This window comes from Anomaloglossus baeobatrachus, chromosome 2 (genome assembly GCF_048569485.1).
Source record: "Anomaloglossus baeobatrachus isolate aAnoBae1 chromosome 2, aAnoBae1.hap1, whole genome shotgun sequence".
NCBI classification, from domain to species: domain Eukaryota; kingdom Metazoa; phylum Chordata; class Amphibia; order Anura; family Aromobatidae; genus Anomaloglossus; species Anomaloglossus baeobatrachus.
Window position 1 is genome coordinate 588895770 of NC_134354.1, and position 72089 is coordinate 588967858.

The 72089-nt window shown below is 46.5% G+C and overlaps 2 long non-coding RNA genes across 2 annotated transcripts; both read left to right on the plus strand.

The window, feature by feature from the left end:
- The first annotated feature begins 37279 nt into the window (after positions 1 to 37279).
- On the plus strand, positions 37280 to 37664 carry LOC142290413 (uncharacterized). Its single transcript, XR_012750300.1, has 2 exons — positions 37280 to 37367; positions 37436 to 37664. It is a non-coding gene; the product is annotated as an uncharacterized LOC142290413 (long non-coding RNA).
- Positions 37665 to 39963: 2299 nt separating this feature from the next.
- Positions 39964 to 40346, plus strand: LOC142290414 (uncharacterized). The gene is made up of 2 exons (XR_012750301.1): positions 39964 to 40050; positions 40119 to 40346. It is a non-coding gene; the product is annotated as an uncharacterized LOC142290414 (long non-coding RNA).
- Positions 40347 to 72089: the final 31743 nt, after the last annotated feature.

Below are 72089 nucleotides of genomic sequence, written 5' to 3' on the forward strand. Positions count from 1 at the left end.
CAACCTTGCTGTCTCTGGCACACACCCGGACTAGCTTCAGGCTCTCAAACTGTCACTTTTTCTCCTTCCACTTGCTCCTCTACCACTCAACTCCTCTCACTTCCTCCTTCAAACTCTAACTCCTAACCTCATCTGAATGTGTTTTCCTTCCTCCAGGACTGTGAACTCCTTGGTGTGTGGAGACCAACCGCCTGGCTCCACCCCCTGGTGTGGACATCAGCCCCTGGGGAAGGCAACAAGGATTTCCGGTCTAGCTTAGATGTGCCTAACCGGGGTGTAGGGTGTGGTGATGTCATTACCTGTGACCCCTGGCTTGCCCAGGGCGTCACATTCCCCCTTAGCAAAATGCAGACCGTCCGCGGGCTGCCCGTCCAACACCGGTTTTATTTTTCTGCAAAAGATAAAAGACACACAAGACAAGTATAATAACTTCATCCCACAGCGGGAGGCACTTTTCTTAAACGTTACAAACGGTTTCAAACGGTTACGGCTTCCGCTCTCACCCACCCAAGTAACCTGGCCCTGATGCTGCCCCTAAGAAACAGGCAGCACCCCTTGACCCCAGTCCTGCACCAAGTTACCCGAGCGGGATCTGTCCTTTCCAGGGGACCCACATCTATGGGGAGCCCCTGGAACCCCCAGAGGGTAGCCACCGGTTCAGGTGGTGGCTGGGCCCCAGCCTGCTCCACTGCGGGCCCTCCCTCCAATCTGCCTCTCCGGAGGCGGCAACAGTGGAAGCTGCAACAACAACATTATTTACATTCCACAAGTTTGTGGTTGCCCTGCAAGTTTACGGGCTTGTCCGTAAGGAGTCCCTTACGCAACTTTTCAATCAGTCCCCTCGGGGACAACGGTGCCGGCAACGTCCGGTTCAAATCACAGTAGCAGACAATCAGGTGAACTTCGGTTGATCACTCATTTTCAAAACCTTCAAAACTTTTAAACACTGGTGGTCCCAATGGGGACAACTTTTAGGCGGAGGACCGCCGGCTTAGCAGTCCATCCTCAATCGCGGGGCTCTAGTGCCACCTTCACATGGTGCACCGCTGTGGACCCCGATGGTAGCTCGCTGCGGGTGATCTTCCTCCATATTCATGCGGGCATGCACATCCGCTCTACACCCCTCTTGGGCATCGATCTCCCTGCGCAGCTGCCGTTGCCGCCGCTCCCAGCCGGGAGCACTTTCTGTTTGCTCCGGTTCAGCGTGTGCGGGGGACGGACCCAGCCAGAGTCCCTCCGTGTCGGCTACGACCGGCACCTTCAGTAACGAGGGACCCCGCTGTGACATGGCCTGCTCTGCCTCCTGGCAGCTGCATCCCCGCCGTGCCTCCGGTGCATTTTTGCTGACGGCCTCAGCCTTCGGCTTCTTCCATGGAAGCGGATCAGGTCGGTCACGAGCTTCTGCTGCAGGTCGGTCCGCCGGGGCGGATTGGCAGGGTACCGCTACCGATGGTGGTGGTAGCGGGCCTAGTGGCGGGGCAGCAGCAGCCAACACGGGTAGCGGGGGAGGTAGCAGGGCGAGCGGGTATGGACCGGGTCCCTCAGCCACGATGACCGACCCCTCTAGGGGTACAGGGGCGTGGGTCACTTACCCTCCCTTCCAAGACTCCCACCACCTCGCGTCTCCATATGGCCGCCACCACTTCCGCCATGTCGGCCTCCCACTCCTCCAGGAGGAGCTGCATGCGGACCTGCAGACGGCTGCTTAGCTGGACGGTCCGGACTTCCATCCACACTGCGGGGCCAGGCGCGGGGGCCACGGTGTTGTCGGTCGGACTCAGCATCTTTAGCAGCGGCCTCTTCCAGGAACCAGTCAATGGCCGCAGGGTCCTGGCGTCCCTGCTTCCATAGCCGCGCTCACATGCGACCAGCCGCCATTTCATCCCCCATAGCCTCTTTCCGGCTCCTCCTCTCTCGGGACGGGATTTTGGCCTCCGCGCCTCCACAACTCGAGGAGACGCTCGAGCGGGAACTTTTCGCGCCAAAGATGGCGGCTTCTGAAATTTTTCGGCCGGACACCTCCGGCGGTAACAAGGCGCACCTCTACCAGACGGCAGAGCGGTAAGATCCTGTTCGTGACGCCAAGTTGTCGCGGGCGGAGGAGGGGACGCTGCGCTCTCCCACTGCTCGGGTCCGGCTGCCGCTGCTGCGGCCGCTGCTGCTCGGTGGCTCGAGCGATGGGCCGGATCCTGGGGACTCGAACGGCGCTCCTCGCCCGTGAGTGAAAAGGGGTTTGGTTTTGGGGATTTATTGTCCGTGACGCCACCCACGGTTGTGGTGATTGTGTGGACACCACCGCTGCTCTGTATGGGGATCCCGGGAGCGGTGACAGGGAGCAGCTTTGTTGTTATTTCTCCCCTCCGTGGGTAGGGGTTGGTTGTCCCGGGGCCCAGTGATGGGGTGGAGGATGAGGGATGGCAGGCCAGGTGCGGGGCCTGGTGAGGTGCAGGGTCGCGGGGGCAGCGCTGTGCCGCACGGCACGGTGGTACTCACTCAGCCTGAGACGATGACACAGTTCTCGGTAAAACACACGGCTGGAAAGACGGTTCCCACGGACGGCTGCTGTTGCTTTTCCCCGGTAGTTAACGGTGACTGTCTCTTTCCCTGCACCTTGTGTAATGTTGGTAGCGATGGGTTCCCACCGGTTACCCGCTCCCCGACTTGGATATGGGCCGGAGGATACCCTCTTTGCCCGCAGGCGCTGGCCCTGAGAAACTGGTGCCTTGGCGGTGGCGGTGTCTCTCTCATACGGTTGGACGGTTGCCTTCAATCGGGACTTAGTTGTTTGAAGACCCGGAGGTCCCCTTCACTGACGGATTTGGCAAATTCACGGCGACTCCTAGCCTTGCCGGGATCCGAAAGGCCCCTGCCAATGGTGCTGGCTTCTCCTTGTGTACCGCTCCGGTACCGCCGGGCCACCACCCGTCCGCGGTCCTCACGGCAACTCCGATCAGCCTCCACTGCAGACGGTCACCGCCATCTGCTAACCTTGCTGTCTCTGTCCGGGGCATACACCCGGACTAGCTTCAGGCTCTCAAACTGTCACTTTTTCTCCTTCCACTTGCTCCTCTACCACTCAACTCCTCTCACTTCCTCCTTCAAACTCTAACTCCCAACCTCATCTGCCTGTGTTTTCCTTCCTCCAGGACTGTGAACTCCTTGGTGGGTCGAGACCAACCGCCTGGCTCCACCCCCTGGTGTGGACATCAGCCCCTGGGGAAGGCAACAAGGATTTCCGGTCTAGCTTAGATGTGCCTAACCGGGGTGTAGGGTGTGGTGATGTCATTACCTGTGACCCCTGGCTTGCCCAGGGCGTCACACATGCGCAGTACAAACTGGAAGAAAATTTTAAAAAAATCATTGATGGTGCTGAGAAAAACACAGGTTTTACTGGCTACCCAGTTCACACGTCACAAAAAATGATGTGGCAGGGGGTTTCTGGCCCGCAGACTTTGAGTTTAACACCCCTGCTCTTAGCACTTGCCTAGAATATATTACTTATGTCAGGACATTCTTTCACTTCTAGTTCACCAATAGCTAGTCGTCAGGAAGCGGTCTGCATCCAATGGCTCGTTCCAGAGCTGCTTTGCATTCTATGCCTCTTTTTTTGACCATTCAACGATCAGCAATTGTGAGCAGACATTTAGTCCTCTTGCTGTGCTAAACAACAAGGATGTCCTTTGAGACAGGACCCTAACCTTTATACATTCCAAACCAATTTTGAAGGGAGTTTGTGCGGAGCCACACTGCCATCTTGCACACAATGTACATTACTACGCAATGCCTGCATGAAATTTATTTACATGGTGGTTTGCCGGATCTATACTTACAAGGTCTCCAGTTAGGTATTCCATTCCAGATACCTGGTTAACTGAAGGGCCAGAAGAACCCATCTTTTATTATAAAGCCAGGACAGAATGAACACACTCCAGCATAATATAACTTGGACTGACTTTTTACTTGAGGAATCCAACACAACACAGTTCAAGGGTTTTTCATCTTGTAAGGTTTTGGTGATGCTTCTCGGTTCACCCCCTTACATAACCAATTAATTAGTTCTTACAGTAGTAGGACCCCATTGCAATACCCCCAACAATAACATACTTATAACCTATTCATAAAAAAGCCAATAAAAGCTTTTTCTGAAAAAATCCCTGAACTCAAACCAATCTAACAATATGTAGGCCTTATAGTTCTAAATCATGTCTAATACTGTAGAAAAGTTTCTGGCTGAATTAATGTGAATCTCTGAAAATTTGCAATTACAAAGACTATTATAGCAGAAAAAAGCAATTCTATTTCTATTCTATTCGTTTCAAACTAATCTTAACTGTCTGCCTAGATCTTTTTCCTGTATATAGAAAATGAGTAATTAGGGATAAGGCTAAGGGATAAGTCAGACATGATGTTATATTGATCAGAGATAAAAAGGAATATTTAGAAAAAAAAGAACATGCTGAGGGCATACATGGGAAAAGAGATCACTCTAAAAAACATAATACAATGTTAAACAGATTCGTTAATAAAACTTGCAGAATATTTTCTTCAGATAATTTCTATGCTATGGGACATAAAAAAAAATCATTAAACATGAAAGCTAAGTTGAGATGGAAATCTTTTAATGCAGTACCTCTGTCGACCCAAACACCTGCAATATCAGTGCCTGCTCAATTGTCTAACATTTTGTTCTATTTCAGCTTCTATACAATAAATGTTTGATTAAAGGGGTTGTTCACTATGCAGACAATCTCTTGTCAATCAGTATGCTTTCTTTTTTTTTTAAATATTAACACTTATGCTCACTTCCGGTGCCAGCGCTGTTCCAGCGGTGTCAGTACTCTCTATCCTGGGATCATGTACTAGTGTCTCGGTTGTCTCTTTTAGCGATTAGTGACAGGCTCGGGGTTGAAGTCTCTTTGTTTCATCTGAGGCCTTACATATTAAACATGTGTTTTTCTTTTGGCGGACACAAGGTTAATGTCTGTTCTCCTTGTCATCAGGAGCTCATTAACTCTGCCTAGTTATTTTCCTAGATGATGTCTTCCGGTCTGGATAAATGCCCTCTGCTCCTAGCAGAGGGTGCCAATTATTCTCTTCAGTTTGGAGCTTTACCTGAAGCTATGAGGACATGTTTTTTGTCTGCTGCTCCCTGCTGTGGTGTGTGAAAGTAGCCAGTTTTGTTAGTTTATCCTTTCCTTTGTTATCCCTCCCTGTACACCTTTTGTAGTTCCCTAGTGTGGGTTTAAGGTGTGCATGAGTTTTGTTGTTAAACCTGTTTGTCTGTATTTGTTGGTGGGGTTTTTGACTTGTGTCCTTGCCCTTACCCTGGGTGGTTGGTTGTGGTGGAGGTCTTACCATCAGGGTCAAGAAGAGGAGATAGGGAGACGATGGTGGCTCAGACCTCTCTACCTTCAAGCGCACCTCTGGGTTGAGGGATAGCTTAGGGTACATTTAATCTGAAGGTCAGCGCAGGGGCACCCTTCCAGTCACCCCCTTTCTGTCACACACATGACAACTAGTGTTACGTCACGTGATCACCATGGAAAATCAGTGGCTGCTTCACTCTCCCCACCTTTGGATGTTTCACATACATTAGCAAAACTCAGAGAAAAAGACTAAAGACAAAATTAAAAATGAGTAAAACATCGTTTTTATTGGAAAAAATGTTACAGTTTTGTAAATATAAAACCTGTTGTCACAACAATGAGAACACAAAGGAGGAAGCACCTCAGACTAGTGGGAGGAGACATGGCGCCATTCTAGGGGCAGGAGAACATGCAGACAGGTTGGTTACCTTTGATATGATTTGATATCTATATGTTTTTCTAATATATATTTATATACTTACATGACCTGGTACCTTATATATTACACTCTGACTACTCTCGCTGGTCTGAGGCACTTCTTCCTTTGTGTTCTCCTTTGTTGTTACAACTGGTTTTATTTTTACAAAGTTATAACATATTTTTTCAATAAAAACTAAATTTCTTTCCTTTTGAATTGTGACTTTAGTCTTTTTTATGGCCTTTGCTTGTATCTTTGACTATAAGCCTCCTATATTTTTATCACTACCATAATTCGGGATTCATCAAATATATAAAATATTATTTAGAATATGTTTATTTACCTAATTTCTAGTATTGCCTTACGTGGCTGAAATGTTGTGAGTATCACAAACATTGCAGGAGATGAGAGAGCAGCAGCAGTCGCTCATTTCCTCTGGATTTAAGTGACTTATCCGAAAGCGGGAGAGTAAAGTGGCCGCTGATGTGTTGCAGAGATCGCGTGAAGCCACCCTGGTACGCAATCCTGGGAGAGACAGTGCCAACCCGCTGGAACGGTGCCTGCACCGGAGGGGAGTATACGTTTTATTATTTTAAAAAGGAGAAACACACAGATTGACAAGGGGTTGTCTGAGAAGTGGGCAACACCTTTAACAAACATGAAACCTGAATGAGATTATAAGGGATCAGTATTAGTCATGTATTAGGCTCCATAAAAGCTTTTTCACACTTCCTATATACTTCAATGAGGACCAGAAGCGAGAAATGAGTTTGTTGTAAAAAGGAACTATCACAGATTTATGGTGAGGAATGTAAAAGGAAAAAATAGCTATGTGTAATAAGTACCGTATATACTCGAAGCCGAGCTTTTTAACCCATTTTTTAAGCTGAAAATGCCCCCCTCGGCTTATACTCAACTCAGGGTCGCACAAAAAAAATTATTCTCATATTCTCACCTCTCCTCCGTTCCCACGGTGACCTCAGCTGCTTCTTGTAGACAGCAAGGCATGCAGACCCCTCCGTGATAGTGTCTGATGCACCGGGCTGCAAGATGCCGTCATGTCTTTACTGCAGTTGAATACTTTACAGTGGCGGCGATGCAGCAAAGCATTCAACTGCTGTAAAGCGCTGACAACAGCGGTGGCCCCGTGCTGTAAAAACACGATGGCATCCTGCAGCAGCGGCTCTGTGCATGGGACAAGATCCTCAAAGGGTGCCTCTTGCAGACTGCAGGCACATAGACCCCTCCGTGATGGCATCCTGTACACGGGGCCGCCGCTGCTGTTGTCAGCACTTTAATGCAGTTGAATGCTTTACTGCACCGCTGCCGCCGTAAAGCATTCAACTGCAGTAAAGCCACGATGGCAGTGTAACGCCTACCTGGATCAACAGACTCAGGTGGGATGTAATGGACAGACTAGAGGGAAGCCGCTCACCAAGCAGGACCCCCAGAACCCTGAAACCCTTTAACCCCTATACAGGGATTTGGAATTACACAGGGCCCTGGAGATCACTACTTGTGGAAGGCTGCAGTCCGATGAGAGTAGTCGTCAGGCAGGGTCAAACCAGGAATAGCACAACAGGGACAGAATTGGCAGACAAAGACGTAATCATAAAACGTAGCAGAGGTCAAATCCGGATCGGGCAGTGAGGTACAACAACAGCAGGTAGAAGGGTAGTCAGAAAACACGCAGAAGTCAGCACACAGGAATCACAAAACAGAATAGGGCGGATCAGGAGCCAGGAAATCAGAACTATCTCTGGCAGAGGTGAGCAGACAGGAGGGGAGCTAAGACGGGTGTGGTGTCTTCCCATTAGCTGTAGTTGAACGCTGGCAACTTCAGCTGGAAGACACACGCCACCCACAGTCAGCCAATGGTACTGCAGATCCCAAGATAACCCAGCCCAGTGGATGATCAGAGCCTGCGCCCACCGGTGCCGCTGGCATCGACTCCTCTCCCATCACCAGCTCCATCCACGGCAGGAACACGGCGTCACTTGGCGATCGGAGCAGAAGTCGCTGGAGCGGACTCCGGTGATGACGTAACAGGCAGCCTGCGATCATGGAGGGGTTTACAAGAAGCAGCTGAGGTCACCACGGGAATGGAGGACAAGTGAGAATAATTTTTATTTCATAATAGAGGACAAGAAGGGGACCGATAGGAGGACATTACTGTAGGGCACATTACTAGAGGGCCCAAGGAAGGGGCACAAGGATGGGCACATTACAATAAGGGGAGGGGGAACATTACTACAAGGATGGGCACATTACTACAAGAATGGGCACATTAGTACAAGGATGGGCACAGTCCATTTTATTGGGATCTATTTTCATTTTTGAAACTTCCCAGTAGCTGCTGCATTTCCCTCCCTGGGCTTATACTGGAGTCAATACGGTTTCCCAGTTTTTTGTGGTAAAATTAGGGGCCTCGGCTTATAGTTGGGTCGGCTTATACTTGAGTATATACGGTATTTTTCCTTTTTAAGAATGGGAATTGACTGTATGTGATAGAAATAATCTTTAGTGGTAGTAAATAGCATGCAATGGTTTAGTAGGTGTGACAGAATGGCTATTGATCAACTCCTGACCAGGTCAATTTGGGTCTATTTTTTCACTTCCAAAAGGCATAACTTTTTCTTACCTTTGGACATAATTTTATAAAGGCTTGATCCTTGATTGAAGAGTTTTACCTCCTAAAGCCCCTATTTTGGCATTGAAGGGAACCTGTCACCAGATTTAGCGACTAAAAGCTGCGGCCACCACCAGTGAGCTCTTATATACAGCATTCTAAAGTACTGTATATAAGAGCCCAGGCTGCTTTGTAGAACATAAAAAACACTTTTATTATACTGACCTAGGGGGCGGTCTGGTCTGACGGGTGTTGCTGCTCTCTGGTCTTGCGCCTCCTCTCTGCAGCGATCGCCATCCTCCTTCTACCCAGCCCAGTATGAAAGATGTTTTCTACATCATCCACTCAGGCCAACGTTGCTGTCCTGCGCAGGCGCACTTTGATCTGCCTCGCTGAGGGCAGATCAAAGTACTGTAATGTGCAGGTGCGAGGAAAGATCACAGACCACTTGTGCATGAGCACTACAATACTTTGATCTGCCCCCAGCAGTGCAAATCAAAGTGAGCCTGCACAGGACCGCAATGGTGGCCTGGGTGGATGACGTAGGAAGCGTCATCCACACAAACCTGCAAAGAAGGAGGACGCTCATCGCAGGAGAGAGGAGGCGCTGGACTGGAGAGCAGCAACGCCCATCAGACGGGACTGCCCCATAGGTGAATATTATAAAGGTGTTTTTTTTACTTTATATAGAGCGGCCTGGGCTTTTATATACAGTATTCTGGAATGCTGTATATAAGGGCTTACTGGTGGTGGCTGCAGCTTATAGTCGCCAAATCTGGTGACAGGTTCCCTTTAACTTCATTCATTAATATTCATTTTTTTGAGAAGGAAAATAAAATAAACAGCTATTCAGCCGCAATGTCTTGTCTTTTTCTTTAGCTCGTTTACCATGCAGAACAGATAAGACGTTTACGTTATTATATGGGTCAATACAAATACAGCTAACCTCAATAAGAATACAATGTTAAGTTTCGATTTTTGGAAATAAGTCATTTTTGATTTACATGACTCTAAATTTTATGCTGACAAATGTATTTAGTGAGATTAGTTGTAGGTTTTATTGGTATTGTTAAAAGGTATAAACTTTGTATACATTAATTTAGATGTTTTAGGGTAATGTAAGAAACTAGCAATTCTACCATTAATTTTTTGCTTTTTCTTAAGCAATGAGTTGTGAGATCGATGAGCTCAATGATAACGTAATGAAACTACATAACTAATCATAACTGTGAATAAAATTAGTTACAGTAAAAACCTTTAACCCAAGCTAAACTTTGGTTAAAAAAAAAAGTGATAGTGGTTAAGTATTTGGAGCATTATCATTTGTCATTATTTAAAGTGAACTTGTCACATGTAAAAACGCTATTAACCTGCAGATATTGGGTAAATCTGTAAGTTAATAGCGTTTGAAACCTGCCTGATGCCTGCACTTAGAGCCCCACTGCTAGGAGGAAATAAACTTTAATCCTCCCGCCATGTTTCAATCATTAGGACAGTGATGGCGCAGGTTCAGTCATCGCTCTGTGTATGGAAAGCAGAGGATCTAACCATGCCCTCACACTGACTGACAGCTGCTTAGCATTGTGACCCTTCAAACATGGTAGAACTGATTTTTGACCGCTATCTGTACTTAAAGCGTAACTGTCATTTTATTTTTTATTTTAGAAATCAATAGTACACATTAAAATAAGCAACTTTGTAACATTTCTTATCCGGCAAATCTGCTTCTTTCTGTCAGAATTGATCATTATCAAAATTCTCAATTCTGAGATAAAATCTGTATTCGATGAAGATTTTCCCATTCCTGAGATAGGAGATGAGAGCTGTTAACTAATTCTGATAAGGTTCTATGACAATGGGAGTAGCCAGATGCAAAAGGAGGATCTAGAGGCAGAGGGAGGAACTAGATGCTGAGGCAGGAGCTAGAGGCAGAGGGAGGAACTAAATGCAGAGGGAGGAGCTAGAGGCAGAGGGAAGAACAAGATGCAGAGGCAGGAGCTAGAGGCAGAGGCAGGAGCTAGAGGAAGAGGGAGGAGCTAGAGGCAGAGGGAGGAGCTAGAGGCAGAGGGAAGAACTAGAGGCAGAGGGAGGAGCTAGAGGCAGAGGGAGGAACTAGATGCAGAGGCAGGAGCTAGAGTCAGAGCTCCACCCCCTCCTTTCTCTTCTATCTACATAGAATTTCAAAAGTAACAACTGCCATCTCCTATCTCAGGTTAAACTGTGACCAGAACTACAGCAAGGTATCTGATGATATGAAGGCTCCCCTGACCTACTGACACAGACAGATTTTTTTCCTACGCAGAGTGACATGTGAAAATCTATAATATATGGCTAGACGTCAGGAAGATCTTTCCTATCAGGCATATGATTGAGTTCCTGGATGCAGCACCAGTCATGCACTGCACAGTTTAACACTGAAATGATCAAAAAGAATTTCACATTAAAGAGGTTGTACAGAAAAAAATAAGGCATTGATGCTTTGCTTTTAAAATAAATAAATGGAGACATACGCGCCAACTTTTCCGCCCTGTCCGAAGGTTTGTGCCTACTCTGAAAGCATGCCTGCTACAAGTCACAGAACCACTGCAGCCTGTGATTGACTATAGCGAGTGGTCAGGTGACTAAAGAGCACATCATCAGAGAAATAGTCAATGAAGTCCACTTCTAGTCACCTGACCGCTGCAGCCAATCACAGGCTTCAGTGGTCATGTGACTTCCGAATGGATCAGACATTGATCCCGGAGCCAGAGCAGATGTCCAGATAGGTATATGCTTCATGCAGGAAGCTGTTGATAGTTGAGGGTACCTGGATACTGGGTATTTCGCTTTTGTCTTCCAGCCTTACTCCACTGCCTATTGTCAAGTGGACTTTGTCGCTAGCAGCAGAGACACTAAAGTCCGCTTTACACACAGCGACATCAGTAACGCGATGTCGTTGGGGTTACGGAGTTCGTGACTCACATCCGGCCTTATTAGTGACTTTGTTGCGTGTGAAACGTACGAGCGACTGCTAATGAGCAAAATATTCACCTTATCGTTGCTCGTTGACACGGTGCTCTATTCCCGATTATCGATGCTGTTGCAGGACGCAGGTTGTTCGTCGTTCCTGCGGCAGCACACATCGCTATGTGTGACACCGCAGGAACTAGAAACCTCACCTTACCTGCGGCCGCCTGCAATGAGGCAGGAAGCAGGTGGGCGGGATGTTCATCCCGCTCATCTCCGCCCCTCCACTTCTATTGGGCGGCTGCTTAGTGACGTCGCTGTGACGCCGAACGAACCGCCCTTGTTATGATCCGTAACCATGGAAGACCACCGTAAATCATTGGTAAAAGGTGACAAGAGCATTGGTAACTAATCTGGCCGCCATCCCCTTACTAACCATCAACACTAGAAGTTGTCGAGGGGTGAACTAACATCCTGTGAACCGCGAACCCAGCTGGAGAACTAGCTATCCTAAAGGAAAGAAAGATGAATAACTCTCTGCCTCAGAAAATAGATTGCCAAAGAGTAGCAAGCCCCCCACATTCAAAGACTGCGGTGATATAGGAAAACACAATACACACATAGATGATAGGATTAGCAAAAGGTGAGGCCCTACTGACTAAATAGGACAGGATAGGACAGGGACTGATTGTGGCCAGAGAAAAACCCTACAAAAATCCAAAAACCTGATAGTACAAAAAGCCCTCAGATCGCTAGATCTGAACTCCGTCCTATACCAGCCGCTCTTGTCATACCAATGAACAGAAAGCAGGAACCATTACAAATTCAAGAAGCAACAAACACATGGACTTATAGGAGCAATACTCCAACCATAGCTGCAGGGAAGCAACTAAGCTAAGCAACTGAGAGGGAAGATTCCTGCATGCAAATAAACTGACAATAACCACAGCAAATGACAAACTCAGATAAGAGCAAAAAGAACCAAACAACAAATAAAGAGCCAAGCACTTATCTGGGGTAGATGTGGTCTGGAGCAGGATGAAGCAGGCTGGTGAACAAAGAACAATTGACATCCGTCATAGCCTGCCAGTAGACCAGGGTTTAAATAAGCAGAGTGTTAGCAATGGAAACGCCCATTGCTCAACACACCTGGTCTCTGTCCAAACCATTCCTGGCCACAAGAGGGAGCCTCACAGCAGCAAAAGCATAACTGACATTCACAACACGCCCCCTTAGAAAGGAGGCAGTTCACCGGTCACAGCGACGTCGCTAGGCAAGTAAGTAGTGTGACGGGTCCGAGCGATGTTGTGCACCACGGGCAGCGATTTGCCCATGACGCACAACCAACGAGCACGGGTACGCTCGCTAGCGTGGACACGTCCACCGATGAGTTTAGAGAGCCTGAGGCAGTAAACACATTCAGTTGAGTCTGGGGAGTCAGTTGAGGAGAGTGGAGTTCGAGAGTTGAGTAGAGGAGGTCAGGCTGGTGTGACAAGCCTGTGACAGACTGACAGGTGCCAGGGTAGGAGCCCTGGTACCTCTGGCTAGGAGGCATACGGAGGCCTCTGCCTGCAGGAGCCAGGAAGATGGCTCGGTGGAACCGTGGTGAACCGGGACAGGGTAGTGGCCCGCCGGTACCGACCCGTGGAACCGACTCGGAAACCGGAGCACAAGAGGGGGTACTCAGACCCTGAAACGAAGTCTAGAAACTACTGGACTGAGTTTATTAACTGATTGCGGTCTGGACTTTAGGTCCTTTCCCACCCAAAGTCCCTCATAGAAGACAACCGCCAAGGCTCAGAGATCCCACGGGCCAGCGTCTGCGGGCAAACGGGCTCTTCCGACATCCACAAGCCGGGGAGTGCAGGCAGCCCAACAACTCAAACAGGTGCAGGAGAAAGGCACAGGCCACCAACCGGGTGGGGGAACCCGACTGGAGCCGGCTGCGGGCACCGACCACCATCATCTTGGTTTACCAGAGACTCGAATGTTTCATTCTAATAGTGAGTACACCAGTGCCCTCTGACCGCCCATCTCCCTGCAACGCCAAAACACCCCCAAAACACCCCCAACAGATCCCGGGGTCACCATCCCTGCCCACGGAGGGGTTAACAACTTGCTGCATACCATCTCCCCCGGGTGCCTCGTAACTGCAGCGGTGGTGTCCACCTTCACCACATCCCATGGGTGGCGTCACTAACTTAAAACACGGCTCCGGCCGTACACCTACGTCCCCAAACCGCCAACCCCTTTTTGGTCGGAGTGACCGCAGGACCCCCGGGTCTGGAGATCCTCAAGCCACCCACTGAAGGTCCGGACCCGAGCGGCTCGGTTGCAGCCGAGCACGGGGCGGCACAAATACAGATTGTAAAGATTTTACCCATGAATTAAGAGTAAAGATGAGAAAGAAGCAGATTTTTCTAATAAGATATATAGCATAGTTACTTATTTTCAGGTGTAGTATTGATATATGAAATAAAAATGTTATGCTAACGGTTATGCTTTATGGTATTTCAGTATGATGCATGTGCATTATTCTATTTTCAGATGAAGAAATCTTTTACATCAAATTCTATCCCATTCTATATTTCCTATATATGTTTGCCTGAGTGTAAGCTTGTGAAATCCCGTGTTATAGTGTACAGCATGATTAACACTTGTGACCTCAATTCTATTATCTGTTATAGCAAACCTCTACATTCAGTGTCAGGCAGGATTCTTCAGAACACTAAAAAGCCTGGAGGAGATCAGGAAACCATGACAACCTGGATGTGCGGAATCACATAGTACAATCTTGGCTTGTTTCTCTTCTCATGTTTAAATTATCTTCCATATATTTGTTAGTAACATTTCATATATATATATATATATATATATATATATATATATATATATATAAAAGAGGGGAAAATAAGTATTTGATACACTGCCGATTTTGCAATTTTTCCCACCCAAAAAGAATGGAGAGGTCTGTAATTTTTATCGTAGGTAGACTTCAACTGTGGCAGCCGGAATAAGAAAGAATCCAGAAAATCACATTGTAGGATTTCTAACCCCTTAACGACCGTGGGCAGTAATATTACATCCTAGCGGTCATAGTGTTACTGCCCGCGGTCTGCCGCCGGCAGCATGCCGCGGTCGGCGCACATCTCAGCTCTTTGTCACAGCTGAGATGTGTGCCTGCTAGGCACAAGCAGAATCATTATCTGCTCGTGCCGTTTAACCCCTTAAATGGCGCTGTCAATATGTGACAGAGCCATTATAACAGCATCGGCGGTAAACATTTACTTACCGCCCGATACCGGAAGTCACTTGACGTGATCATGTGACTTCCGGTGGTTGTCATGGTAGCACAGGGTCATGTGATGACTCCTGTAGCCAACATGAATTACTTTCAGTTTCACTCGGCCCGGAGCCAAGTGAAGCAGAAAATGAGCGTATCTGCTGTTTACAGCTGTATAGCTGTGATCAGCAGATATGGCAGAGCGATTGGATTGCTGATCCATGTAGTCCCCTAGGGGGACTAGTAAAATAAAAACCAAAGTAAAAAAAAAAAGTTTTAAAAAATAAAAAAAAAAAAACCCTAAAAGTTCAAATCACCCCCCATTCGCCCCATTGAAAATTAAAGGGTTAAAAAAATAAATATACACATTTGGTATCACCGCGTTCAGAAACGCCCGATCTATCAAAATATAAAATCAATTACTGTGATCAGTAAACCATGTAGCATCAAAAAAATTCCAAACACCAAAATTACTTTTTTTGGTCGCCACAAATTTTGCGCAAAATGGAATAACAGGCGATCAAAACTTTTACTTACCGCCCGATTCCAGAAGTCACGTGACGTGATCACGGGACTTCCGGTAGTTGTCATGGTAGCACAGGGTCATGTGATGACTCCTGTACATGCCATGAATTACTTTCCATTTCACTCTGCCCGCAACCCAGTGAAGCAGAAAGTGAGCGTATCTGCTGTTTACAGCTGTATAGCTGTGATCAGCAGATAGGGCAGAGCAATCAGATTGTTGATCGCTATAGCCCCTTAGGGGGACTAGTAAAATAAAAAAAAAAGTAAAAAGTTTAAAAAAAAACCCCTAAGTTCAAATCACCCCCCATTCGCCCCAGTGAAAATTAAAGGGTTAAAAAAATAAATATACACATTTGGTATCACCGCGTTCAGAAACGCCCGATCTATCAAAATATAAAATCAATTACTGTGATCAGTAAACCATGTAGCATCAAAAAAATTCCAAACACCAAAATTACTTTTTTTGGTCGCCACAAATTTTGCGCAAAATGCAATAACAGGCGATCAAAACGTAGCATCTGCGTAAAACTAGTACCGTTAAAAACGTCAGCTCGAGACGCATAAAATAAGCAGTCATTGAGCCATAAATCCCAAAAAATGAGAACGCTACGGGTCACGGAATGGCGTAAATCGGGCACCACTTTTTTCGGACAAACTTCAGGGTTTTTTTTAACCCCTTATATAAAAGTAAACCTATACATGTTTGGTGTCTACGACCTGAGGCATCACACTCACACATCAGTTTTACCATATAGTAAACACAGTGAGTAAAATATCTCAAAAACAATAGTGCTATCGCATTTTGTTTGCAATTTTTCTGCATTTGGAATTTTTTTGTCGTTTTGCAGTACACTATATGGTAAAACTTATGGTTTCATTTAAAAGTACAGCTCGTTTCACAAAAAATGAGCTTTCACGTGACCATATTGACTGTAAAATGAAAAAGTTACGTCTCTCGGAAGAAGAATGGCAAAAAAAAAACGGAAAGCGAAAAATCGGCCGGTCATGAAGGGGTTAAATCATTAACTTACCATTTGATACACAAACCTTTGTTTCCAGCTACAGCTACAAAGTTCTTGACCAAGTTTCCACACAATGCACCAGAGATTTTGGCCCACTCCTCCACACTGATCTTCTCCACATCTTTCAGGTTTTGGAGCTGTCACTGGGGAACATTGAGTTTGAGCTCCCTCCAAAGATTTTCTATTGGGCTCAGGTGTGGAGACTGGCTAGGTCACTCTAGGACCTTGAAATGCTTCTTAAAGAGCCATTCCTTAGTTGCCTTGGCTGTGTGTTTTGGGTCATTGTCATGCTGGAAAACCCAGCCACGAGCCATCTTCAATGCTGTTAATCAGGGAAGGAGGTTGTTGGCCAAAATCTTGCAATACATGACTCCATTCCTCCTCTCTTCAATACAGTGCAATCGTCCTGTCCCCTTTGCAGAAAAGCACCCCCAAAGTATGATGTTTCCACTCCCATGCTTCAAAGTAGGGATGGTGTTCTTGACTTTGTACTCATCCTTCTTCTTCCTCCAAATATGGTGAGTGGAACTGATACCAAAAAGTTCTACTTTGGTCTCATCTGACCCCATGACTTACTCACATGCCTCTTCTGTACCATCCAGATGGTCATTCATGAACTTCAAACAGGCCTGGACATGTGCTGGTGTGAGCGGGGGAACCTTGCATGCTGTTCAGAATTTTAAGCCATGATGATATAGCGTGTTACTAATGGTAATCTTTGAGACAGTGGTTTCAGCTATCTTCAGGTCAATGACCAGGTCCTCCCATGTAGTTTTGGGCTGATTTCTGACCTTTCATTGATCTTGTATGGAGCCTCAGACTGAATAAGATTGACAGTCATCTTGTGTTCTTTCAATTTCCTAATAATTGCGCCAATAGTTGCCTTCTCACACAGTTGCTTACCAATTGTCCTGTAGCTCATCCCAGCCTTTGTGCAGGGCTACAATTTTGTTCCCAGTGTTATTAGACAGGTCTTTGGTCTTGGCCATGGTGAAGAGGTTGGAGAGTGATTGATTGACTGTGTGGACAAGTGTCTTTTATACAGGTAACGAGTTCAAACAGATTAATAACGGTAATGATGGAAGAGTATGGGGATTTTTAAAGAAAAATAACAGGTCTGTGAGAGCCAGAATTCTTGCTGGTTGGTTGGTGATCAAATACTAATTTCATGCAATAAAATGCAAATTGATTATTCAAAAATCATACAATTATCTGGATTTTGGGGGAATTCTGTCTGTCACGGTTGAAGTGTTCCTAAGATTAAAATTATAGACCTCTCCATTATTTGTAGCTGGGAGAACTTGCAAAATCAACAGTGTATCAAATATTTATTTTCCCTACTGTATGTACTGTATATATATATATATATATATGTATACACACACACACATACACACACACACCGATATATATATATATATATATATGTATATATATATATATATATATATATATATATATATATATACAGTAGGGAAATTAAATATCTGATACACTGTCAATATATATGTATGCTGTATATATATAGTGCTCTAAACAGCATACTATATGCCAATCCCTCATACACCCATTTAAATTGGTCTGACACTTATTGTTCATTTACTCATATCAGATAAATAGATATGCAAATAGATATGCTTTTATAGTAATCAGAAAACACTGTCTCTATATCACTACAAATAGACCCACATGCTTCATTACCATGTAATCACTGGTGTGAGTCATAGTGGTTCACCATCACTAAACATTAGCAGACAACATGATAATTAGCAGTTTAAACACAATTGTCTTCTGTAGCAATTTTGTAGCACGCTCTGTTTGGTTGTTGAGGCGGCAGTTTTAAAGATACTCCTTCGGTAACTTTGGCACATCCCCCTTAAACCATTTATGTATCCCTATAGTCCAAAAATTAAACTCGTTGGTCATACCGTTATATTTTCATTCCATTTTCTTAATCTTGATAAATCTCCATTTTGTATGCAAATTAATTGCTAAGTGGAGTGGGCAGGAGAATACACTTCCCAAAACTCTGCTGCCTAGTAATTGACATTGTTAGCGCCTTCAGGAAATCGCACATCTGCGTAGACCAGTGGTCTACTTGGTTCTTCACAGTAATTTGCCCTAATGATGGCACAGGCTTCATTGTTCTACTGCAGATGGCCCATTCATATTGTGTTTCATCCTCCGATCAGTGACCCCACCAGGGCTTACATCCAAACGCCCAAGCAGAATGGGATTTGGGCTTATGTGCCAATGGGACCATTGACTATAATGATGCAGACGTAGACTACATCTTGCTGTCCTCCATCAATTGATGTATATGGCCGAAAATAAAGGCTGACAGAGCACATGGTGACTTTGTCGCATCATTATAGCCAATGGCCTCATCGGCACTATTCTGACTCCATAACTAGGCGGCGAGCATGGGGCTCCTGAAACACAGTTTTTATTGATGTCTGTGTGTACTGGTACACAAAGTGATTTCTTAAAGGGGTATTCCCATCTAGATCCTATCCCAATATAGTAGGTGTAATAATAATAGAATTAGAAATGTAGTATAGTTCTTCTGATTAGCTAGCTATGTTGTTTACCTCATGTGCAGGGTATTGCAGTAGCTTAGGTATCCATGGTTATGACCACTCATAGTGACATTTAATTAGCTGCTCGTGGTCATAACCATGGATACCTAAGCTGCAATACCCTGCACATGAAGTAAACGATGTAACTAATCAGAAGAACTATACTACATTTCTTATTGGAGCTATTTGCTAATATTATTATTACTACTCCTACTACATATTGGGATAGGGTCTTGGAGATGGGAGTATCTCTTTAACTTGACGATAGGAGGCAACTATGAAGATTCCAGAAGAACATTTGTTTTCTAGCTGAATTCTTGTAGTTATGTACAATTAAAGTAGGTAAAAAGATAATTCTTAACCAGAGCTACAGTATATAGATATGATGCTAGCAAGATTGATGACATACCCTATCTGGGGAAGAAGAAGGATAGGGTGGGGGTTTCTTACATTAGAGCTACAGGGAGAGAGGGAGGACAAATTGATTACATAGCAGTATAACGGAAACAATCTAATGACAATACCATACTGTATGATCCCCACGTCATGGGACATGACGAGCACATACACCCGAATCCTATTCTGTGAGGGGGGGTGGGCTCAGACATAAGTCCAATAGGACCACTGAAAGGAGAAAAGAGCACTATGTGAGACGGGCCTAACACCCAGATTCTATCATGTTACATAGTTACTTAGATTGAAAAAAGACCTAGGTCCATCCAGTTCAACCTTCCTCCACCAGTTCTAGATTTGGTCACTAAGTCATTTATAATCAACAATGTTGTGTGTAGAGGAAATCATCCAGCCCTTTTTTAAAAGCTGTTATAGCATCAGCCATTACTACCTCTTGTGGTAGGGTATTCCACAGTCTGATTGCTCTAACTGTAAAGAACCCTTTCCTATTTAGCTGCTGGAATCGCTTTTCTTCCACTCGCAGTGAGTGCCCCCTGGTTTTTAGTATTGCCTTTGGAAGAAATAAGTCATGTGCCAGTCCTTTATACTGACCACACATGTATTTATACATATAAATGAGATCTCCTCTGAGACATCTTTTTTCTAAGCTAAATATATCTAACTTTTTCAACCTGTCATCATATGGGAGGCCTCCATTCCTTATAGTAGTCTAGTTGCCAGCCTTTGAACTGACTCTAACTTCTGAATGTCCTTTTTAAAATGTGGAGCCCAAAACTGGATCCCGTATTCCAGATGTGGTCTTACAAGTGATTTATAGAGGGGTAACAATACATTGGGATCACGGGATCTAATCTCTCTTTTTATACACCCTAAAATCTTGTTTGCTTTAGCAGCTGCTGCTTGACATTGAGTGCTGCTGCTCAGCTTATTAGTAATGAGAATACCCAAGTCCTTCTCCTGTTCTGCAGTCCCGAGTTTACTTCCATTTATTGTATACCCAGTTATAGGATTACTCCATCCTAGGTGCATTACTTTACATTTATCAATATTAAATCTCATTTGCTAAGTATCTGCCCATTCTGACATCTTATCCAGATCTTTTTGTAATATTGTACTATCAATGTCAGTTTTTAATATCCTACATAGTTTGGTGTCATCAGCAAAGACTGACACTTTACTATCAATCCCATCCACAAGGTCATTAATAAAGAGATTAAAAAGAATCGGTCCTAGCACAGATCCCTGCAGCACCCCACTGCTGACTATAGCCTATTTAGAGAATGTACCATTTATGACTACTCTTTGTTTCCTATCTTTTAGCCAATTCCTTACCCAGTTGCATATAGTTTCCCCTAGTCCTTGCTTCTGGAGCTTTAGCATAAGGCTATTATGTGGTACAGTGTCAAATGCCTTTGCAAAGTCCAAATAAATCACATCAGCTGCATTACCAATATCCAGGTTTGCACTTACCCCCTCATAGAACCCCAACAGGCTGGTTAGACACGACTTATCTTTCATGAATCCCTGCTGTCTGTCAGTTATTATATTATTTTCTGCAATATATTTTTGCATGTCATCCCTTAAAATACCCTCAAAAACTTTGCATACTACTGATGTCAGGCTTACTGGACGGTAGTTGCCTGGATCTACCCTCTTACCTTTCTTAAATATCGGTACCACATCAGCAATCCTCCAATCCTGAGGCACTAACCCTGTTACAAGCAAGTCTAAAAAGATGAGATACAGCGTTCTGTCGATTACGGAGCTCAATTCCCTCAATATTCATGGATGAATGCCATCTGGCCCTGGGGATTTGTCAATGTTTAATTTACTCAGACGTAGGCGTACTTCTTCTTGTGTTAAATTAATTATATCGGGTGGTGAACTTTGATTTTTCACTTGTTGAATGATCCCTGGTACAGTCAGTTCCTTGGTGCACACAGATGAGAAGTGCCTGTTTAATATCTCAGTCTTATGTTTGTCCTCTATAACTAAAGCGGGCTTTACACACTGCGAAATCGGTCCCGATATCGCTAGTGTGGGTACCCGCCCCCATCTGTTGCGCGACACGGGCAAATCACTGCCTGTGCTGCACAACATCGCCCAGACCCGTCACACATACTTACCTGCCCGGCGACGTCGCTGTGACCGGCGAACCGCCTCCTTTCTAAGGGGGCGGTCCGTGCGGCGTCACAGCGACGTCACTGAGCGGCCGCCCAATAGCAGCGGAGGGGCAGAGCTAACATCCCGCCCACCTCCTTCCTTCCGCATAGCGGCCGGGAGGCAGGTAAGTAGAGGTTCCTCGTTCCTGCGGTGTCACACGGAGCGATGTGTGCTGCCGCAGGAACGAGGAACAACCTCGTTACTGCTGCAGTAACGCTTTTTGAGAATGGACCCCCATGTCACCGATGAGCGATTTTACACGTTTTTGCAACGATGCAAAATCGCTCATTGGTGTCACACGCAACGGCATCGTTAATGCGGCCGGATGTGCGTCACCAATTCCATGACCCCAACGAGTTCGCATTAGCGATGTCGTAGTGTGTAAAGCCCCCTTAACTTGTTATTATATTTTAAGGGGCCGATACTATCCTTTGTTTTCCTTTTGGCATTAATGTATTTATAAAAGATTTTGGGATTTATAGTAATGTCATTGGCGATTTTTGTTTCAGTAGCTAGTTTTGCTTGTTTGACTTCTTTTTTGCATTTCCTATTGATATCTTTATACTTCTGAAATGCTATTTCTGTATTCTTAGCCTTTAAGATTTTAAACGCCCTTTGTTTTTGTTTTATTATACTTTGTACAGTCTTATTTATCCATAGGGGTTTCTTTTTATTCCTGGACATTTTATTACCAGAGGGTATAAGTTTTTTACAGGACTCTAGCAGTATATCCTTAAACGTTCCCCATTCCCCAAGGCAGCAGCCAGCCACTATCCCTACTGGACACAGGTTCCCTTTGCTCCTCATGGGTCTTTTTGACCGTTCCATTTCCAAGCAACCCCTTTGGGAATAACCTACTGCACAGGGCATTGTCTTCACACAAGCTGTTTCATTTCAGAGTCCGCAACGAATATAGGACACTGGTACTGGCAATCAGGATAACTCCTGCTATCCCACTACCACCTTTAACAAGGACTCCTATACAATTCTTCCTCACGGCTGTTTATAGATTAATATTAACCTGCGCCATTATGGGCTATATGTTTTAAAGCAAGTATAGGAGACTTGCACTACTTACTGGATAATTTGTGCCAATTCCAGATTGGTTTCACCGGTTTCCGGATACATATTATATCTTGTACACCTTTCCACGCCGTTTGACAGGCTGTCTCCCCCCCGGATGAGATTGGCGCGGTACCTATACAGTAGCCACTGAAACTCTTTATCTCTATTGGACAGCTTTGACATGTGATCTCCTACCCTGGTAATATACCATTACATGATTTCCTTAAGACTTTGACTGGCTGACCCCGACTTTCAATCATTTAGTCACAGTGCTCACACGCACCAATCATTCTCTCTCCTTTTGAGTGGTGACTCGTATCGCTCCTTTTCGAGTATTATTCATATATTGATTCCTCTGCCTCATAGTCTGATATATTCTCTTGATAAAGGTCAAGGTGTGACCGAAACGTTGAGATAAGACTATTACACAATAAAAAACATCAAAGATACCCAGACATTGTTTTCTTTCTTCTTGGAGTGCCGGGGATAATTTTGGATTTGAGTTGATTGTTTCTCCAGAGCACCCGAATATATATAGTGAGCCAGGTCTATACGATTTATCAGCAAAGACTGACACTTTACTATCAATCCCATCCACAAGGTCATTAATAAAGAGATTAAAAAGAATCGGTCCTAGCACAGATCCCTGCAGCACCCCACTGCTGACTATAGCCTATTTAGAGAATGTACCATTTATGACTACTCTTTGTTTCCTATCTTTTAGCCAATTCCTTACCCAGTTGCATATAGTTTCCCCTAGTCCTTGCTTCTGGAGCTTTAGCATAAGGCTATTATGTGGTACAGTGTCAAATGCCTTTGCAAAGTCCAAATAAATCACATCAGCTGCATTACCAATATCCAGGTTTGCACTTACCCCCTCATAGAACCCCAACAGGCTGGTTAGACACGACTTATCTTTCATGAATCCCTGCTGTCTGTCAGTTATTATATTATTTTCTGCAATATATTTTTGCATGTCATCCCTTAAAATACCCTCAAAAACTTTGCATACTACTGATGTCAGGCTTACTGGACGGTAGTTGCCTGGATCTACCCTCTTACCTTTCTTAAATATCGGTACCACATCAGCAATCCTCCAATCCTGAGGCACTAACCCTGTTACAAGCAAGTCTAAAAAGATGAGATACAGCGTTCTGTCGATTACGGAGCTCAATTCCCTCAATATTCATGGATGAATGCCATCTGGCCCTGGGGATTTGTCAATGTTTAATTTACTCAGACGTAGGCGTACTTCTTCTTGTGTTAAATTAATTATATCGGGTGGTGAACTTTGATTTTTCACTTGTTGAATGATCCCTGGTACAGTCAGTTCCTTGGTGCACACAGATGAGAAGTGCCTGTTTAATATCTCAGTCTTATGTTTGTCCTCTATAACTAAAGCGGGCTTTACACACTGCGAAATCGGTCCCGATATCGCTAGTGTGGGTACCCGCCCCCATCTGTTGCGCGACACGGGCAAATCACTGCCTGTGCTGCACAACATCGCCCAGACCCGTCACACATACTTACCTGCCCGGCGACGTCGCTGTGACCGGCGAACCGCCTCCTTTCTAAGGGGGCGGTCCGTGCGGCGTCACAGCGACGTCACTGAGCGGCCGCCCAATAGCAGCGGAGGGGCAGAGCTAACATCCCGCCCACCTCCTTCCTTCCGCATAGCGGCCGGGAGGCAGGTAAGTAGAGGTTCCTCGTTCCTGCGGTGTCACACGGAGCGATGTGTGCTGCCGCAGGAACGAGGAACAACCTCGTTACTGCTGCAGTAACGCTTTTTGAGAATGGACCCCCATGTCACCGATGAGCGATTTTGCACGTTTTTGCAACGATGCAAAATCGCTCATTGGTGTCACACGCAACGGCATCGTTAATGCGGCCGGATGTGCGTCACCAATTCCATGACCCCAACGAGTTCGCATTAGCGATGTCGTAGCGTGTAAAGCCCCCTTAACTTGTTATTATATTTTAAGGGGCCGATACTATCCTTTGTTTTCCTTTTGGCATTAATGTATTTATAAAAGATTTTGGGATTTATAGTAATGTCATTGGCGATTTTTGTTTCAGTAGCTAGTTTTGCTTGTTTGACTTCTTTTTTGCATTTCCTATTGATATCTTTATACTTCTGAAATGCTATTTCTGTATTCTTAGCCTTTAAGATTTTAAACGCCCTTTGTTTTTGTTTTATTATACTTTGTACAGTCTTATTTATCCATAGGGGTTTCTTTTTATTCCTGGACATTTTATTACCAGAGGGTATAAGTTTTTTACAGGACTCTAGCAGTATATCCTTAAACGTTCCCCATTTATGTTCAGTATCCCCAGTTACCATTACTTTGTCCCACGCTACACATTTAAGCTCTTCCCTTAATTTGTTGAAATCAGCTTTCCTAAAATTCCAGGTTTTAGCATTTTCCCTTTGAAATGTTCTATTGAATATTACTTTGAAGCTTACCATATTATGATCGCTGGTGCCCAAGTGCTCCGGATCTGTAGATCTGAAATTGTATCCGGTCTTTTTGACAGGACCAGATCTAGCAAATTATCTCCCCTCTTTGGTTCATTTACCATCTGAGAGAGGAAATTGTCTTGAATAGTAGATAAGAATTTACAGCTTTTAGCACAACCAGAAGATTCTAAGTCCCACTGTATATCTGGATAGTTGAAATCCCCCATAATAAGAACCCGATTATTATTAGCTGCCTTTTCAATTTGTTCCAGCATTTTACCCTCTATTTGTTTAGGTATGTTAGGAGGCTTATAGCAAACTCCAATTAGCATTTTTCCATTATTCCCCTCCCCATGTACATTTACCCATACTGACTCTAGATTGTTGCAGTTCCCCCCAATGTCATCATTCAACACAGGTTTTATGTTGGATTTGATAAATATACACACACCACCACCTTTTTTGTCTTTCCTGTCCCTCCTAAATGTACTATAACCCTGTATGTTTGTCACCCAGTCATGGCTTTCATCCACCCAGGTTTCCGTAATGCCCACCACATCATAATCCATGGTTGACATAAGAGTCTCCAATTCATTCATTTTATTTGCAAGACTTCTTGCATTTGCCAGTAGACATTTAATACTATTAACACCTTTATTACTCCTAGCCTCCCTACTTTCCTTGCATGTCCCGTCCCCCCTTAATCCTTCATTGACTCCCTGACACTTTTCCCCCTACCTCTTCTTCTAACTGTTACCCAGCTAGCTACCTCTGGGTTCTGATCTTCCCCACCTCCACCCTCCTCCATATCACTGGCCCTAGCCAGAGAAAGCTCAGTGAGCTCTAAACTCCTCTCCAGGTTTGCAATGCCCCTGAGTGTTGCAAGCTGCTTATTTAGATCAGTTACCTTGGCTTCCAAATACGCAACATGCTTGCATAGTGTGCAGACATATTCACCCTCGAATGGCTGCTCAAGGCATGCATATATCTGACAAGATACACACTAGAAAAACAAAGAAGAAAAACAAACAATGGGAAACGTATAAGGATAAATTCAAACTATGTTCTTGTGTCAAACTTTGAAATTGTGTTTAAAATATGCCACACTTATCTGCAAACCCTGCACTTTGCTGCAGTTGTGCACTTTCCTGCAGTTGTGCTGTAGAACATTTGACAGATTCCCGATCATCATCCAAAAATCCACTACAGTTTTAACTAATATCAATTAAGGGCACTTGATCCTGGGCTTTAATCCCACAAGATTGTAAATTTAAAGGTGCAGATTTAAAGCACCCCTCCCTTTTTTTTATTTCATTGCTGGAGTGGTGCTTTAAATGTAAGCCCTCTGCCCCCTGTCATATACTCACCTTCCGGCGACTTCACTTTTTACCGACGCCGCTCTGGTCCCGCAGTGCTACCTTGTGACATTAACTTTTGACTGTCCGGAAGTCAAAACTTATGTCACAAGCTTCCAGTGCAACTCTATGAGAGTCAGATTGAGGTTCTCATAGAGATGTATTGTTTTGTGAGCTCTGGAGTGTTCCACAAAATACTTTCTATATCAAATATATAGTAATTTACACATATTTATCCAAAACAGAGCTAAAAAATCATTCAATTTGTAACCCATGAAACAAGGCCTCATACAGCCACGTAAATGTAAAATAATAATAATAATTATCGCTTCTGAAAGAAGAGAGACAAAAGTGAAAAAAGTTGGCCTGTCAGTAAGATCCATTCAGGTCGGCCACTTAGGATTAAATCAGGTTTTCACGTTAAATATATTTTTTGCCAACATTTGGCAATTTGTTTCCTTCCATTCCATGATATGTATTAAAAATAAAAATGAGAAATCTTGTGATTTTCACACTGGCCACTGGGGCCTCCTACATTCATACATCCTGTCCTTTCAGGACATGCACATGTACATTAGCAGCAATAACCTGATTCAGACCCTATCTTTTTTTATTGAAACATCTAATGAGCATGTGCAAAAATCATTGTGAAAGGAAGAAGTTACAGGGTCAGCTAGAACATCACCTATCATGATTCCTATGCTACTAGCTGTGCATTGAGGTGTTACCTGTCATTATAATCCGGCCTTTGATGATAAGGGGACTTCTGACAAGTTTTCCTTAATGAGAACCTGTCAGCAGGTTTACAGACCCCAAAGTAACCTGTCAATCACTGGCAGGAGGCCGGTGAGAGGAGGAGAAAGAGGCAGTAGATGCCAAAGAGCTGTAAGTTCAGACCAAGCACCTGAACTTGTGAGCTCATGTGCATAAACATTTGTCAATGGATTGCAAAACAATGGAAACAAAAGATTTATAACATAAAGGTATCGAAGTAATCATCATCACAAGCACTGTACTGTGATTATATTACTTCGGGGTCTAAAAACCCACTGACAGGTTCCCATTAAATGACAGGAAGTCTAAAATAGCCGCCCCAAAGATCAATGGGATGGAAATTGCAAGATTTCTAGTTATTTCTATACAGATTGTGAAAAAATATCACACAAAAAAATACATGCGCCACAAAAGCCTGATTTAAGCAATAGATAATTATAAATACTTATTTCAATAGTAAGAACCCAACAACCCATGATGTTAAAGTGTCTGTTATTGCAAAAGGACACTCAGGGGCCCCCTGAAATACAAGACATTGTCACGTATGCCCTCAAAAATAGTTGCTAATGCTTAAAGCTTTAAAATGATAATAGATGGGCGATGTTACATACACAGAGGTCCACCCAACCCTAACCAGATTGCAATTTGAGCATGGTAACCACAGTGTGCCAATCTGAGACAACCAGACCTAAAAATCATCCCTGGACAGATCATCAAAATAACAAAGCTGTCTCCAGTTACAAAGTTAACCATGTTACATACCATCATCTTACCTTTTTACTACAGGTGATTAAAGGGAACCTGTCAGATACAATATGCACCCAGAATCACGAACAGTTCTGATTTCATATTTTTATCCCTGTGTCCCAGGCTATACTAGCATAGATAAAGAGATCTTTAGAAAAAGTATTTCTAAAGATCCTTTATGATATGCTAATGAGCGCAGGGACTAGTCGTAAGGGCGTTAGTTCCTACACTCATTCCGCCCTCTTAGCATGTTAGCACGCCCACAGGGGCGTGCTAACATGCTATTCAATGCCCATTGCCCTGCATCATCAGTGGTGATGTGCGTACCTGTGCCCATTGTCACCGCATCAGACGCTGGGTAGTGCGCATGATCAGAACTCCCAGCACTTCCGGTCATGCACACTAGACCTCTATGAAGCATACATCCGGCTTCATAGTGCGCATGACAGGATGTTCTAGGAATTCTGACCATGCGCACTGCTCGGCGTCTCATGTGGTGACAACAGACACAGGTACAGTGCTTTGCGAAAGTATTCGGCTCCATTGAATTTTTCAACCTTTTCCCACATTTCAGGCTTCAAACAGAAAGATAAAATTTTAATGTTATGGTGAAGAATCAACAACAAATGGGACACAATTGTGAAGTTGAACAAAATTTATTGCTTATTTTAAATCTTAAAAAAAAAACAAAAAAAAAAAAACAGAAAAGTGGGGCGCACAATATTATTCGACCCCTTTAAGTTAATACTTTGTAGCGCCACCTTTTGCTGCGATTACCCCTGCAAGTCGCTTGGGGTATGTGTCTATCAGTTTTGCACATCGAGAGACTGAAATTCTTGACCATTCTTCCTTTGCAAATAGCTCGAGCTGAGTGAGGTTGGATGGAGAGCGTTTGTGAATAGCATTTTTCAGCTCTTTCCACAGATTCTCGATTGGATTCAGGTCTGGACTTTGACTTGGCAATTCTAACACCTGGATACGTCTATTTATGAACCATTCCATTGTAGATTTTACTTTATGTTTGGGATCATTGTCTTGTTGGCAGACAAATCTCCGTCCCAGTCTCAGGTCTTTTGCAGACTCCAACTAGTTTTCTTCAAGAATGGTCCTGTATTTGGCTCCATCCATCTTCCCATCAATTTTAACCATCTTCCCTGTCCCTGCTGAAAAAAAGCAGGCCCAAACCATGATGCTGCCACCACCATGTTTGACAGCGGGGATGGTGTGTTCAGGGTGATGAGCTGTGCTGCTTTTACGTTAAACATATCGTTTGGCATTGTGCCCAAATAGTTCAATTTTGGTTTCATCTGACCAGGGCACCTTCTTCCACATGTTTGGTGTGTCTCCCAGGTGGCTTGTGGCAAACTTTAAATTACACTTTTTATGGATATCTTTGAGAAATGGCTATCTCCTTGCCACTCTTCCATATAGGCCAGATTTGTGCAGTGTACGACTGATTGTTCTCCTATGAACAGACTCTCCCACCTCAGCTGTAGATCTCTGCAGTTCATCTAGAGTGATCATGGGCCTCTTGGCTGCATCTCTGATAAGTCTTCTCTTTGTTTGAGATGAAAGTTTGGATGGACGGCCAGGTCTTGATAGATTTGTAGTCATATGATACTCCTTCAATTTCAATATAATCGCTTGCACAGTGCTCCTTGAGATGTTTAAAGTTTTGGAATTCTTTTTGTAACCACATCCGGCTTTAAACTTCTCCACAACAGTATCACGGACCTGCCTGTTGTGTTCCTTGGTCGTCATGATGCTATCTGCACTTTAAAGAGAACACTGAGGCTATCACAGAGCAGGTGCATTTATATGGAGACTTGATTATACACAGGTGGCTTATATTTATCATCAGCCATCATTTAGGACAACATTGGATCATTCAGAGATCCTCAATGAACTTCTGGAGTGAGTTTGCTGCACTGAAAATAAAGGGGATGAATAATATTGCACGCCCCAGTTTTCAGTTTTCATTTATTTTTTTAAAAAAAGTTTAAAATGAGCACTAAATTTCATTCAACTTCAACATTCAACTTCACAATTGTGTCCCACTTGTTGTTGATTCTTCACGAAACCATTATTTTTATCTTTATGTTTGAAGCCTGAAATGTGGGAAAAGATTGAAAAATTCAAGGGAGCCAAATACTTTTGCAAGTCACTGTACATGTGTCACCGCTGATGACACAGGGCAATGGACACTTAATAGCAGAGGCATATCTAGGGGAGCTGGTGCAGCATGTGCCCCAGGCGTAACTGTCAAGGGGTGCTGTCGGGCCGCATGATGTAGCAGTGGCGGCTGTGTTTTGCCATCCTGTAGTGGGAGCCAGCTATTCTGAGTCTCGGCTGTCCAACTGATAGCCCAGGCTCAGAGAAAATGCGAGCGCACTGGGTCTCGCTGATCATTTGTCCTCATATCTTTTAGAAGCGAAGACGATTGAAGCGGTAACCGCCAGCCCTTACTTCCAGGTCTGAGCAACATCTATAGTGCGATCAGGTTAGCTTATCACACTGCTGACGTCACTCTAGCGCCGCAGCGCATAGGCAGCAGATGGCCCTGGTGGTGAGAACTCCAGTGGTGCAGAAGACACCGAAGAGGAACAGTATGGGGTGAGGAGACAGTATCTATGGCACAGTATGGGGGGAGGGAATGGGGGGGAATTATCTATGGACACAGTATGAGGGTGAGAGGGTGGGGAGAGAGAAATATCTGTTTACACAGTATAGTGGGAGAGAGGAGGGGGCCGACTATCTTGCAACATTTGATCGGATCACTGCTGTGGAGGAGAGGGAGTAACTACATTCTCCCTCTTCTCTGCGGCCTGTTTTGCGTATATCGCACTACACATGACATCCAAGTGCAGTACAGTATTTCACACTCTCCCGTAGACTTGTATGGGTGCATGTGAGCCGTGACTCGCTGCCAAAATCAGCATGCGGTGAGTCTTCTCATACAAATATGCCATGGAAAATCAATCGCAGATATACACCCCATAGTCTTACACTGGTGCGAGTGCAGTCCAATGTTTTATCGGATTGCACTCGTCCGTGCCAAACGCAAGTTTCACAGAGGCCTTATTGTGGTTCCTGTATGGTCTGTAGTCTGATGATGACTGATAACTCCCAAGTATCTTCTTACCATTGTTAAAAGGAATCTGTCACCAGGTTTTTGCTCCCCCATCTAAGAGCAGCATGATGTAAAGACAGAGACCCTGATTCCAGCGATGTGTCACTTACTGAGCTGTTTGCTGTCATTTTAATAAAATCCATGTTTTCTCTGCTGCAGATCTAGCAGTTATACAGAGCTCATGAATATGCTGTACTGCATGGCAGCAGGCATAAAATTGATTTTATCAAAACTACAATAAAGTAGCCCAGTAAGTGGCACATTGCTGGAATCAGGATTTCTGCTGCTCTCAGATTAGGTGTTAAAAACCTGGTGACAGATTCCCTTTAACAATGTACCGGAAGTTGTAGGTTCAATACAAATGTACAGTACATGGGTCTTACCTGCTGTTACAATAGATGTACCGTGTACTGCTTGTGGTTCTGATGATATATTTCTGTATTTCTGTATTCATTTTGTGTTTCTGAACTGATGGGGTTATGTTGATGTATTTTTGTACTGCTGGTGGTTCTAATGATGAATTTCTGTATTTTTGGTGGTTCTGATGATGAATTTCTGTATTTCTGGTGGTTCTGATAATGAATTTCTTTATTCCTGGTGGTTGTGATGCTGTATTTCTGTACTGATGGGGGTTCTAATTATGTATATCTGTACCTCTGGGGGTTGTAATGCTGTTATTAGTTCTGATCCTGTGTACAAATAACAATTCATAAATTGTAACATTATTTTAACGTTGATGACTTATCTTTCGAATCAATGTCTGATCTGCCGGGGGCCAGGACCTCCACTGATCAGCTGCTCTCTGTGTAGGTGGCCGGAAATGCTTAGTTCTGGATCTGCTCTGTCTTCTTATAGTGTCCATGGCCGGGTACTGCACATCCTTCTCATTGATTTGAAAAGGTGGCTGCTGCCATTATCAGAAGACGGAGCAGATCCCGGAACTGAGCACTTCTGGCCACCTGCTACTGCTGGTGCCCAAAACAGGTGATTGGCGGGGGTGTGCTGGACCCTGGCGCTCAGATATTGGGGATCTATCCTAAGGATAGGCCATCAATGTAAAAGTACTGAACAACCTCTTTAATAAAGTATTCTGCTGTCTGACAAGTTAAAGTTATTATGTTTCTATGTTAGGAGTATTAAAGGGGTTGTCCAAGTTTGTGATAAGTCTGCATTTACTCTGTGTCATGATGTTTGACTGCAGACTACTTCTTACAGTGCGCACACTGCATGCTGTCAGGATTATCTGGTGCTGGCGGTGAGAGTGGGAGGTTACAAAACTGCAAGTGTGTAATTTACATACATGTGGTCACGTGCCGACTAGACATGCATGGCCTCACTCAATGAAAATGAATTGGCTGAGGTCGGACACGTCAAATCAGAATGTGGTCAGAAATATACAAATCACTTACTTGTGCTCATATGACCGTCCACTCTTGACACTGGAGTCGGAGAATCCTAAAGGTCTGCAGAATGTGATGAGAATTCAGAAGCCTGCAGTCACACAGAGTGACTGCAGACTTTCATCTCAAACCTGGACAAGCCCTTTAATTATGAAATTAAGCAGTGTAGTATCCCCAGTTTTAACTGCGTGTAATATATTCCCTGTCAGGATTCAGCTCTGCTCGCTGGTTCTAGCAGTCATCACATGGACACTCCACTAATATGTGTTTTTCATACTTGCATGTGACAAATAGCGTTTCTTACTACGTTTCTCATTGAATATTGAGAGCATTATTAAGAGCAGCTCATCATCACGTGACTAAGTGTGCAAATCATATATGAATGATTACTCACATGACGACCATTCCAAACCGCTTGGTGGGGGGAGGGGCGCCAAATTGAATTCTTGCCCCAGGTGTTGGAAAACCTAGCTACACCTTTGCTTAATAGCATGTTAGCACACTCCTGTGGGTATGGTAACATGCTAAGAGGGCGGAATTTGCGCAAGAACTAACTCCCTTGCGACTAGTCCCTGCGCTTATTAGCATATCATAAAGGATCCACAGAAATACTTTTTCTAAAGATCTCTTTATGTATGCTAGTAGATGCAGGGACAGTTAGCCAGGGATTAGGAATATGCATTCAGAACTGCTCGTCATTCTCGGTGTATATTGCATCTGACAGATTCACTTTAAAGCAGCAATCTGCCAAGGAGGAGGAAAAGGGGAGCTAAATGTAGGTTTTGCTTAAGCCTGGGTTGCCCAATAAACATAATTTATATACTGCAACTGTAGCTCCCCTGAGGCTTCAGTCGCCACAGGGTCCTGCACCTCACTTAAGGTTAAACTCAGTATGTCCATGTACACAGAAATACAGTAAGCGCTGGGTCATGACGGAGGTGCTGGGTTTGTGTGGTGCGATGTGCGCACGCGCCGAGACTGATCGGTGAGGTGTATCAGCTGGACACTGGGCTATTTATAGTAGCCCTGCTGCGTCCATTAATCACTCCCTGATGAAGCGAATACAACACTAACGTGAAACGTACGTTGGAATCTTACCTTGGGGGCTCACCCTTCTCGTCACCTCCGGATTTATCTGCATACCCATGTGTATTATCTCATCTGTACAGATCTGCAGGTTGGTTTTTTGTAAAGTACACATGCATCAGTGTCTTATCCTTTAAAATTATTTAACTCAATGAACACTTGGTTCGGTTTACCTTTATAACGCAGGAACATGATGCATGTGTCTTAACATTACTGCCTGCTCACCCTGTTACTATCCCTGACATGGCTCACATGGTTAACCTCATGTGTTGATTTCATATATGCTATTGTATTCCCTCATTCCCATGTGGCCTATGGGTGTTTGATAGAGACAGAGTTTCATGGAAGTGCAGATTTCCGGTTCATTTTGCCTATTTCATCCCCTGTCACCTCTTGTGCCCTATTATCCTGGTCCTTTGACCATGTATTTTCTATGTTTATGAATTTTGTATAAATAAATCACGATTTTGAAGCTTTTTTACTCTCTGTTCTCTGTTCAGATTATGCTATTGGAGTAGCTCCACAGTGGTGTGGCGATTTATATATGACCCACCTTACTGTATTTCTGTGTACATGGACATACTGAGTTTCTTATTTTCTGTGGTTCCCACAGCTTTTGTCTTTTATAATATGGATTTTAGGGCCCGTGATGATGCCTGGCTCTCCCAACTTAACACGGCATTGGAGGCGGCTGGCAATCTCGGTGACGAGACCCCTGGTGATGTTGATACGAAAAAGGCAGTGTCCCGGTATAGGGATTTACTGAGACGCCGAACCAAGACGTGGTGGAACAGGGAGTTTTTGGACAAGTATATAGCAAAACACTTAATCCCAAGGGGTCTCCGCATACAGGTGTTCCCCTCTTTTCCTGTTGAGAGTGATACCTTTAGAGCTAAGTGGGAGAAGTTGTTGAGTGCCTGCTCCAGAGGTTACCTGCAGCTCCTAAGTGAATTTAACAGTTCATCTATCGGGGAGATGGAAAAGGAAATGGAGGATCTCCTCCAACTGATTAAGTCAAAATTGACTGTAGAGGCTTTAGCCAAATTTAACAATGACATTGATCTCGAGCTCAGTAAAATGGAGAAGGAACTGCAAACATTCAAATTAAAAAAATTTCAAAGAGATCTACGAGACCAGCAATCTAATCAGGTTTATAGATGGCAACAACCCTCCTATAGATCACGATCAAGATATCGATCCAAGTCTGGATCTCGCTCTCGGTCCACCTCCATAGTGTCCGGCCTCTCCGCTGATGAATCTGTGCCGGCCCACCCATTTGTATGAAAGCCTGAAACTCCCAAGAGAAATAAAGTTAATTTCCTCCTGGCAACAGGGCTCTCAGTGAGGGTACCGGGCAGCTTCAGAACACCATTAACCTGCAGATTAACCTCATGTCTGCAGATTACTAGCATTTCTTACATTACAGGTTCCTTTCAATTTCAAACAAAACTTACCCCGTCCCATGCATAAAATGCAAGGATGCTAAAGGGAACCTGTCATGTGGTTCAAGATGCTAGAACCATTGGAAGCATGAATCGGACACTAGCTATGTTACTGCAGATGAGTATATTTTACCTTGAAAAGGAACCACACCACTAAAGAGTCTCTTGCTATGAGTGTGTATACGCAGAGACCTGTCAGTCAAAGAGTTCGGGGCAATGGTACACCTGACTCGTATGCAGGGCTGGACTGGCCATAGGGCAATTTTGGCAAATGCCAGAAGGGCCGGTGCCTGTAGTGGTCGCTCAATCTTCAGTCACCGCCACTCTCTTCTGCAGTGTGGGCTGTGCTGGCCTGGCCCTGCTGTGCAATTCTGCGCCCGGCATACACACTGCTGAGGAGAGTGATGGGGACCGAAGCTCTCTCCTTTCTGATCAAATGTATTTGCGTCTCTCAGCCGTAAATACATTTGAACAGTGCAGCGTGGCGCTCAGGTCTGGGCTCCAACGTGCATCAGCGTGATGAGATCAGCACCTTGCTGACGTCATCACACTGCAGCGGGCGCCACAGAGACACGTCGGGCAGTGGTGAGCGCTCCATGGAGGAGCGGAAGAAGAACTGTACTGGAGAAGGGGAGAACAATCGTGAAAGGGACACAGATTTCTGAGAGGTAGTGGGGTGAGTACTTTATTCAGAGTGGGCAGTGTGTGTGTGAGGGGAGGGGAGGATATTTTACAAAAGGGCACGGGGGGGGGAATATTTTGCAGAGACAGTGTGGGAGGGGTATATTAATGAGACTGGCAGCATGGGAGTATATTAATGAGAGTGGTAGCTTGGGGGGATATTAAGGAGAGTGGCAGTGTTGGGGTATATTAAGGAGAGGGGCAGTGTGGGGGCATATTAAGGAGAGTAGCACTGTGGGGGTATATTAGGAAGAGTGTCAGTGTGGGGATATATTAAGGAGAGTAGCAGTGTGGGGGTATATTAAGGAGGGTGGCAGTGTGGGGGTATATTAAGGAGAGTGGCAGTGTCGGGGTATATTAAGGAGAGGGGCAGTGTGGGGGCATATTAAGGAGAGTAGCACTGTGGGGGTATATTAGGAAGAGTGTCAGTGTGGGGATATATTAAGGAGAGTAGCAGTGTGGGGGTATATTAAGGAGGGTGGCAGTGTGGGTCTATATTAAGCTACAAAGCGCAGCGTAACTGCATGTAATTACGCAACGTGCGCACATAGCCTAAGGAGGTGCAGAGTGCGATCCAAAAACTGCCGCCGCGAGGAGTGCAGTGTGCCTTTTAGAGATCATTTAATCTTCAACTTGTTTAACTGTTCTCAATAATAATTTTGACCAGGGGTGTCCAAACTTTTACATGCCACTGTATATTCTTATATAGCTTATAACTTATATAGTGTGTATGCCTTTTAGAGATCATTTCATCTTCAACTTGTTTAACTGTTCTCGATATTAATTTTAACCAGGGGTGTCCAAACTTTTACATGACACTGTATATTCTTATACATAGGGGCAGTATTATAGTAGTTATATTCTTGTGCATAGAGGCAGTAATATAGTAGTTATATTTTTGTACATAGGGGGGCAGTATTATAGTAGTTATATTCTTGTACATAGGGGGCAGTATTATAGTAGTTATATTCTTGTACATAGGAGCAGTATTATAGCAGTTATATGCTTGTACATAGGGGCAGTATTATAGTAGTTATATTCTTGTGCATAGGGGCAGTAATATAGTAGTTATATTGTTGTGCTTAGGGGCAGTAATATAGTAGTTATATCCTTGTACATAGGGGGGCAGTATTATAGTAGTTATATTCTTGTACATAGGAGCAGTATTATAGCAGTTATATTCTTGTACATAGGGGCAGTATTCTAGTAGTTATATTCTTGTACATAGGGGCAGTATTATAGTAGATATTCTTGTACATAGGGGCAGTATATTTGTATATGGGGAGCAGTAGTATTTTAATTATTGTCTTGTGCACTTATGCAGTAAAACAGAAGACGTATTTTGACTGTCCCTATGACGGCAGCCATAATGTCACCATTAATAGTGCCAGTGACCCCCCCCCCCCTTCGGAACCTCGCTCGCTGAGTAAATAATGGAGCTCGCTGAGTAAATAATGGAGCCTCGCTGAGTAAATAATGGAGCCTCGCTAAGTAAATAATGAAGCTCGCTAAGTAAATAATGGAGCCTCGCTGAGTAAATAATGGAGCCTCACTAAGTAAATAATGGAGACTCACCAAGTAAATAATGGAGCCTCGCTAAGTAAATAATGAAGCTCGCTGAGTAAATAATGGAACCTTGCTGAGTAAATAATGGAGCCTCGCTAAGTAAATAATGGAGCCTCGCTCGCTGACTAAATAAAGGGGCCGCACCCACTTGCTATGTCATCATATTATGAGGTCACAGTAGTCAGAGACTATAAAAAGCCATGCGGCTATCATTTATCCTCATACTCCTGGACCGGACCGCTGAATGAACGCATGGACATCGGCGGCGACGCAGAGCCAGGAGGACCCCCATAAAGTGCCACTCCGGCCGTAGGATAGGTAAATATCTATGTACACACTTGCCTGTGGACAGAATGTGTAGTAATGATGGTTTCTTCTTGTCTCAGTTCACAGGCGCAGAAGGCGCCATCACAGACGGTGAAGAGGTCTCCACACAGCGACGCCACGTCTCAAGACTTCAGCAAACCCTGGATGAATCCAAAAGACTTCTGAAGACTCCACCAAAACCGTAGTGAATCCAAAATATCGCTTGTAGGCTTCACCAAACCCGTGCTGAGTCCAAAAGACGCTGGATGCCGCTGGAGATATCTGTTAATAAACCTAAGACGCAAAAACTCTTCTGGTTGTTTTTTTTTAGTAAAACGCCTCAATCTTTTTGTGTTTTATCTAAGCTGGGGTCTTACAGGGGGCCAGGGTTCTTCTTGTAGACATGTGGGATCTTAAAGGGGGGCCGGGGTTCTTCTTGCAGGCATGTGGGATCTTAAAGGGGGCCGGGGTTCTTCTTGCAGGCATGTGGGATCTTAAAGGGAGGCCGGGGTTCTTCTTGCAAATAAATAACGTTTGGAACACCATTCTATGTCTGAACTGGGTGCAAACACCTGAAAAAACATCACTATATGGAGAGAAGGTATGCACACCAGTGACTATGCAAGGGGAATACATGTAATACGGTAGCAGAAACTGCTGTATGAATACTGGCCTGAAAAATACAATAGCTAAATGAAAAAATGAGAGTGGAATCTGCATTGCTGCCATGGAATATGAATAAAGAGAGATTTAGCTATTGAATTGATCAATGCAACAGAGCCCCAAAACCTCTTCACGGTATTCTCTTATTTTTGGGGTCCCTAGCTAATGTGTGTCCTCTCATGCAGTTAAAAACTTGGTTCTTCTTGCAGGCATGTGGGATCTTAAAGGGGGGCCGGGGTTCTTCTTGCAGGCCAGGCATGTAGGATCTTAAAGGGGGGCCGGGGTTCTTCTTGCAGGCAGGTGTTCCTGCATAGAGACCACACTGATCAGCTGCAGGACACCACACATCAGAGGATATGGCATGTGATTCAAAAACTGCCGCCGCGAGGAGTGCAGTGTGCCTTTTAGAGATCATGTAATCTTCAACTTGTTTAACTGTTCTCAATAATAATTTTGACCAGGGGTGTCCAAACTTTTACATCCCACTGTATATTCTTATATAGCTTATAACTTATATAGTGTGTATGCCTTTTAGAGATCATTTCATCTTCAACTTGTTTAGCTGTTTTCAATCATAATTTTAACCAGGGGTGTCCAAACTTTTACATGCCACTGTATATTCTTATACATAGGGGCAGTATTATAGTAGTTATATTCTTGTGCATAGAGGCAGTAATATAGTAGTTATATTTTTGTACATAGGGGGGCATTATTATAGTAGTTATATTGTTGTACATAGGGGGCAGTATTATAGTAGTTATATTCTTGTACATAGGAGCAGTATTATAGTAGTTATATTCTTGTGCATAGGGGCAGTAATATAGTAGTTATATTGTTGTGCTTAGGGGCAGTAATATAATAGTTATATTCTTGTACATAGGGGGGCAGTATTATAGTAGTTATATTCTTGTACATAGGAGCAGTATTATAGCAGATATATGCTTGTACATAGGGGCAGTATTATAGTAGTTATATTCTTGCGCATAGGAGCAGTAATATAGTAGTTATATTCTTGGGAATAGGGGGGCAGTATTATAGTAGTTATATTCTTGTACATAGGAGCAGTATTATAGCAGTTATATGCTTGTACATAGGAGCAGTATTATAGCAGTTATATGCTTGTACATAGGGGCAGTTTTATAGTATTTATATTCTTGTACATAGGAGCAGTATTATAGTAGATATATTCTTGTACATAGGGGCCGTATTATAGTAGATATATTCTTGAATATAAGGGCAGTATATTTGTATATGGGGAGCAGTATTATTTTAATTATTGTCTTGTGCACTTATGCAGTAAAACAGAAGAAGTATTTTGACTGTCCCTATGACGGCAGCCATAATGTCACCATTAATAGTGCCAGTGACCCCCACCCGCCCCCGTAACCTCGCTCGTTGAGTAAATAATGGAGCTCGCTGAGTAAATAATGAAGCCTCACTAAGTAAATAATGGAGCCTCAGTAAGTAAATAATGGAGCCTTGCTGAGTAAATAATGGAGCCTCACTAAGTAAATAATGGAGCCTCGCTAAGTAAATAATGGAGCCTCACTGAGTAAATAATGAAGCCTCGCTAAGTAAATAATGGAGCCTCGCTAAGTAAATAATGGAGCCTCACTAAGTAAATAATGGAGCCTCGCTAAGTAAATAATGGAGCCTCGCTGAGTAAATAATGAAGCTCCTGAGTAAATAATGGAGCCTCGCTGAGTAAATAATGAAGCTCCTGAGTAAATAATGGAGCCTCGCTGAGTAAATAATGGAGCCTCACTAAGTAAATAATGGAGCCTCGCTAAGTAAATAATGGAGCCTCGCTAAGTAAATAATGGAGCCTCGCTCGCTGACTAAATAAAGGGGCCACACCCACTTGCTATGTCATCATATTATGAGGTCACAGTAGTTAGAAACTATAAAAAGCCATGCGGCTATCATTTATCGTCATACTCCTGGACCGGACCGCTGAATGAACGCAGTGGACATCGGCGGCGACGCAGAGCCAGGAGGACCCCCATAAAGCGCCACCCCGGCCATAGGACAGGTAAATATCTATGTACACACTTGCCTGTGGACAGAATGTGTAGTAATGATGGCTTCTTCTTGACTCAGTTCACAAGCACAGAAGGCGCCATCACAGACGGTGAAGAGGTCTCCACACAGCGACGCCGCGTCTCAAGACTTCAGCAAACCCTGGGTGAATCCAAAAGACTTCTGAAGACTCCACCAAAACCGTAGTGAATCCAAAATATCGCTTGTAGGCTTCACCAAACCCGTGCTGAGTCCAAAAGACGCTGGATGCCGCTGGAGATATCTGTTAATAAACCTAAGGCGCAAAAACTCTTCTGTTCTGGTTGTTTTTTTTTTTAGTAAAACGCCTCAATCTTTTTGTGCTTTATCTAAGCTGGGGTCTTAAAGGGGGCCAGGGTTCTTCTTGTAGACATGTGGGATCTTAAAGGGGGGCCAGGGTTCTTCTTGTAGACATGTGGGATCTTAAAGGGGGGCCGGGGTTCTTCTTGCAGGCATGTGGGATCTTAAAGGGGGGCGGGGTTCTTCTTGCAGGCATGTGGGATCTTAAAGGGGGCCGGGGTTCTTCTTGCAGGCATGTGGGATCTTAAAGAGGGGCCGGGGTTCTTCTTGCAGGCATGTGTTCCTGCATAGAGACCACACTGATCAGCTGCAGGACACCATACGTTAGAGGATATGGCCGGCATCAGGCTCCTATCGGTCCAGGGTCTATAATCAGCTCATATCTGTAAATACAAAGTGACAAATATTAAAACCCCATTGTTAAACTTTTTATTAAAAAAGAAAAAAAAAATCTCCACAAAGTTGGATGGAAATATATGATTAGTGATGGGTGGGACCACAAACACCCAGAATCAGTGCATCCAACAGGGTTTGAAAAAAAAACAAACAAAAAAAATAAAAAACAAATAATTAAAGAAGTAAGAATTATAAGAAAAACATCACAAATAATTAAAGAAGTAAGAATTATAATAAAAACATCACAAACACTTAAAGAAGTACAAATTATAATAAAATCATCACATTCAAAAATAAGTGAATCCAACCAGGTTTAAAAAAAAGCAAAACAAACAAAAAAAAACAACCCAAGAAACAAATACATATAATAATCAGTGAATACAACCCAGGTTTAAAGAAAAGAAAACAAACCTAAAAAAACAAAACACAAACAAAGAAAATAAACAGAAACTAAAATATAATAAAATAAAAACATCACCTGGGATCAGTGAATGCAACTGGGTTTAAAAAAAGCAAACAAAAAAAACCCCAATCAAAGAAAATAAACAAAATAAAAAAAAAATAAAAACCTCACTCACATGCACAAATATCCGGGATGAGTGGATCCAACTGGGTTTAAAAAAAAGCAACAAAAAAAAAAAAACAAATAGAAAATTAAAAATAAAAACCAGAGCCCTCACATGCACAAATATCCAAGATCAGTGGATCCAACCAGATTTAAAGAAAAAAAAACAAACATATAAACAAAATACAATCACAGAAAATAAACAGAAAATTTAAAAAATAAAATTATCACATGCAAAAATACTTGGGATCAGTGAATGCAACTGGGTTTAAAAAAAGACAAAGAAAAAAAAAACAAAAACAGAAAATTAACAAAATTAAAAGAAAATAATAAAAACCTCACAGTATATCCGGGATGATTGGATTCAACAGGGTTAAACCACCACCCCCCCAAAAATAACAGAATTAAAATAAAAAACAGAGACCTCACATGCACAAACATCCAAGATCAGTGAATGCAACCGGGTTTAAAAAAAACAAAAAAACAAAATACAATCAAAGAGAATAGAAAATAATAATAAAATAAATAAAAACATCACATGCAAAAATACCCGGGATCAGTGAATCCAACCAGGTTTAAAAAAAAAAAACAAAAAAAACAAAACCCCCAAAAACAAATAAAATGCAATAAAAATAAACCGAAAATTAAAAAACAAAATCTCACATCCACAAATATCCGGGAACAGTGAATCCAACCGGATTTAAAGAAAAAAAACAAAACCAAAAACATAATACAATCAAAGAAAATAAAATGAAAACCTCACATGTTTTTTTTTTGTACTTCCTACAAACATTTAAAATATTATAGAAAAACGATCAAGGAAAAAAAAGGGAAATAGCCTTTTTTTTTTTTCTTCCCAAAAAGGGTTGAAGTGTACACTTCCTTGTGTGATATATGTCTCATTGTAGATAACGCCATCTGTTGTTTGGGCCTGGATTATTATATTTACATGTGAAAAATCATGATAATTGTGGTGTGTGTTAGCATAAATGACTGCACAGAGTGGCTGTTCCTGTAATTGCGGTCATATGGACAGTCACCCAGCTTTCCCAGGGTCAGATAACATATCAGGATGGAATCTGGAGCTCCTTTCTCAGATGTTGGATAGGATCCATCAGATTTGTTCTGTGTTGAGTAGTGTGACGAGCCCCATATGTCTCAAGGACGTCTCGCCAGCGGCCACCTGGAGGAGCGCAGTATTGATTAAGTAATTTCTTATTCTATAAACGCCACAGAGAAAAGAGAAGAAGGCGGCACACTGCTATTATTACTCCGGGCACTGCACACACTGCATAAAATTATATATATATATATATATATATATAAAATTTTCTATTTTATAATTTTCCATTTTCTTTATATATATATATATATATATATATACTATGGGGATGAACTACGTTTAACCAAGGGGGAATGTGACGCCCCTGGACTAGTCAGGGCGTCACAGGGTACTGCACGCTCTTTGTCTCTTAGTGCAGGACTCAACCCCCCATGGTTCTGCGTTCCCAACCTATGGTACTGCCTCTATCAGCATCCAAATCCCAACAACACCTCACACCACACCCTGCCAGATACACCAGTGGGCTGGTAAGCTGGAATAAGGCTGCCCACCTAGGTGTCAGGTAGAATGGTGAGAGGGAGTACAGGAGAGGAGAGGAAGCAGGAGTTGAGTGTAGCCCTCGAATGGTGAGGAGCTAGGGGAGCGTGTGGCTCCTGGGGAGTTACAGGTTGGGTCGCAGATGGTGGTCTAGGACCGGAGGAGTCGGAGACCCGGTCGCAGGGTATTGAGGCTGGGTGCCTGGACCCGGTCTTGGAGGACGGGAGGCATATGATGTGACGGGGTATGCAACAGAGCAGTAAGGGACGCCAGGCCAAGGAACAATCCAAAGGGCTTTATTGGAACCACAAAGAATAAGCAGCAAACATAAATATAAATCCTTCAAATCTGCAAGGAGTCCACAACAGAAAAACAAAAGATCCAGGGGCACCGCCTGGTATTCCAATCCCAGGGGAATTAGGGCAATGGTCCTTATATGAGTTCCTTGAGTCCAACAGGTGAACAACAAAACACAATCCCACGTGGCCGCGGATCTCCAGTCTGTAACAGTCCACACACACAGACCCCAGGATCCAGCCTCAGCTATAGATCCTAGTCCTTCTCCAGCCGAGATCCAACTAACTGAACTAACATGTTCTTCTCTCCTGGGATCAGCCCCTTAGTTGGGCACACCTCCCCCTGGCCATTTGATGCATGAATGGACTTTAGACTGCTGGCTCTGTTCTGTTTACCAAGTTGTAGATTGGAGAAGTCCCATGCTGAGAAGAACAATATACATATGCAACCCCCACCAAATCAATGACAATAGCTACTGCTGAAGCCTGAGTGCAATATGATACAGGCTGGGGGAAGGTATGGTCACTTACATCCCAAGACATCTTATACCAAAATATGGGATGGAGAAAACTACATACATCATAACAATTCCTTCCCCTCCCAACTTGTGTACGTACTAGGGACCTCTACAGGTCACTGGTTAAGTACACATAGGCAGAGCATTACTTACATGTGGCTTCATGCAGCCACAAATTGGCATCGTAGCTCTCCCACATCATTGCCCAGGAGAACAGCTGCGGGCAGACCACCCATCACCCCAACCACACATCGCCTGACCCCAAAACCAAAGTTCAGATCCACAGTGGCTGTGGGAATAGTCCTCCATTGTCCACCAGCCAGTTCAATGACAATCCCAGGTCCTCTATGGATTGCCTCAGTCCGAACCACTCGGGGATCAGCCAGTGTGAGGAAAGCACCCGAGTCACAAAATCCAACAAGTCTCTGTCCATCCAGCACAACCTCCTGCAAGTGCTTACCTTGATGAACAGAAGTCGTCATAACTGCGGGTCGCACCCCGTAAACTCCTGGTGGTGCAACATGGGGGGCTGAGTCACTAGGCCAGTCCTCACATAGCGGTGCCACATCTTCCTCCATGGCACTGGGCTGTAAATAATTAACAATCCGATTGGGTGCAGGATCAGTCCTCATTTGAACAGCTGGGCAGGAGACTTGCCGATGCCCTGGCTGTCCACATTGATAGCATCTGAGCTGGGTCTCCCTCCATCCAAGGCGTCCTCTTGGGTAAGGGGTAGGGGAACTTGGAGGCCGGCTCCCACCTGAAGGTGCTGTAGGGGTTTGAGGATGATTCCTCCATGGGCTGGCTGGGCATGAGGCCTGCAAATGCCCGGGATGCCTACAAACATAACACCTGCGCTCTGTTACTTCCTCTCCCCGGCGTATTCCAGAAAGTGCAGTAGAAGCAACTGGAGGCACATTAACATGGAAATCAACATGTGGTGGCTTAGAGGAACAGGGAACAATGGGGACAGAATAACTGGGGGCATCCGGTGTTGTGGAGCTGTTAGGCGTCTCTCCATCCTCCAACAGAACCCTCCACTGAGGCTTGATAGTGAGCACCTCATCAGCTAGAGCAGCAGCTTCCTCCACTGTCGCTGGTTTTCTCTCACGCACCCATTCCCGGATCTCAGCGGGGCACTGGGCAAAGAATTGTTCTTTTAGGATGACCTGCAGGAAGGTCTCCCAAGATAAGGCCTCCTCTGCCTCCAGCCAGCGATTACATATTTGTTTGATTCTATGAGCATATATCTTAAAAGACACTTCCCCATCACAGGCTAAAGCACGGAACTGAGTCCTATAAGTATCTGGGGTCACAGCATAATTTTCTAGAATAGTCTGTTTAATCTCCGCATACTCACAGTTCCACCGAGGGTCCATAGCTCTATAGGCTTCAGCAGCTCCCCCCTCTAGGAGCCCAACCAGATGCCGGACACGCTCCCTGTCCGGGACTTCCATTAATCGGCACTGATGCTCAAAGTCCTGGAAGAAGCCCTCAATGTCGCCTGCAGCTTCATTAAATGGCTTAAAGTCCTTGCGGGACACTACGGAGAATTCCCTCATAGTTGGTGCTGTGGTTAAAGTTTGTCTGGAGCCTCTAGCTGCTTTTACAGCAAACCTCCTCTCCAGCAATGCCCTCTCTTGAGCTCTGCGAATGGCATCCATCTTATATTCAATGGTGACCTCATCTCCAAGCAGTGCCATCTCCTCCTCATACCACACAACCCATTGACTTTTTTGGGTATTTACCTCCAGCTCCCGTCTTTCTTCCGTTTGCTGTGAGGATCCTTCCTCCACGTCATTTTGCGAGCAGACTCCTTCTAGCGCCTCAATCAGCTGCTCCTTGGAGAGTCCTTTGAAACGAACTCCTACTTCACGGGCCTTTGTTTGTAGGCTCACCACAGTCCAGTTCCTGTATCCTGAGGTTCTGGTTTCAGACGTTGATTGGCCATTGTCCTCCATTTCTTCTGCTCTGATCCCACCGCTGCTACCAGTTTGTGACGGGGTATGCAACAGAGCAGTAAGGGACGCCAGGCCAAGGAACAATCCAAAGGGCTTTATTGGAACCACAAAGAATAAGCAGCAAACCTAAATATAAATCCTTCAAATCTGCAAGGAGTCCACAACAGAAAAACAAAAGATCCAGGGGCACCGCCTGGTATTCCGATGCCAGGGGAATTAGGGCAATGGTCCTTATATGAGTTCCTTGAGTCCAACAGGTGAACAACAAAACACAATCTCACGTGGCCGCGGATCTCTAGTCTGTAACAGTCCACACACACAGACCCCAGGATCCAGCCTCAGCTATAGATCCTAGTCCTTCTCCAGCCGAGATCCAACTAACTGAACTAACATGTTCTTCTCTCCTGGGATCAGCCCCTTAGTTGGGCACACCTCCCCCTGGCCATTTGATGCATGAATGGACTTTAGACTGCTGGCTCTGTTCTGTTTACCAAGTTGTAGATTGGAGAAGTCCCATGCTGAGAAGAACAATATACATATGCAACCCCCACCAAATCAATGACAATAGCTACTGCTGAAGCCTGAGTGCAATATGATACAGGCTAGGGGAAGGTATGGTCACTTACATCCCAAGACATCTTATACAAAAATATGGGATGGAGAAAACTACATACATCATGACATAGGAGTCTAATAACCGGTCTAGGACCAAAAGCATGGCGGGGTACTGGACCTTAGGTCAGGGAGTAGCTTCAAGCAAACCCGGCAATTAACCTGTGGAGGATAATGACTTTATGGACTTTCCCCAAGAAGCTCAGAGATCAGGGGTACTGGCGCAACGAGGGAGATAGGGCTTTCCAACCCAAGCAGCCCACTGAAATCCCAAGCGTGAGCCCTTGAGAGCACAGCTCCACTACAAACACTAGGGAGTGGGGCCCGGACAGTTTTATGCCAACGGGCCACCAGAACACTTCAAATTTGTGCACGGAGGCAGGCTCCGGACCACCCGACAGTACTATAGGGGATGGATACCCGGACGGGCTCACCCAAGAGGGCAGCGTCACCCAGAGACTTGGTTCACCTTGTTGTCAGAGTCGGCTTTGCGGCCGCATCATCACCAACACTGCCTGAGTGAGTACATGGTCCTCCCCTGCTTCCAATCCGCACCCCGCTCCCCAACACCACCATCCAAAGTCCCGGGGTCTCCCCTACCCATGGAGGGAAGCGTCATCTGGCTGCCCCCACTCCATCTCCCCCGGGTACTCCCATCGACAGCGGCAGTACTCCCCTTACTGCGAACCACGGGTGGCATCACAAACTCTTATGCCATGTAAATACCCCCTTTACATTTGAGTGGCCGCAAGTCCCTGGGTCCGGAGACCCTCGAGCCACAGCAGACCCTGGATCCGAGCGGTTTGACCTCTGCAGGGGTGACACAATGCCTCACAGATCCTCAACTGGCAGCTTCATAAAATAGTACCCCCAAAACGCCAGTGTCAACGTCTACAGTGAAGAGGCGACTCCGGAATGCTAGCTTTCAGGGCAGAGTGGCAAAGAAAAAGCCATATCTGAAACTGGCTAATAAAAGGAAAAGATTAATATGGGCACAAGAACACAGACAGTGGTCAGAGGAAGATTGGAAAAAAGTGTTATGGACAGACAAATTGAAGTTTGATGTATTTGGATCACACAGGAGAACATTTATGAGATGCAGAACTGAAAAGATGCTGGAAGAGTGCCTGACGCCATCTGTCAAGAATGATGGAGGTAATGTGATGGTCTGGGGTTGCTTTGGTGCTGGTAAAGTGGGAGATTTGTACAAGGTAAAAGGGATTTTGAATAAGGAAGGCTATCACTCCATTTTACAACGCCATGCCATACCCTGTGGAAAGCGGATGATTGGAGCCAATTTCATTCTACAACAGGACAATGACCCAAAGCACACCTCCAAATTATGCATGAACTATTTAGAATAAAAGCTGCCTGCTTCTTCCCTATCTGTAATGGAGTGGCCTGCCCAGTCACCAGATCTCAACCCTATTGAGCTGTTGTGGGAGCAGCTTGACCGTATGATGCGCAAAAAGTGCCCATCAAGCCAATCCAACCTATGGGAGGGGGGAAGCATGGGGTGAAATATCTCCAGATTACCTCCGCAAATTAACAGCTAGAATGCCAAAAGTCTGCAAAGCTGTAATTGCTGCAAAGGGAGGATTCTGTGCCGAAAGCAAAGTTTGAAGGAGAAAATTATTATTTCAAGTAAAAATCATTATTTCTAACCTCGTCAATGTCTGGACTATATTTTCTATTCATTATGCAACTCATTTGATAAAAAAAAGTATGATTTTTCATGGAAAATACCAAATTGTCTGGGTGACCCCAAACTTTTGAACTGTAGTGTATGTACCCATCCTGGTGTATATGTCCTAATACTGGGCATATTCTGATATTTATGCATTATCCTGGGCCCGTCCTGGTATATACGTTCTCACTCTGGGCCCATTCTAGTATATATGTGTACTGCCCTTGAGTGCTTGGCCTGCTCGAACCGGGGATGATCATGGCTCGAGGGACCCGGACCCAGGGGCCTAGTGGACACTCCAGAATAAAAAGGGGATATATACAGGAGGAAAGTTCGTGACGCCACCTGCGGGTTGCGGTAATGGGGAGTACCGCCGCTGCCATTGGGAGTACCCGGGGCTGATGGTGTTGGGGCAGCCTGGTGATGATTCCCTCCGCAGGTAGGGAGGCCCCGGGGACTTGGAAGGATGATGCTGGGAAGCGCTGTGTGGGTCGCAGGACAGGCAGGAGGGTCGGGGCTGCAGGGTACTCACTCAGATCACCATAGTAGTAGCAAGCAGGCGAGAAGAATTCACAGGGACAGATGTTAAACCAAGTCTCTGGGTGCCGCTGCCTCCTGGGAGAACCCGTCCGGATATGCCTCTTCCTATAGCCCTGTTGGGTGATCCGAAGGCCCTCGTCCGTACACAAATTGTTAATTGTTGATCCATAGGCTTGAAACCATCCAGGTCCCGCTCCCTAGTTATGTGGAGCAATGCCCTTGGCTGCAGGCACGTGGGATTTTCTGGCCGTTATTTGGGAAACCTATCCCCCTCAGTGTGCTGGCGCTGCCAATCTCTGGGCACATGGGAGTAGAACATGAAGACTCTACTCGCTACAAGCGAATTGCCAGGTTGCATATAGCATCACCACGACCTAGGGTCCATGTACCCTGCCATGCTCAGTCCTGGACCAGTTACTGGACCACCAATCCAGTCCACCGAGACCAGGTCTCTGACTCTTGTGGTCCCGGACCACCTGTCTGCAACCTAGCCGTCTTCTAGGGGCTACAACCCCTCCCTGGGAGCTCCAACTCTTTGTGACCTCTCCTCTTGAGAGTCACCACTTAACTCCCTGCTACTTCCTGAACTGTTTACTATATCCCTCTCACCATCCTGTCTAGACCCTAGGTGGGCAAGCCCGTTCCCAACTGGTCCTACCCACTGGTGTGCTGGTGTGATGCCCCTGGACTATCAGGTCGTCACAGGGTATTGCGCAATCTGAAAGGGGCACGGAAGTGTCGAGGAGGACAGCCAGCGGCTTTGCACCATCACCGGGATGGGACCAGGGCACAACGGTGTATGTGGACCCTAGGTCAGGGAGCAGCTTCAGGTAACCTGACAATTGACCCGACGAGAACGAAGCCTTCAAGATCCGCTCTCCACCCGCTCCAAAATCGGGGTACTAGCGCAAGGAGGGGGATAGGACTTTCCACATAAACGGTCCAGGAAATCCCAAGCGGGAACCCTGAGAGCAAGCTCCCACACTTAGCCATAGTGGGGAGCGGGACCCGGCAAGGTCCATACTACCGGGACCAACAGAGAAGTAAACTTAGTGCCAGGAGGCAGGTCTCGGATCACCAGGCAGCACCATCGGGAACGGGACCCGAACGAGCTCCCCTAAGTGGCAGCTGTATCCAGAACTTTGGTTTATCCAGTTGTCGGTGTCAGCTTTATGAACTGAGTACGCAAGTGACCCCTTCGCACCCAACAGCATTCCCCCTCACCATCACAGAGTCCTGGGGGATCCCCCCTACCTGTGGAGGGTCCCAACACCTGGCTGCCCCATTCCATCACCCTGGGTACTCCCAACTGCAGCGGTGGTACTCCAAATTACCACATACCATGGGTGGCGTCACGAGATTTAACACAATCCCCTCTAAATACCAACTTTATTTGAGTGGCCACATGACCCCCCCGGCCCGGAGACTCCTCGAGCTGTGACGCGCTGGCAAAACCAGGAAGTAACAGATGACTGTACCCCCCAATAAGGGTACCGGAATCGCATCCTCCTTGGGAATTAACACCACATCTCACACACAGAAACACCAGACACAAATCCTAGTCACCCCCCAGGACACATGACATGACAGCCAGGACACACCAGTGGGCGGGACCAGGCGGATGGGAACGCCCACCTAGGGGTCTTGAGGTGACAAGGGGTGGGAACCAAAGAGTTGTGGGCTGAGTTCAGCGCAGAGTTCAGTGCGGAGTTCGGTGAAGTCTGGAGTTGGAGTCAATCAGACAGAGTCAAACAGTGAGGAGTCTGACAGTGGAGCTGAAGTGCAGTGTGGTCAGGGTTGGAGCCCTTGGACCACGGGAGAACCGACTAGGTGGCAGATGGCAGTGTAGGGCCTTAGGCAACGGAGATCCAGTCACGGGAGAACTGAAGTGGACCAGGGCAGGGTTGTAGCCTGCCGGTACCGACAACGGGACTCCGGTCCGGAGGATGTACATAGGCGGGGTACCTGGACCCTAGGACGAGGCAAGCTTCAAGCCACTTGTTCATTGACCAGCAGGACAAGGTACCAGGCCTTGTTCCCGAAGAGAGAAGCTTAGATAGAGAAAACCGGCAGCCCAATGTGGGGGATAGGGTGTCCGCTAAGAACCCATTAAAATCCCACGGGTCATAGTTTGTGGGCAACGGCTCCCTCTGCGTACAAAGCTGCAGGGGAGCGGATTTCTCCCGTTTCAAGCAGGTTTAATCAACACACAGCAAGACACAAGTGCAGGAGGAAGGGTCCCTACTTTGCTAACCCGTGTGGGGGGCCAGCACACCACTCCAACGGCAACCGGCATCTGGCCTTGGTTTACAGTACAGACTCTGTGTGGATTATTTCTAACCGTGAGTACACCAGTGTCACCCGGTCCAACCTGCCTAAGGCGCCCCCGCACGGCTCCCCACTTACATCTGGGCCCCCGGGACTACACCTCCCCTACCCGTGGAGGGGATACCACCTTGCTGCCCGACGCCATCGGTCCTGGACACTGGCCTCAAGAGGCAGCGGTGGTGCCACCATCCCATCACCGCAACCCACGGGTGACATCACAGACAAAAGACTATCTCCCCTGTAAATACCCCTTTTTTCACTGTTGTGAGGATGGGCGGTTGCACGAGCCCCGGGTACGGTCACCACTCAAGCCCCAGACACGATTCCGGATCCGAGTGCCCTCGAGCAGCCCCTTTACCGCAGCAGAGGTGGCAACCGTCCGTGACAGAGCCACCGCAGATCCGCATCCGAGCAGCCTGGCTGCTGGCACGGGGGCGACACACTGGCAAGGTGTGGTGTGAGGTGGCTTATGATTTTGTGTTCTGGTGTTCAGTGCCCGGGTCAAGGCTCCCAGAACCAAGGAGGGTGGGCCCTGCACCTAAGATAAAGGCAGTGCAGAAACCTGCAACACCTTGGTAAAGCCAGGGGGTCACATATGTACTCATCCTTGAATATATGTCCTCATGCTGGGCCCATCCTGGTATTTATGCCTTATCTTGGGCCTATCTAGGTATATATGTTCTTATCCTGGGCCCATCCTGATATAAATGATCCACAGCCTGGTGTATAAGGACCCTTTCTTAGGCCCATCTTGGTATAAATGTCCTTATCCTGAGCCATTTTTTGGTATATACAGTCCCCGTTCTGTCTCTAGCTCATAAAAAAAACCAGACAAAAAAATCCCCATTCTACTCACCTCCCTCACCGCCCCATATAGTCTGTAGTAGGTGTGCAGTGGCCAGCAGCTGACATCGGCAAGTGCGCTATCTCACATGCAGGGCTGGACTAGCCATAGGGCAATTCTGGCAAATGCCAGAAGGGCCGGTGCCTGTAGTGGGCTGGTGCCTGTAGTGGCTGCTCAATCTTCAGTCACCGCCGCTCTACTCCGCAGTGTGCGCTGTGCTGTGTCGGCCCTGCTGTGCGATTCTGCGCCCGGCATACACACTGCTGAGGAGAGTGATGGTGACCGCAGCTCTCTCCTTCCTGATCAAATGTATTTGCGTCTCTCAGCCGTAAATACATTTGAACAGCGTAGTGCGGCGCTCGGGTCTGGGCTCCAACGTGCATCAGCGTGATGAGATCAGCACCTTGCTGACGTCATCACACTGCTGCGGGCACCACAGAGACACATTGGGAAGTGGTGGTGGTGAGCGCTTCATGGAGGAGAGGAAGATGAACTGGACTGTAGAAGGGGAGAACAATCATGAAAGGGACACAGCTTTCTGAGAGGTAGTGGAGAAAGTACTTTATTCAGAGTGGGCAGTGTGTATGTGTGTGTGAGGGGAGGATATTTTACAAAAGGGCACTGTGGGAGGGAAATATTTTGCAGAGGCAGTGTGGGAGTGGTATATTAATGAGACTGGCAGCATGGGGGTATATTAATGAGAGTGGCAGCTTGGGGGCATATTAAGGAAAGCGACATGGGGGGTATATTAATGAGAGTGGCAGCGTGGGGTATATTAAGGAGAGTAGCACTGTGGGGGTGTATTAAGGAGAGTGGCAGTGTCGGGATATATTAAGAAGAGTGGCAGTGTGGGGGCATATTAAGGAGGGTGGCAGTGTGGGGGTATATTAAGGAGAGTACCAGTGTGGGAGTATATTAAGGAGAGCGGTAGCATGAGGTATATTAATTAGAGTGGCACCATGGAAGTATATTAAGGACATTGGCAGTGTGGGTATATTAAGGAGAGAAGCAGCATGGGGGTTATATTAAGGAGAGTGGCAGCGTGGGGGGGTATATTAAGGAGAGTGGCAGCGTGGGGGTATATTAAGGAGAGTGGCAGCGTGGGGGTATATTAAGGAGAGTGGCAGCGTGGGGGTATATTAAGGAGAGTGGCAGCGTGGGGGGTATATTAAGGAGAGTGGCAGCGTGTGGGTATATTATGAAGAGGGGTAGTGTGAGGGGATATTTTGGATAAGGGCAGTGTGTATATGGGTGGAGATATTTTTTGAAGAAACTACAGCAATTATTTATTCAGGGTTGCAGCATGGGAAATATTTATATTAATGGATTAGAATAATGATACATTTATATTTAAAGGCACTATGTCAGGAAGTACTGCTGAAAAACAAAGAGGGACGTCTTCAGAAATGAGTTGAGGGCATGAAATCTCATGATGGTGTCTGTACTACGTGGAAACAAAAGGGATGGGAACGACTCTGATCAGAGATGATGTCACTTATAAGGTGCCTGGATGTAAATGTTTATTTGTGATGCTGCATGCGTCTTATCAGTACTGTGGTTCTTGTATAACCCGCAGTCTGATAATTGATAACAACAACTCTCAGCATCTCCTTACCATTGTTAAGGACAAATTGAGAGTTGTAGGTTCATACAATCCAATTGTACATGGGGCTAAGCATGATTCATGTACTGACGTTAATTTTGACGCTGCAGTTATGTGCTGACTTTGGCTTTGGTGCTGCATTTCTGTGCTGATGATGGTTCTACCGCTGCATTCATGTGCTGATGGTGGTTCTGATGCTGCATTTATGTGTTGATGGTGGTTCTGGCACTGCATTCATGTTCTGGTGGTGGTTCTGGTGCTGTATTCATGTGCTGATGATGGTTCTGGTGCAACATTCATATACTGATTGTTGCCCTGGCTCTGCATTCATGTGCTGATGGTGGTTCTGAAGCTACATTCCTGTGCTGATGGTGGTTCTGGTGCTGCATTCATGTGATGATGGTGGTTCTGGTGCTGCATTCATGTGCTGATGGTGGTTCTCGTGCTGCATTCATGTGCTGATGGTGCTTCTGGTGCAGCATTCATGTACTGATGGTGGTTCTGAAGCTTCATTGATGTGCTGATGGGTGGGTCTGATGCTAAATTCATGTGCTGATGGTGGTTCTGATGCTACATTCATGTGCTGATGGTGGTTCTGAAGCTACATTCATGTGCTGCTGGTGGTTTTGAAGCTACATTCATGTGCTGATGGTGGTTCTGCACTTGACAATCCAAAACAAGTTTCATAGCTATGTTAAAGCTTAAAAATAAATTGTTTTGAGATTATGAGAATTTGGCAAGATTCTGCTCAGTTTCTGCTCCAAAAACAGTGTAAATTAGCGTATGTTTGCACATATTTTTTGGGGTCTATAATTGTCTGCATCTCTGACATCACATCAGCAGCGATGTAGCCAATCGGTTAGCTGCTGAGCTCCTTGATTGGTTGCAGTGCTGTCATTGTGATGTGACATCAGCGTTGCAGACAATAGCAGACCTGGGGAGAGTGAATCAAATAAACAAACAATGTGTGGTGCCCTGGACAAGCCAGGACGTCACAGGTACTACACCAACACACCCCTCCAGGACTGTGAACTCCTCGGTGGGCGGGACCAACCGTCTGGCCCACCCCCTGGTGTGGACATCAGCCCCTGGAGGAAGGCAACAAGGATTTGTGTTTGACTTGTGCCGAAGTCAAACACAAGTCCTTGTTGCCTTCCTCCAGGGGCTGATGTCCACACCAGGGGGTGGGCCAGGCGGTTGGTCCCGCCCACCGAGGAGTTCACAGTCCTGGAGGCGGGAAAAGGAGTTCAGTTTCAGATCAGTTTTACAGAGTGAAGTGGTAGGAGAGGAGACTGACCGTGTCCGGGTGTGTGGCCCGGGCACCCAGCAAGGTTGGCAGACGGTGGTGACCGTCTGCAGGAGAGGCTGATTGGAGTGAACCGTATGGACCGGGGCTGGGCGGTGGCCCACCGGTACCGAACCGGGGAGCCAGCTGGAAACCGGAGCGCAGGAGGAGCGTACACGAAGGTGAAGGAAAGGACTTACACAACCAACCAGGGGTCAGGGGAAAAACACCGCAGCCGCCTGTGGGACCCGTCCATCCAGCCGTTTGTTTGACCAGAGACTCCGTGTGAATTACTGGCTAAGTGAGTACCACCGTGCTGTGCGGCACCGCGCTGCCCCCGCGACCCTGCACCTCACCAGGCCCCGTAACCCGCCTGCCATCCCTACCCCTCACCGGGCCCCGGGACAACCAACCCCCCAACCCACGGAGGGGAGAAAACAACATCCAAGTTGCTCCCTGTCATCGCTCCCGGGATCCCCGTCCAGTGCAGCGGTGGTGTCACAACCTCACCACAACCGTGGGTGGCGTCACGGGCAATATCCCTAAACCAAACAACCCCCCTTTCACTCACGGGCGAGGAACGCCGCTCGAGTCCCCGGAATCCGGCCCACCACTCGAGCCACCACCAAGCAGCAGCAGCAGCAGTAGCCGGACCCGAGCAGTGGGTGAGCGCAGCGTCCCCTCCTCCGCCCGCGACAACTGCAGGGAATGGGTTTCCAAAACCGGAAAACCTAAGGTTATGTGCACACAAGGGATTTTAAACTCAAGCAAAACCGCCATGTTTCTCAAGCAGAAGATGCTGAAAACCATTGCGGTTTTTTTCCTGACCCCTCTTCTGTGTAGTTTTACAGTCGTTTCCTAGCATTTATGGTTTTCACCATGTTTGGTTTTTCTTTTATTGTTTTCTCATTGTTTTTGTCACATATTTTTTACTGCACTTTTAAGAAAAATCGATGGTAAACGCAACAAAAAACTTCTGGGCATATTCCGAACCTTCCCATTGATCTGCATTTTAAAGCACAGAGCGTCTGCTAAGTGGAAAACACCAAAAGAATGGAGCGGTCACTTCTTTTAACGACTGGGTGGTTTTAGAAACCCAAAGTGGGTAAAAAATGCTGAAATGCCTGAAACTCTGCACAGCAATAGATGCATATGGTTATTCAAGTATTTTAATAGTAGTTTCCATGGTGTGATCTGCCCCCAAAAATGTCATTACACATTCCCTAAGTGGTATGTTTCCAGAATTATCATCAGTAACAACAACAGCTTCCCTGATCACTTATCTGTAGAATAGGTCATCAAAATTAGTTCAGGGGGATCTGATTTTGTATCCCTGCCCATCAGCTATGTGACCGCAGCATTATGTGGAGAGCAGCATCCTCTTCATTATCTGTGAGACCCAGCTCTGTAGGGAAAATAGCGGCTTCACCAGGTCCTGCTACTAAGAGCAATAAATAGGCCTGAGCTGTAATACTGGATGCAGCCGTGACTACATGTTATATGGTCGTGTTACACAATCTACAAGTGCACAAAGATATTACACTTTCAACACTGTGGGCCTGTGTACCGCACTAGCGCCAGCAGCCGGGCTGCTGCTTAGACCCAGATCCATGGTGGCTCGAGGGGTCTCTGGATCCGAGAGGGGTCGTGTGGACACCCGGAATAAAAGGCGGGAGTATTTACAGGGGATTTTGTGATTAGAGTTCGTGACGCCACCCATGGTGCGTGGTAATGTGGAATACCACCGCTGCTCTTGGAAGCGCCCGGTGGCAATGGTATGGCAGCCAGGTGTTTAACCCCTCCATGTGTAGGGGGAAGTGGCCCGGGGCTTGGTGATGGGGAGAGGGGAGTACCGTTGGGGAGGAAAGGGTCACTGCGTACTCAGTCCAATAACACTGACACCGACAACTTGTAAACCGGAATTCTTAGCACCACTGTAGCATGGAGGGAGTACGCTGGGGTCCGTACCCAATGGTGTTGCTTGTTAGCCTGTGACATTTTCCTTGGCACTGTCTCTACTTGTTGGCCCCTGTAGTTTGAAACTAGTCGGGTCCCGCTCACCCGTATGGCTAACGGAGTGAGCTTGCTCTCAGGTTTCACGCTTGGGATTTTCTGGACTGTGTATTGGGAAACTCCTATGATCCTTGTTGCGCTACCATGTTTCCCCGATAGTAAGACACCCCCGATAGTAAGACGTAGTGGGGGTTTTGGGGGGGTCGGCTAATGTAAGACGTACCCCGAAAGTCAGACATAGTAAACGGAAAGCGTTATTTTTTTTAATTTTTTTTACTTCTTCTTTACAGTACCCTGACATGCCGGCGGCCGAGCGCCCAGCTGAGCGCCCTGACATGCCGGCGGCCGAGCGCCCAGCTGAGCGCCCTGACATGCCGGCGGCCGAGCGCCCAGCTGAGCGCCCTGACATGCCGGCGGCCGAGCGCTCAGCTGAGAGCCGTCACATGCCGGCAGTCGGGCACCCAGCCGAGCGCCCTGACACGCCGGCGGCCGAGCGCTCAGCCGAGCGCCCAGCTGAGCGCCCTGACATGCCGGCGGCCGAGCGCTCAGCTGAGCGCCCTGACATGCCGGCGGCCGAGCGCCCAGTTCTTCTTTACAGTACCGGCCGAGCGCCCATCTGAGCGCCCTGACACGCCGGCGGCCGAGCACCCATCTGAGCACCCTGACACGCCGGCGGCAGAGCACTCAGCTGAGAGCCATCGCATGCCGGCGGTCGGGCGCCCAGCCGGGCGCCGTGACACGCCGGTGGCCGAGCGCCCAGTTCTTCTTTACAGTACCGGCCGAGCGCTCATCTGAGCGCCCTGACACGCCGGCGGCCGAGCGCCCATCTGAGCACCCTGACACGCCGGCGGCCGAGCGCTCGGCTGAGCGCCCTGACATGCCGGCGGCCGAGCGCTCAGCTGAGAGCCGTCACATGCCGGCGATCGGGCGCCCAGCCGAGCGCCCTGACACGCCGGTGGCCGAGCGCTCAGCTGAGTGCCCTGACATGCCGGCGGCCGAGTGCCCAGCTGAGAGCCGTCACATGCCGGTGGTCGGGCGCCCAGCTGAGCGCCCTGACATGCCGGCGGCCGAGCGCTCAGCTGAGCGCCCTGACATGCTGCCGGCGGCCGAGTGCCCAGTTCTTCTTTACAGTACCGGCCGAGCGCTCAGCTGAGTGCCCTGACATGCCGGTGGCCGAGCGCTCAGCTGAGCGCCCTGACATGCCGGCGGCCGAGCGCCCAGCTGAGCGCCCTGACATGCCGGCGGCCGAGCACCCAGCTGAGTGCCCTGACATGCCGGCGGCCGAGCGCTCAGCTGAGTGCCCTGACATGCCGGCGGCCGAGCGCCCAGCCGAGCGCCCTGACATGCCGGCGGCCGAGCGCCCAGCTGAGTGCCCTGACATGCCGGCGGCCGAGCGCCCAGCTGAGTGCCCTGACATGCCGGCGGCCGAGCGCTCAGCTGAGAGCTGTCACATGCCGGCGGTCGGGCGCTCAGCCGAACGCTCGGCCACCGAGAAATGTTGCAGTAATGTTGTCCGTGGTCCATCAGGACCACGGACAACATACAAAAACACGCAGACTCAGTGCCCTCATGTGCAGTAATCGCGGCAAGTCCCCATATGGTACATTGCATGGAGACTTGCTGCGATTGCTGTGGGAATTTTTTCCAATATAAGACATACCCCGAAAGTAAGACATAGTGGGACTTTTGGGGGTAAAAAGAATGTAAGACACTGTCTTACTTTCGGGGAAACACGGGTAGTACCCCAATTTTGGAGCAGGTGGAGAACGAATCATGAAGTCTTTGCCCTCGTCGGGTAAATTACCAGGACGTGTGAAGCTACTTCCCGGCCTAGGGTCCACGTACCCCGTCGTGCCCTGGCCCATGCCTGGAGATGACTCAAGGCCGCCGTCTGCCCTCCTCAGGAGTTCCGTTCTCCTTGACACAATCCCCTGTGACCGGGGTTCTAGCTCCTACCAGGCCCAGACCAACGTCTGCCACCTAGTACTGAGGAGCCCGGCTCCCAACCTGTGACCTCTCCTCTCAAGAGTCACTCCACAACTGACTGTCTCATACATTCCTGACCCTCCCAAACCAATCCCTCAAGTGGGCAGCACTATTCCCTTCAGGCTACCCATTGGCGTGTCTGGTGGGTGTGGTGCAGAGTGTTTCTAGGTTTTTTGATTGGCTTGGCTCTTAGCAACACCAAAAGGTCAGGGACCCGTAACCAATGAGGTGGATACCATCCATAATGGCAGACAGCACAATACCCTGTGACGACCTGATAGGCCAGGGCGTCATATTCCCCCTTGGTTAAACGTAGCTCATCCCCGAGCTACAGGACACCAGAGGTTTATTTATTTTTTTTTTACCACTGTAGAAAGGTAAAAACAAGTTAACAGCAATTTTTATTGACAATTCTCATCCCTCACAGGGGAGGCACTTCCCTTAAACGTTACTTAACTTTAAGGAGTTCATCTCCCAAAGGTGGGACGCTACCGGGTTTTATTGGTAACGGAGTCTCAACCTACTCTGTTGCAGCCCCTTCCTGCGACAGTCCAGTCCAATGTCCCGGAATCCCAGTAACCGGCTACCCAAACAACCTTACCCCCTGGAAATCTATGATGGGTCCGTCACCAGGTTAAGGTCCCGGGTGTGGTATTAGACGACTTTGGTTGGCACAGGAGGTGCAACTATATATAATACACAAGTTTGTGTTGGTCATGCCAGTCCTGTGATCGTGGTCCATTTTTACTGGCTATAAAAATTAATGGAGTCCATGTACCGGGTATACACTGCAAAAGAGTCTGGTTGTTAATCAGGTAACTTAACTTCCTCATTCATTTGTAATTGGTTACTCAAGCATTCATTTGCTAACATTTCTACATGAAAAACAACAAACTGTGGAAAATAACAAACGAAAACACAGATCCTCACTCTGACTTCTACAGTTTGAAATGGCCCAGCACCGCTGCCATCACTGCAGCAGGCAGTCAGGGTCTACTTGCGCCAGCGGGCCTTCCAAGGTACAGCACTGGATCGGGCCACAGTTCCGTGGGTCCCGGACCCAGATGGCACTTTCACTCATAAGCGCCCGAGCAGCGATTCTTCTCCGGCGCCGCTCTCTGGCTAGCACTTTTGTATGGAATCGCATCAGCCGTCACCCCTGCATCTCCCAATCATGGGGGTCAGCGTCAAGCTGCACTTCATCTTTTGACACTGGTTGTAAGTAACCTCCTGCGGCCCCAACAGCCGTCGCGATACCGCGTGGCAACGGAACCGGTGGAACTGTAGGTTCCACTTCCGCATCGGCAGACAGAAGGACCAACTGCTCTGCAGCTGGGGTTGCAAGGTCCAGGTGTTCCGCCTCTGAGGATGGGCCCGGTGATGCGGCCGGGTCTGGTCTGGCCGGGGTCCGGGTGACCGCTGTCATGACTGGAATGAGGGACAGCACAGGGTTTCTGCAGCTGGAGCTTCCCCTGTAGATACTGAAGGTTCCGTTGCCTGGATTGGTGTGGGCAGCTTGGCGTCCGCCGAGGATGGCGTAGGTGACAATGTGGGGCTCACTGTGAGTGGGGGCGGTCCGGATCCCTCAGCCTCTGTGGCCGGATTTGGACAATCTATAGGGACTGGGTAACCGCTTACCCTCGCTTCACGTGGGACTTCTGTCTCATGGGCTCGCACCGCCAGGCTCCTCATCTCTTCCCTCCAGTGGCTTAGGATGTACAAGAACTGCATCTGCATTCTTCTGCACAGCTGTTCGGTCTCCTCCTCTATCCATGTTGCGGTCCCGTGAACAGCACATTCCGGTGACCAGCTCCGTTCTGCCATCTTGCCTCTGCGTTGTCCAGGAACGTTATCGTAGAGTCTTGGTGTCCCTGCTCCACTTCTGCTGTGGTTACATTCCGGCACGCCCCGTCGGTTTTTGCTGCGCACTCTTTCGCTCTGTGGCCCTCTGGGAACTTCCGGTTCTGGCCTCACACGCGAGACGAAGGGCGGGGCCTAGACTTTGCACACTTTCTCGGGGAAGACAGCGTTTTAGCGCCAAAAGATGGCGGTAATGGGTGGAATCAGCTGGAAAAAGAATCTTGACTCGCGGTTTTCAGCTTCAAGGCGCATGTCACCCAGGTAAGTGGGTCCTGCTCGAAATCCTGTTTGTGAAGCCAGAATTTCCGAGGTGTACCGCCACAGCGCCAGCAGCCGGGCTGCTGCTCAGACCCGGATCCGTGGTGGCTTGAGTGGTCTCCGGATCCGAGAGGGGTCGCGCGGATACCTGGAATAAAAGGGGGGTATTTACAGGGAATTTTGTGGTTAGAGTTCGTGATGTCACCCATGGTGCGTGGTAATGTGGGATACCACCGCTGCTGTTGGAAGCGCCCGGTGGCGATGGTATGGCAGCCAGGTGTTTAACCCCTCCGTGGGTAGGGGGAAGTGGCCCGGGGCTTGATGATGGGGAGAGGGGAGTACCGTTGGGGAGGAAAGGGTCACTGCGTACTCACTCAGTCCAATAACGCTGACACCGACAACTTGTAAACTGGAATTCTTAGCACCACTGTAGCAGGGAGGGAGTACGCTGAGGTCCGTATCCGATGGTGTTGCTTGTAAGCCTGTGATCTTTTCCTTGGCACTGTCTCTACTTGTTGGCCCCTGTAGTTTGAAACTAGTCGGGTCCCGCTCACCCGTATGGCTAACGGAGCTTGCTCTCAGGATTCACGCTTGGGATTTTCTGGACTGTGTATTGGGAAAATCCTATCCCCCTCGTTGCTCTAGTACCCCGATTTTAGAGCGGGTGGAGAACGAATCATGAAGTCTTCGCCCTCGCCGGGTAAATTACCAGGATGCGTGAAGCTACTTCCCGGCCTAGGGTCCACGCACCCCGTTGTGCCCTGGCCCCTGCCCGGAAATGGCTCAAGGCCACCGGCTGCCCTCCTTGCCAGTTCTGTGCCCCTTGACATGATCCCCTGCGACCGGGGTTCCAGCTCCTACCGGGACCAGACCAATGTCTGCCACCTAGTACTGAGGAGCCCAGCTCCCAACCTATGACCTCTCCTCTCAAGAGTCACTCCACAACTGACTGTCTCCTACATTCCTGACCCTCCCAAACCAACCCCCCAAGTGAGCAGCCCTATTCCCTTCAGGCTACCCATTGGCGTGTCTGGTGGGTGTGGTGCAGAGTATTTCTAGGATTTTTGATTGGCTTGGCTCTTAGCAACACCAAAAGGTCAGGGACCCGTAACCAAGGAGGTGGATACCGTGCATAAGGGCAGACTGCACAATACCCTGTGACGACCTGATAGGCCAGGGCGTCACACCTGTGTACCCCCAAATGCCAGGGCTGAATTTTAGTCCCAGTCCGGCCCTGCTCGTATGAGTCATCCAGTATGTAAAGTCTCCAGCTGTCTTTCCAAAGTATATTTTCACTGAAACGCAGCAGGATTTTAGAATAATACATATACAGCAGTAATAATACAGCAAGTGTTCGACAAAAGTCCCCATGGTTGCGGTGGCATGAATCTAATGACAGGATCCCTTTATCTACAATATAAAAACTTTTAGCAGCTAAACACCTTCCTTTGCTAAAATATATATATTGTATATATTTACAGTTTATATTTTTGTTTATATATACAGTACAGACCAAAGGTTTGGAAACACTTCTCATTCAAAGAGTTTTCTTTATCTTCATGACTCTGAAACTCGTAGATTCACATTGAAGGCATCAAAACTATGAATTAACACATGTGGAATGAAATACTTAACAAAAAGTGTGAAACAACTGAAAATATGTCTTATATTCTAGGTTCTTCAAAGTAGCCACCTTTTGCTTTGATTACTGCTTTGCACACTCTTCGCATTCTCTTGATGAGCTTCAAGAGGTAGTCACCGGAAATGGTTTTCACTTCACAGGTGTGCCCTGTAAGGTTTAATAAGTGGGATTTCTTGCCTTATAAATGGAGTTGGGACCATCAGTTGTGTTGTGCAGAAGTCTGGTGGATACACAGCTGATAGGGGTACTTTACACGTTGTGACATCGCTAGCAACGGCTAGCGATGTCCAGCGCGATAGTACCCGCCCCCGTCGCACATGCGATATCTTGTGATTGCTGCTGTAGCGAACATTATCGCTACAGCAGCATCACACGCACATACCTGGTTGGCGACGTAATGGGGACCGCCGAGCAATCCCTCCAACAAGGGGGAGGTGCGTTCGGCGTCACCGTGATGTCACTAAGCGGCCGGCCAATAGAAGCGGAGGGGCGGAGATGAGCGGGACTTAACATCCCGCCCACCTTCTTCCTTCCGCATTGTCGGTGGATGCAGGTAAGGAGATGTTTGTCGTTCCTGCGGCTTCACACATAGCGATGTGTGGTGCCGCAGGAGCGATAAACAACATCGTACCTGCAGCTGGAGCGACATTCTAAAAATGAACGACATGACACAGATCAGCGATTTTTGACTGTTTTGCGCTCGTTCATCGTCGCTCCTAGGACTTACACATTGCGATGTCGCTACCGGTGACGGATGTGCGTCACAACAACCGTGACCCCGACGATATTTCGGTAGCGATGTTGCAACGTGTAAAGTACCCCATAGTCCTACTGAATAGACTGTTAGAATTTGTATAATGGCAAGAAAAAAATCAGCTAAGTAAAGAAAAACGAGTGGCCATCATTACTGTCAGAAATTAAGGTCAGTCAGTCCGAAAAATTGAGAAAACTTTGAAAGTGTCCCCAAGTGCAGTGGCAAAAACAATCAAACGCTACAAAGAAAATGGTTCACATGAGGACCGCCCCAGGAAAGGAAGACCAAGAGTCACCTCTGCTGCAGAGGATAAGTTTATCCGAGTCACCAGCCTCAGAAATCGCACGTTAACAGCAGCTCAGATTAGAGACCAGGTCAATGCCACACAGAGTTCTAGCAGCAGACATATCTCTAGAACAACTGTTAAGAGGAGACTTTGTGCAGCAGGCCTTCATGGTAAAATAGCTGTTAAGGACAGGCAACAAGCAGAACAGACTTGTTTGGGCTAAGAACACAAGGAATGGACATTAGACCAGTGGAAATCTGTGCTTTGGCCTGATGAGTCCAAATTTGACATCTTTGCATCCAACCACCATGTCTTTGTGCGGCGCAGAAAAGGTGTACGGATGGACTCTACATGCCTGGTTTCCACCGTGAAGCATGGAGGAGGTGTGATGGTGTGGGGGTGCTTTGCTGCTGACACTATTGGGGATTTATTCAAAATTGGATGGAAACTTTTGACTTTGCAGAAAGTAATAAAAATGCCTTAAAACATTCTCTCTCTCTCTATCTCTCTTTCTCTCTCATTATTCTGGCATTTGGCAAATATAAATAATTTTGGTAATGCTAATTGACCTAAAACAGATAAGGTTTATTATGACTTCATGTCAGATAATGAGAAAAACAGTCTTTTTAGATAGTATATGTAAACTTCTGGTTTCAACTGCATATAGATATATCCATCATATAACCGGTGTATGGCACTTGTTCCACACATATAGATGATCACTGTTGCATATAAACAACACCTAACTCTCACAGCGGCAATCAAAACTAGCTCTGATTGCTGTTCAGCCAATTAAAGGGGTGGTCTGAAGGCAAGGTAATTTTCCGCCTAACTCTCTATCTGATGCTGAAATTTCAGCTATTTTCTAATATACTTGCTTTAAAAATTCTCTATCCTCCTTCACTACTGTATCTAACTGTTTTTCTATTTTTATTTTCACTTTGGGTCAAACGATTCTTTGTTGGCATGCTGGGATATTCAAGCAAAGCATCATCAGGGGGCAGAGGTGTGATCTCTGCCCCATCCTGAAACAAAGCATCATCAGTGAAGCATGTTTCAGTGGCTCGTCCCTGCTTTGTACCTGCCGGCTGTGCCATGTGCACAGCACACTCTTTGTTGTTGGCTTAGATTAATAATAATAATAATAATAATAATAAACCACGAACAGAGCGGTGTCAGAATACTCAGGATGCTGGAGACCAGCGCCGCCCCCGCAAGTGACGTCACTTATTGCTGCCAAGTATTTTGACATTGTTCTGTTGCCACTGTCAGAGATTGATAAACGGACATCAGCTCTGGCTGCTTTTAATAGAGGCAGATGCCGGCTAGTAACATAGTTGGTCTCTTCTATGTGTGGATAAACCTCATCTCCTGAACCCCCTCCGCACATGGTGACCTCACGTGGTGACATACATGAACATCATTTTACGGTTAGCGGTTAAGGCAGGAAAGATGTCCATTTCAATAAAGCCTTTTATCTAGCTAAAATATGTACTGTACCCAATAACATTTGTTTGAAGCTCATATCTAAAGTGAACTGGTACTTTGCCATGAGAATAATGCCTTTACAACTTAACACACTAATGTGACAGATCAAATAAATATTGCACAGTGTGTGGCACATGAAGAGAATAGGAACAATTCTGACTCTTCTATGCATACATTAATCAGCCGAGCAGAGCTCTCCAGCAGTGCTACATTATACCGTCATCTCAGTTTTCATAATCCACTGGCACTTTACTTTCCCTCATCTTTGAACCTGAAATACACGTCAGCAATTCATTGTGCAAATCCTCTCCTGTCTGCTAATCAGCTCAGATCTTCTTTTATCTCGTAACTTTTAATTAAAACGGAAACTGTCAAGAGTATGGTATAGAGGTGAACACACTGTACATGGAAAGGAGCTCTTCTCTGTTTAGTATCATAGACATCGTTACCCACACAATAATTAGATCTAAACTAGAATAAAATTCTACCATTAACCTGACGTGAACGATAAATGATCTGTAATTCTGCCTGGTAAATTCAAGGCTATACATTAGATCCTTCAATATATCCTGAACCCCCAGTGATAGCTTCTCTGGACCATTACACAATTACATGAGCTAGTGATGGGATGCCATCCTACAATCATTATCTATGGGACTGTTGGACATAGCCAAGCAGGATATTCCGTTACTAGTATACAAAATGCAGCAAAGCTTCGGACCCTCTATGTGCCCCTCAGGGATGTTGTTTTAGCTTCACAGTCTCAGCTTCCCCTTATGTGACGCCTGGACTAGTCAGGTTGTCACAGGGTTCTGCACAATCTTTCTCTCCCCGTGCAGGGCTCAACACCACATGGTTCTGGGTCCCTATCTTGCGATACTGCCTTCACCAGCATTCACAAATCCTAGTTACACCTCACACCACACCTGTCAGGCACACCAGTGGGCTGCATAAGCTGGAATAGCAGAGAGTAATAATGGAGAAGGGGTTTTATACCGCGCTATTCACCAGGCACAAGGACGGGAAGATATTCAATGTTCCTTTATTGTAGCTTGAGTCCTCGTGTTTCAGGAGCTCTGCTCCCTTCATCAGGACATAAGGCACAAAATTAACATATCTCCAGATATGTTAATTTTGTGCCTTATGTCCTGATGAAGGGAGCAGAGCTCCTGAAACGCGTAGACTCAAGCTACAATAAAGGAACATTGAATATCTTCCCGTCCTTGTGCCTGGTGAATAGCGCGGCATAAAACCCCTTCTCCATTATTACTCTCTGTTGTCTACCACGGGGGCTGCAGCAGAATTCACCTTAATAACACATGCTTATATAGGAGTTGTGACTAGCACAACTCTTTGAGGTGAGTGCAAATCTTTCACTTCTCTCGGTATATACCAGGTAAGACCCTATTGCGATTTCTATTTCCACAGTTTTTTCTAAGCTGGAATAGGGCAGTCCGCCTAGGAGTCAGACAGAGTGGTGGGAGGGGGGAAGTCAGCGAGGGAGGAAGTGGAGAACAGAGCAGAGCTGACAGGCAGAACAGAGAGAGCTCCCAAAGAGTGAGGAGCTGGGAGTAGCAGCTCCCCAAAGAACAGAAGTAGCTCCCAGTGAGTGAGGAGCTTGAGGAAGCTGGGAGTTGGAGCTCCCAGGGGAAAAGGAGACTAGGTCGCAGACGGTGGTCAGGACCCGGAGGAGTCGGAGACCCGGTCGCGGGAGATTGTGACTGGGTGCTTGGCTAGTCTTGGAGGATAGCCAGCAACAGCCGTTCAAAAGCCGGGCTGGGACCGAAGGTACAACGGGGTACACGGATTCTAGGTCGGGGAGAAGCTTCAAGCAACCCGGTAATTAACCTGCGGAGATCAGGGCCTATATGGACTGTTCCCACGAAGCTCAGAGATCGGCGGAACTAGCGCAACGAGGGGGATAGGGCTTTCCAAGCAAAACAGCCCACTGAAATCTCAAGCGTAAGCTCCTGAGAATAAGCTCCCCTTGCTACTCATAGCAGGGAGTAGGGCCCGGAAAGCTCCAAGCTGAGGGGCCACAAAGGACACTCTAAAATACGGTGCTAGGAGGCAGGCCACAGACCACCAGGCAGTACTACAGGGGACGGGACCCGGACGAGCTCCCCAAGAGGGCAGCAGCACTCAGAGACTTGGTTTACTACATTGTCAGCGTCCGCTTTCTTGCTGAGTGAGTGCCTGAATAACCCCTGCAAACAGCGAGCCTGTGCTCTCCCTGCACCCCCATCTCATCATCCGGGGTCCCAGGGCCTTTCCCTACCTGTGGAGGGTAACATCATCTAGCTGCTCGACTCCATCACCCCAGGTACTCCCAATGGCAACGGCGGTACTCCCTATTACTATAAACCACGGGTGGCGTCACAAACTATATCTCCCCTGTAAATACCCCACCTTCTTCATTTGAGTGTGGCCCCTAGCCCCAAGGGTCCAGAGACCCTCGAGCCACAAGCAATTACCCCCGGATCCGAGCGGTTCGACCGCTGCAGGGGCGGCACACTTACACGGACCAGCACTTCAGGTCTTACCATGGCTGCTGGTGGAGGAACACATAACCAGCCCATCAGCCTCCTCCAATAAGAAGCAGCAGTGAGGTTATCTACAACTGGAGGAGGATGAGGAACTGGTCTGGTCACTGTTCCTACATCAGCAGCCTCTGTATAGACAGAAGTGCTGGTCAGTGTGAGGAAAACTGCAGTAACGAGAAAGTGTCTGACTTCTTTACCTGGGAATCCATCAGTGAGCTTGTTCGGCAATTTGTAACTCTGTTATCTGACTTTTTCATGGCTCCTCTCAGCTGATTTATATTCATAGACTACATTAACGTTGTTTGTGCAGAGAATCAAAGAGCCCATAAAAGCAAAATGGTGCACAATTTGTAATGAAACCCAACATGCATTTAAAGGGATCCTGTCACCTACTCAATTGTGGAGCGGTCCGATGGATGATGCTGTTCTCGGGTCCGACGCCTACTCTATCCTTGCCAGAGACGTAGCTAGGGGTTCAGCTCGGGGAGGGGGGGACAACTGAGTGGGCCTCTAACCAGGTAACCATGATAACTACGGTGGCGCAGACTAATCGTGGGTATATGGGTACTTCAGAAGATGACACTGATATTACCGCCATATGGTGACTATATAGTGGTAGATATCAGTCCTGCAGCACATATAAGAGATTACAGTACAGTTAAAGATAGTGACTTAAACATGACGTTCTTTCGGATGGAATTGTTCGCTTTTACCTTCTTTTGCATTTGGACCAGACCAACATGACAACTTCTTCTAGCCACGACTTGTCTACAAAGATTACAACAAAGACACACCTGACTTCTCACACTTCAAGCACCATCATCTATTCCCAACCTGCACAAGCTCCTCATCCTACTGAGACCCCAATACTGAGCCGGGGCTGCTGTATGTGCCCCTATTACTGCACCTGCTGTGTGGCACAAAAAATGACTCCTTCTACTGCCCCACATAGTAATGCCCTCACTGTGCCCGTACATGGTAATAATGCCTCATTTGTGCCCTCTAAATGGTAAAATTGCCCCCTAGAAAATATCAATGCCCTGTGCAAGTGCCCTAGAAAAGGGCCCACATTTTGCTTCTAGAAAGTAACAATGCCCCCTGTATGCCTGGGACGGTCACAGTACCCTGAGTGCCCTCATAACAATAATGCTTTTTAAGTGTCCACTTAACATTTAATAATGTCTCCTGAGTCCCCCCATGTACAACTTATAAACAGTATGATGTCCCTACATCTTCCCTATACACAGTATGATGTTCAAATAGCTCCCCTAAACACAATATGATACCTCTACACCTCCCCTATACACAGATAGTCCCACAGCTCCCCCAAACAATGGTCCACATACTGTGTAACGGCAACCACAGTAGGCGACACACTGATTGTCTCTATAATAGTCCGCACATTGTATAATGACTTCAATAGCTGCCCCCCACACTGTATGAGGGCCCTCAAAGTAGTCCCCACAGTATGACAGGCCCCCATATTAGCTCCCACATTGTATAAAGGCCCCCATTACCTCCCACACTGTATAATTGAAGTGATGAGCCAGGGAGGCCTCTGGCTGTGTAGTCGTGGCAGCAGTGAATTCAAGGCATATCCCTGGCTCCATCACTCCTTCAATGTTGGGGACTAGCTTGGTGGGACAGTGTGTGTCAGTGTCTTCGTCGGATGAAGCACAAACAGTCCTCAGGCAAAAGCTGGATATAATAAAAGATGACATTTATTGGCACAATACAATCCGGTCAGCAGAATTCGGCACTTTCTGTGGAGCTGGGGACAACCTGCCCAAACGCGCCCTCTGGTGGGGATATGCCCTGGGTACTCCGCTTCTCCGGTCTCCCACTTCTAAGTCAAGCACACACTGGACCCACACCAGCGGATTCAGACCTTGAGGTTTACGTTCTCCTCCGTTGCTCCGGCGTCCCCTGATGTTCCGCTCATACACACTGCCACCGATGTACACACACTGCTGTCCCGGATCCGACTCCCTTCCACACACACAGACCTTCCCTAGACATTCAGCCGACTCCTCCTTCCCCGGTGGCAACAGCCGTCCCACCCGGCCACTAGGGGGTGCCCTATCACTGCAATACAATATTATACAATACACTTTTATTAAAACAACTTTTAACATTTCCGGATGATGTTTCTTTTGTAGGGGTTATGAGCACCCACTACATAATGACCCTTACATTAGCTCCCACACTGTCTAAGTGTAAGGTTTAGATCTGACCCCCCTCCCATTCCCACTCCCCTGCATGTTTATGACAGATGTACGAGCCCTTGTAGCTTTCTAAATCCTATAAAGGCTTGTTGCTCCCTCTTCATTCTGTAGTAATGTCCCGCATACTGATATACAGTATATATATATATATATACATAAAAAAATCTTTATTTTTATATAGCGCTAACATATTCCGCAGCGCTTTACATACACCAGGAACACTGTCCCCATTGGGTCTCACAATCTAAATTCCTTATTTGTATGTTTTTGGAGTGTGGGAGGAAGCCACAGGGAGAACATACAAACTCCTTGCAGATGGTGTTCTTGGTGGGACTCGAACCCAGGACCTAACCACTGAGCCACCATGCTACCCATATATAGTATATCTCTATACTGGGTCCTTCCTGGTGTATATTTCCCCCAGCCTGGTGTATATGAGCCCCCAGCCTGGTGTATATGGACCCCCTGCCTGGTTTATATGAGCCCCTAGCCTGGAATATATGGGCCCCATGCCTGGTGTGTATGGACCCCCAGCCTGCAGTTTTTTTGTCTGCAGTTTATTTGTCCCAAACTTCTGATAAAAAAAATGCAGCTGTTCATTCTTTTTGCATTTTGTCCCTGCATTTCTCATTAGTGATGAGACAATTCTCAGCTCAATCCCCCGCCGACACGGGGAGAGGGGAGTGTGGGGAAACCCTACACTCCCCTACCCCGGGCCAGCACTGTCAGTGTTAAAGGGCTGGTGGGGTGAGGGGCACAGCCCCATGCTTTAACAGTGACAGTGCCAGCTGGAGATCTGAGTGACATCAGTCACTGCTGCCAGCCGGGTTCCGCTTGTCAGTGTTTCCCGGAGCCTGGAGAGGTCGTACATGTTTTTGGTTTTTCCAGGCTCGGGTTGTTATGGGACTTCATGTGGATTACGTCGGACCTGCAGAGACGTTTTGGGGTTTAATAAAGGGGTGAAAGAGGATCCTTCATTCTATTTTATTTCAAATAAAGGATTTTTTCAGTGTTTGTGTTTATTTCTTTTCACTTACAGGTTAATGATGGGGGGGTCTCATAGACACCTGCCATCACTAAGCTACGGATTAGTGTCACTGTGAGCTGAGATTAACCTCTTATTACCCCAAATGCCACCGCACCAGGGCAATCGGGAGAAGCCGGTTGAAGTGCAGGTGTTGTCACATCTAATGGATGCAACAATCCTGAGCCTCTGCATCCTGATATTTTTAGGCTGGGGGGCTCCCAATAACCGTGGGTCTCATTAGCCTGAGAATACCAGCCCCCAGCTGTCTGATTTAATCTTGGCTGGTTATCAAAATTGGGTGGAACCGTACGCTGTTTTCTATTTATTTATCTATTTTTACAGTACGCCCGCAGACCGGGTCTGTGATTGGAAGCGTCAGAAAGGCTCTCACACAGGCTGGGGGCGCTGTCTGACTGCAACCAATCACAGATGTCGGTGGGCGGGGGAAGTAGTGAATATGCGTGAGATTAATGAGTGGCTCCGGAAGAAGAATGAGTGGCTGCAGGAGCAGTGTACAGCTGTGCAAGTGTCTCGGTAAGTAAATCACACTAGCTATATTATTTTTTTCTTTAATTTTACTTTAGATTTTTTTATTTCCCAAGTGTCCGACCGCCGCGGGTGCCTTTGAACCTGTGGTGGTCGGACTTCACAGTCCGGTCCACCCAACACTAATTTTTCACAAGAAAAATGCATCAAATTCAGAGTTAACAAACACACCAAAAACGCACCATCATTACAAGCGATTTTTTTTTACATTTCCAGGCACTCTGGGACAAGGTGTAGTTTTGGTTGCAGTTAAAACTGCAGCGTGTGCACATACCATAAGAGCACTATGCCTTTAAACAATATGGGACAGCCCATATGATGATGCCATAGCTTTGGAAGCTTTTGATAGGTTTATTGGCAACATCTGAGTTAATTAAGACACACCTGTGGATGTATTTTAATGCACACCTGAAACACACTGCTTCTTTGTGTAGCTTCATGGGAAAGTCAAAAGAAATCAGCCAGAATCTCAGGAAGAGAATTGTGGACGTGCACAAGTCTGGTTCATCCTTGGGTGCAATTTCCAGATACCTGAAGGTGCCTCGTTCAGCTGTACAAACAATTTTATGCAAGTACAAACAAAATTGGAATGTCCAGCCATCTTACCGCTCAAGAAAGAGATGGGTTCTGTGTACCAGAGATGAACGTGATTTGGTCAGACATGTGCATATCAACCAAAGAACAAAAGCAAAAGACGTTGTGAAGAAGCTGGTGGAAACTGGTAAGATTGTGTCATTATCCACAGTGAAACGAGTACTTTACCAACATGGGCTGAATGGCTACTCTTCCAGGAAGAATACATTACTTCAAAAGAAACATAAAAAAAAGCTAGATTAATGTCTAGAAATGC